The sequence below is a fragment of the Ostrea edulis genome, chromosome 3, assembly GCF_947568905.1.
Source record: "Ostrea edulis chromosome 3, xbOstEdul1.1, whole genome shotgun sequence".
NCBI classification, from domain to species: Eukaryota; Metazoa; Mollusca; class Bivalvia; order Ostreida; family Ostreidae; genus Ostrea; species Ostrea edulis.
In genome coordinates, this window is record NC_079166.1 from 74,037,828 (window position 1) to 74,109,716 (window position 71,889).

General features: G+C 34.8%; 3 protein-coding genes and 1 long non-coding RNA gene across 11 annotated transcripts in view; 1 reads left to right on the top strand and 3 right to left on the bottom strand.

The window, feature by feature from the left end:
* Positions 1–6,122: 6,122 nt before the first annotated feature.
* Positions 6,123–36,985, bottom strand: LOC125677093 (protein draper-like). Of its 7 annotated transcripts, none has more exons than XM_056158897.1 (5): positions 36,857–36,985; positions 10,831–10,909; positions 9,209–9,267; positions 6,956–7,090; positions 6,146–6,552 (listed from the first exon to the last, which is right to left on the bottom strand). In XM_056158897.1, exons 1-5 carry the CDS (start codon positions 36,963–36,965, stop codon positions 6,266–6,268), a joined length of 669 nt encoding a protein of 222 aa, XP_056014872.1. In that variant the 5' UTR covers positions 36,966–36,985; the 3' UTR covers positions 6,146–6,265. The 7 variants fall into 7 exon arrangements, 6 of the variants coding, with proteins under 6 accessions (XP_056014872.1, XP_056014875.1, XP_056014874.1 ...); XM_056158900.1 differs by lacking the exon at positions 36,857–36,985 and adding an exon at positions 34,413–34,541; XM_056158899.1 differs by lacking the exon at positions 36,857–36,985 and adding an exon at positions 21,604–21,662.
* A 1,434-nt stretch (positions 36,986–38,419) lies between these two features.
* On the top strand, positions 38,420–51,543 carry LOC130052825 (uncharacterized). 2 transcript variants are annotated; one of them, XR_008801238.1, is made up of 9 exons: positions 38,420–38,518; positions 38,614–38,677; positions 41,172–41,397; positions 42,662–42,810; positions 43,845–43,959; positions 44,154–44,284; positions 45,625–45,753; positions 47,078–50,691; positions 50,951–51,543. XR_008801238.1 is itself a non-coding variant. In XM_056158902.1 (8 exons), exons 3-8 carry the CDS (start codon positions 41,172–41,174, stop codon positions 47,215–47,217), a joined length of 858 nt encoding a protein of 285 aa, XP_056014877.1. In that variant the 5' UTR covers positions 38,428–38,518; positions 38,614–38,677; the 3' UTR covers positions 47,218–47,543. The 2 variants fall into 2 exon arrangements, 1 of the variants encoding a protein (XP_056014877.1); XM_056158902.1 differs by lacking the exon at positions 50,951–51,543 and having other exon boundaries at positions 38,428–38,518; positions 42,662–42,778; positions 47,078–47,543.
* Positions 51,544–56,047: 4,504 nt separating this feature from the next.
* LOC130052826 (uncharacterized) lies at positions 56,048–60,562 on the bottom strand. Its single transcript, XM_056158903.1, has 4 exons — positions 59,679–60,562; positions 59,452–59,501; positions 57,998–58,141; positions 56,048–57,911 (listed from the first exon to the last, which is right to left on the bottom strand). Exons 1-4 carry the CDS (start codon positions 59,762–59,764, stop codon positions 57,616–57,618), a joined length of 576 nt encoding a protein of 191 aa, XP_056014878.1. The 5' UTR covers positions 59,765–60,562; the 3' UTR covers positions 56,048–57,615.
* Positions 60,563–70,202: 9,640 nt separating this feature from the next.
* LOC125660914 (uncharacterized) overlaps positions 70,203–71,889 on the bottom strand; it is a 3,848-nt gene continuing 2,161 nt past the window's right edge. Inside the window, exon 3 of the long non-coding RNA XR_007364541.2 lies at positions 70,203–71,889. This exon is cut by the window's right edge and continues 581 nt beyond it. This is a non-coding gene — a long non-coding RNA (uncharacterized LOC125660914).

A 71,889-nucleotide genomic window follows, 5' to 3' on the forward strand; every position in this document is an offset into this window, starting at 1 on the left:
ATACCTGTTCATTATCTTCACCTTTCATACCCAAGCACAGAGGTTGAACATTTAGGACTAATGCACGGAGTTTATCATCGGTTATTCATAAAACGATTTTGCACCATTACGGAGATCCTGTGGAATTGTAGCCCTATCCCGAAAACGTCAGAATAAAAAAAATGGATAGGGCTTAAATATTGCAGCTGAGTGTTCCCATGTGTTTGGATATTAAGTTCTTTATCAGTTATTATGTTGATTACATACTTAAAATATATTAATATATGAAAGCAAATCATTTTTATCGGAACTATTTCAAATGCATGTAATTATATCATTCAAAATACGTATACTTTTTTTCAATTAATTTATATTGCTAACCATGGCAACCTCATATTGATGCATGTATATTTACTCAAACATATGATATAATTGCGGATTTAAATATGATATTACAGGTTAATCAGTACACCAATTGCCATACTTATCCTCCTGGGATATTTGCATTTGTTCTATGGAGAATGAAATGTATAGGAGAAGATCTTTACAAAACAAGAAAACAATGGTTAAAAGAAACGATCTCATGCATATCAGATGACAAATATGGATATGCTCGTTAGTAGCAGACAACGAAACAGTAAAAGGTGCAAATACAGATCAATCGTTGACCTGTTTTATATTTCTATTCAGCAAAATGTATTCAAAGGGTTCTACATAGGAAGAAAATATATCTTTTTGTGACCTCCATCTCCATTACATCGACGACGTATTATTTATCATTAATGCTAGTTTCCATTCATATATCTAATCGATATACCGCAGTGAACATGAAAAACAACACCAAGTCGTCCATATCCCTTTCGTTTGTGAATATTTTATTGAATATATACGTTAATGACAAATTATAAGTTCTACCTTGTGGCAAAAGGAATGACTTCAGCTTTCACATTGTCAACATTTCATATGTGTATAGCGATATTCTATTATCAATTGATGATGTATCTCAGTTGATTTGATACATGGTACACCATGTTCTATACGTGGTCATTCTGTGAATCTTTTCCAGTTCTCTACTACATAAGCTGATGTCAAAGGTTTTTCAACAACCTTGTTCAATGTCATCATTTTGCAATCAATATTGTTATTATTATGGTCTGATCTATCCTTAACACAGATGACACAATATCACTGATCAGATAAATGGAGACAATCAAATTTTCATAATTGATATAGCAGGCAGCTGTAATTGGTAATAAATTGCTTATGAAAAGGTGACAATAACAGTGATTGATCTCTTAAGCAAACATGGATCCCTGGATATACATGTGTTAAGAGGTGGGGTCAGGTATTCAAGAAAAGTAAGCATACCCTGTTAACAGGACACACCCAATGCGATCCCTATATCTATATCAGGTGAACGGAATAGTAAAAACGTCCCAACCAGTGGTATGAAACCCGTCAGACAGCATTTGACCCATTACAGGTTGTATTTGTAAATTAGGTCTTCATAACGACCACAGATTTTGCAAAATGATGACTTTAAACGAGACTATTGAAACCCCTGTACCATCAACATTTTTGTCAGTAGCCTGTCTCAATTTGAAAACAACTGATTGTACGCAGAACATGCTCTTCCACATCGAAACAGTTGAGGGACATGCATGCAATATACATGTCATAATTGGAATATTGCTACATAAATTTAGGATAGGTGATGGTGGATAAGATGACTTCATCACATTTGTCATATTGAAAAATATCTACAATATAGAATAAATGTTTTTCATTCATAAAATGTCTTTATTGTTCATTATATCAAATGTTATTTATCCACACATCAACGAACCATTGAAAGAATGTGATGTACCTATTGGATTGCTGTAACATATTACATTTAATGAGATTATAATATTTAATCAACACGCAATTTCAATAATACTATAATAGACTATACCAATCGTAGTATGTATTTCTTTTTTCTATCAATAACTTCATCTATAAGAACGTTACCGGAGATCATGCTGACGTGTAGATTTTCTTGGATCTTGCATATTTCAGTCAGTGTCCTACTAGAATATCACACAGTTACTTTGAGTTTTGAAACACAAATGATTTAAAAAAAAAACTAGAATAAAGGCCTAAGCGATCCAGGTCAGAAGAGATGCTCAGTGCACCTTGTTTACTGTTAAAGGCGACTAAATGGGGCTGTACTTCGGATGAGATCATAAAAAGCAAGATCCCGTGTCCGAACAAGTGTGGCACGATAATGATCCTTCCCTGCTTAATGACCCTAAGCGCTGGGCAAAGACCTAAATTTTTGGGCCCTTTACTGCAAATGGTGATGTCTCCATACAAGTTAAAAACTCTAGAGCAGGACCTTAAACAATATTCAATCAATCAATTAATCGTTTGGAGGTAAAATGTTCATGAAATCGATCTGAATTTGACAATTATCATTTTCGCATTAAAAAATAAATAAATGTATTCACTAAAAACTCGTTCCGATGTGTTTAAAAGAAACTTTTCAATCCTACACTATTCTGCCAAGACAATGAGACCGACAAGAATTGGAGATGAGCAAAACCAAGGACGACACTTCGGCGCAAGCAAGACATATAAATGTAATAATGACATTGTGTTCTCATTCCACGGAAAAGGGACCTGTTTGGATTCATCATTACTAAGCCCCCCCCCCCCCAACCCCCCAACCCCAGAGGCCACCAATGCCAATTCCGCCACAGTCCAGCTGAAAATAGCCGTTTGAGGTGTACACCAATTCCCTGCAAGGTCTTTTTAGTCAAGCTTATGGCGAGATAATAACTCATGTAACCGATGCCGAGCTAAACATTCATAAGTTCAGTATTCTAAGCATTAACTATATTTACTCACAAGATCACATATCAGTTCACACTAGTGTATTGCCTCATTACTTCAAGGTTTTATTTTGGATTAATTGGGGTCAGGTATGCTAAAATTTAACTATTTTACACTTCAATGTTAGTGCCTCAACCCCCAAACAACCAAAGTAAAGAGCTTTTTACTCCAGTTTCTGTCGGGACCTTTCAAAACTATACCCTGTGCTAGTCTCCATGTCTTACTAATAGCCTTAGTTCCTAAAACTGACGGGGATATATGGGAACAAACTCGCATCTTGTTCGCAAGTCGTTGAGAAGCTTTCTCCGTTTACCTGATCGAGAAATAAGGCTCACGGCGGGTGTATCCAGAGGTCAGTATTTGCCCAACTATCTACTTTGTATTGCTTATAGGAGTTATGCGATTCATCACTGTTCGTTATATTCACCTTTCATAGAGACAAAACGCGAATTTTGGCCAAAATTGTAATAAAAACGTTGTTACTTAACAACCATTAATAATTATTTATCAGTGCAATTAGATAAATTTTATTTACCGGTAGTACTAGCATTTTAGTAGGAAAATCATGACATACAAAATTTGTTTCTATGCACTAAAATGTTTTTGATGAGCATTATTGTTTACTTTGTCGGACTGTGTTACATATGAAAAAAACCCACCAAAACTCTAAAAGTGATCATAGAAATCTACACTAACTATACCCCATTTCCATTTTGATATACACATAATGTATAAAGCAATATAATAACATAAAACAGTACATTAATAAATGTACTACTCAATAAAAAAAATACAAGAGCACATTTCGGACATTTCCAATGTAGTAACACATTATGAATATGACAAGTTTGTTTAAAAACCACTGTCTTGATGCCCATAGTGGTTTGTGATATAAGTCAATTTCGAAAACAAATAGATAGAGACGTATTGTATCGGTATCTTCATTGCAAAATATTAAAAAAAAACAAAAACAGATCGTACAAAAAAAAAACGTTATGTATCTCTAGTTCCAAAAAATGATGAAATAAAACAATGAAAAAACATTGTGTTGTATAACACATGTCAACGAATACATGCCCAAAATATCCAGATACACCTATCTTTCAACTGGCAAGCTTCATCTTCCGAGTATTTTTTTTTTCAGACGATGAACTAAATATGGAGAAGAAAAAGAGTGTCGATTTATCAGAATGAATAATAGTGAGAGACAAAATCATATATTAGATTATACACATCACATTAATATAGGAATGCGTTCCAGATATTTCTTTGACAGCCAGGATTGAAAGAATTAGATAGGTTGTTTGAGGAATATAAACGGGTTCCAGCTGACACAGCTTGTAACAACATTGTTTTCGGCTTTAAGAATTATTATTAAAACCGTGATTTAGAAGCTTTAATTTCACATTTTGGTAATCTAACTTATTCTCAAAGTTGCCTTTCAAAGACGAAATTCTTCAACATCATCTTTCCATATCAAACGCTCTCAATATCCCGACTCAATTGGCAAAATATTCCAATACTTCACAATCCCATTTATTCATATGTGTATCTCATGTATCCAAATAAAATCGAAATAAAAGGCGCCACAGAATCGTGTGCAACTGTTAATATTTCGATATATCACATAAACTAGACCTAAGCAATACACTATCAAGTCTATTTTATGGCAAACCGGATATATATATATATATATATATATATATATATATATATATATATATATATGCAACTGTTTTCTCCTACATAACACTTCTACGAGCAATACGTATTTATCCCTGCATAAATCCACTACGGGGTCAACAGCGTATGAACATTTGTTAAATGTAGGTAACAGGTACTACTTTTACTAAGAAAATACACATCTAGCAATCGCTCTCACTTACTACAGAAATCTATCAATAGATGAAATCAACATCACAAAATGTATTTACGGTTTCATTTGTATTCCAAACTGTGGACTTTCATCCATAATTGATCAAAGCATTTCTGTAAACAATATTTTACTATTGTATGTCTAAAATTTCGTCTGCTACAACTTCACCCTGGTCATCGGTGATGCGGAATTGTACCTACTGCTAGATGATGACATTAGGCTTTAGCAAAAATGTCATTCACAGGATGTATGACCGATAAGTCGTCAAAGTGCATTAAGACCTACACACCACACTGCTTCCGTGTCACAGCAGCCATGGGTGATTGATGTCGGTTTCCAAGCGAGGCGTCATTAAAAACCTATCACAGAAATTTATCGAGTCAAAAGAAGCGTCCAGTGAGCTCATGTTTGTCAACAATTACATATCCAAACCGTATCTTACCTCCGTGCAGTTCCACATTCTCTGCGATGTTCAGTTCTTTCCGGAGATTCATCTGAGCTGCGTCCTCTGTCCTGTCTATAAATGATTTGCCTACACCTGACGACTGCTGCCCTGTTCTTCATGTTATTCTGTTAACTCCGTAATATCCACAGAATATCTTTCAAAGTCGTTCTTCAACGTCTTCACTTTTCAAAAGTGAAAGCGCATCACAACTGTAAGTGTAACATTGTGCACCCCCGTTTAAATCATAATTACCCCATCCCCTAAAATTAGACATATGGAAGAGTTTTCCATTATATAATCTCGAGTTAATGTATATGTATAAGTTGATATACTTGCTTTCTAGCGTCTTAATTATTAAAACAGTTCTTCATTTTATGGAACTTTGTTTTGTGTTGTCGTCATTTTGAACATCTATGACGCTTCGTTGTGGACGTCAACAATTTGAAATGTATGGAAACGTGTTGTTAACAGAATTCAGCAATGTTACCGACCAAAAATGTAAATATAAGTAATAAGGTATCATTTTAAAATACTTATCGGGATATAAATACGGGTTGGTACATGATCAAATTTTCCATAAAGCCCTTCGATATATATATCAATTAATTCAATACGCGATAGCATGTTCTGCATATGACCAAAATTTAAACAGATTCAAGCTACTGACAAATGAAATGACGCTTCGATTCCATCTATAGTCAGCATTTCACAGATCACGTGAAAGTGATACACGTAATTATTGTGACAGTAGGTTGAATATTCTCTGAATTGTTTCATACCGATCGTTATGCAGTTCTTTTAATATACTGATTACCCCATTGACCTGATCAAGAATCGGATCTCATTGGTGGGGAATATTTACTACTTTCGGCACCCGATCTTACCTTTCGTGTTTCCAGTGGACCGTGTTGGCCCTACTTTCAATGTTGTATTTGTTATAGAATATCTAAGACTAATCACTCCTTGTTAACTTCACTTTTTTATAAAATGAAAAAAAAAAAAGAACAAAAATATCGGGAATGACGCAAATCCAGTGCTGTCCATTACAGCAAATGCATACAAGGTGTGCAGATATATTTCAAATAGAGTGCTTATATGTGAAGTGTCACAATATCGTCAGGCTCTGCGTATAAAGATCGTCTCTCGTGGTCTTCGCTGTGAATGTTCTTTATTTTTGCGTATATCCACAGGATGATATAAGCTAGAGTGCAAGTCAATAAAACGGTGCCAAATCCTAACACGAGGTGAAGTAAGTGGTTTTCATTGACATCGTTTGGCGAAGTTAATTCTTTGTTATGTTTCTCAGCACCAGATGTAATGGTATGCATACTCTTATCATCCGTCCGATCCGTAACCTGGTTTGGAGTTGTTGATGAGCCTATAAAGGTACTGATCAATTTCAAAAGAAAAAATATTTGTGTTGTACATTGTAGCTTTAAATTTTTTAAATGATAATTTTCTAGGTACATTACAAGTGTAAAAAAAAAAAGCTATGCTATAAAAACGAAATGCCGTTTCTCTGTCTTCGGTATTAAGTAAATATCATAGTCATGTACTGTTTAATAGCTTATGCTTATTTCTAATCAGCGTTTGTAAATTATTTGGATATGAAAAGTACAATTGCTTCAATTTGAAATTAATCTCTCTCTCTCTCTCTCTCTCTCTCTCTCTCTCTCTCTCTCTCTCTCTCTCTCTCTCTATTTCTCTTAATTGATTAATATGAAGTTAAGCTACATGTTACAGCGCAAACTATAAAATGCGAAACATGAATGATTATGCACCTTGTAAATGTAAACATCCGATTTGGAAATCACAATCCATCTCATTGCACAGACACGTGTTCAAACAATGCATCCCGTAATAGGGGTATCTGCACTGCTGTTTACAGTCTTTTCCGGTATATCCTACGTTGCAAGCTACAAATACACGACAGGGGGTGACTGAAATTCACTACTTACTCATCTTCTGTCAGGGTATGTCAAATTTTGATTCATAAAATAAAAGGTTAAAGAGGCACTATGGCTCATTTTAGGCAACAACACAAAAAAAAAAAAAAATCTTGAAATGACAATTTTTCCAGCGCTTTCTGAATTTTGTTGCATAGCTTAATGTATCAACTTTGAGAAAATCTCACTTACCTAAAGTTAGAAATTCTCATGTTAGCGTAAAAATTAATAGTTTTTTATGGTCTATACAGAAATATAAATTCTCTCCCTTCAGTCAGCAGACGCATGCGAATTAACGGTAAAAATGTAGCATGTCGTTCAGTGAGAGAAAGTGGAGTGGATAGATCCAGACTTTTGACATATTCTTCTGAAATTTTCTTTGGAATCAGTATGACCGTTGGAAAACAAAGATGTAGGAGAAACGCATGCAGCACTCAGTGGCGGATCTAGGATTTCTAAAGTGTGTGTGTGTGTGTGTGTGTGTGTGTGTGTGTGTGTGTGTGTGTGTGTGAAAGTCTGGAGATTTACTCACAATACGTGGCGAAAAAATGGAGGGGTCCTGGTATCCTCTAAATCTGCCTTTGGGTCTAGCCGCGAATACACTATTTTAAAACTAAGTGATATTTTTATCTAAAGATGACACGTTTTAGCGGTAAAAACATAGGTCAATAGGAACATGGGATGGTTTCTGTTCAAATAATGATTTATAATTACTTAATTATATGAAGCAGCAATTGATTTCATACTTCTAAGACGAGTGTATACCCCTAAGGGATATTTAAATAATTTTCTACACAGCATCTTTGCTGTCATTTAAAAGCATGAAAGGTGAAGATAACGAACAGTGATCGATCTCATAACTCCTATAAGCAATACAAAATAGATAGTTGGGCAGACACGAACCCCTGGACACACCAGAGGTGGGATCAGTTGCCTAGGAGGAGTAAGCATTCCCTGTCGACCAGTCACACATGCCCTGAGCCCTATATCCTGATCAGGTAAACGGAGTTATCCGCAGTCAAAATCAGTGTGCCAAGAACAGTCTAACAATTAATATGAAACACGTCAGACAGCATTTGACCCAATGATAGGTTGCATTGACAAACTAGATCGTTATAAATACCATAGAATTTGTGAAATGTGGACTTCAATCGAGACTGTTGAAACCCCTGTACCATATACTTGTTTATCAGTAGCTTGCCTCAATTAATAAACTGACAATACACAGAACAAGCTCTTGCTTATCGAATCAGCTGGAAAATATAAACAACAAATCGAGGCAAGCTACTGACAAACAAGTTGGTGGTACAGGGTTTCAACAGCCTCGATTGAAGTCAGCATTTCGCAAATTCTATTCTCGTTATAACGATCTAGTTCGGCAATACAACCTCGCATTGGGTCAAACGCTGTCTGACGTGTTTCATACCGATTGTTTAGCCGTTCTTGGTACACTGATTTTGACTGCGGATAACTCCGTTTACCTAATCAGGATATAGGGCTCACGACGGGTGTGACCGGTCAACAGGGGATGCTTACTCCTCCTAGGCACCTGATCCCACCTCTGGTGTGTCCAGGGGTCTGTGTTTGCCCAACTATCTATTTTGTATTACTTATAGGAGTTATGAGATTGATCACTGTTCGTTATCTTCACCTTCCATGCAGGTGATAATGGAATATTGCTACATAAATATCGGAAGTTGACGGTGGAGAAGCTGAAATCATCCCGTTTGTCATACGGTTGAGTTGTCAGTTGGCCGTTAATGTCTACTTGTTATGGAAATAAGCATTCACAAGTCCGAGTCAGCATGAATACACCTTTGAATTCCGGATGATCATCATAGCGCAGTTGAGAGCAAATTGATGCATCCAAATTGTTCAAAATTGTCAGTATCGATATGATTTTTATCATTTTATCAATACGTGTTTTAAAAACACTTCATTGAAATATGAAAAATGAGCAGTAGTGTCTCTTCAAACAATCATACGAATTGGATGCACATCAGCAATTCAAATCTAACAACATAAAAAGGCAACAAGAATCACCGACTTGTGAATTTACATAGTATACAGTTGTATTATCTTACTCACGTACACACTGGTTGACTCTAGGATCCCAAACCTCACGAGAACAGCAGCCATCATCAGCCCTCCATATCAAAGTTAAACAAAATCAACATTAAATAATATGTAAGACATTTCATATATCTGTAAGACTTTTATTCTATACTTTTTTAAATGAGGAAATTTCACCAGACTGTTTTGGTTATTTCAAGTATGAGTTGTAGTAATAAATATTTTAAGAGCTTAAATGGGGGGTAATGTAATTTTTCCAATTCGCACAGACTTTATTGCTCTGATATTTGGTTCAAAACTTTACCACAGTCACCGAGTGTGTACAGTGTAAATATTACAAGCGAGGTTAATGTGCATGTTAAGAAAAATAAACAGTTTGATGTATTCTTATATACCTAGCCCCTCCTCTTATGTTTCAAGAACCCCATTGTATTGTCCTCTGCTTAGTACTATTGATAAGATGAATGGTGCTTAGATCAATCCAAAAGTCGAAATCATCATGGAAGTGAAAACTGTATTATTAAAGTCGACATCACAACCGGAATATACTCATTATATTGAATAATTCAAAGGCTAGTGATTGTATGAAATATTAGAATATACATTGGAATGTACAAAAAGATACTTACCAGCTACAGTTAATTCTACCAGATGCAACAAAAAACCATTTGGTGAAGATTAGTGTGCTTAGAAAAAAAATTCCAATCATTTTGAAAAATGTTCATGTTACTCGACACCATTGGAAACATTCGGCAAATGTATAACAATTGCGGAAGTTGTAAGTGAAATGAGTGATAGAAATTGTATATGATGTCATCTGCGTTTTGAGCATATATATATATATATATATATGTATGTGTGTGTGTGTGTGTGTGTGTGTGTGTGTGTGTGTGTGTGTGTGTGTGTGTGTGTGTGTGTGTGTGTGTGTGTGTGTGTGTGTGTGTCGGGGGGGTGGCATCTGAAAATGTCAGATTAAGAGTCGGTCCTGAGTTAGAGCATAAGTTTAGAATTACTTGCGTACGCATACGTTTTTTTTTTTTATTTCATCTTCGAGGAAAAACGACAAAATCTAAGAAAGGTTGCACGTCCAATAAACACTCAGCACGGTGCGTGTCTGATTTACAATGAATAGATGAAGGTAACGAGCAGTGATCAATCTCATAACTTCCTAAAGGATATACACTACATGGAATACATAAATGTGGATTGAGAAACATTAATGTTTTGAATTTAAAAACACCATAATTGTCAGGATAACTACGGTGAACCAAACTATCATTAATTTTAATACCACTCATCCCTAAAAATAAATAACATAAGGAATATTAAAAACGTGATAATTTAACACCATACAGGAAACTTCCATAGATTAATGTGTTTATTTCCATGTGTTTATTTTAAGGAAACAAATCACTGAAAATATAAGATTTAACATAAAATCCTGAATCTATTTTTATTTTATCTAATGGAAGTATCAGTAAAAGATGAGAACTGCATTCAATACTTGTAGTGTATTTTTGCAAAAATTTCCAGGCTCTTTTCCCAATTGAAACTTTAACCGAACGAAGACCTATTAGTATTATGTTTTAGCATCTGATATATCCGTTGTTTCTATATGAAGAATATGGACCGACAACCTTGTAATAGCGTGCTTCTTTCGCAGTTCCTTCCACATTGTAAGACTATGTGACGTCACGATGAGTATTTCATTGATACCTAAAACAATCAATCAATCAAATATAGAAAATTGGTTAAATGCCCAGCTAAAGATATTTCATGAAATATAAACACATGGGAAAGGCAGAGAAGACAAAGCCACATGCGGTTGTATATATTACATGAAAGGTGAAGATACCGAATAGTGATCAATCTCATAACTCCTATAAGCAATACAACATAGATAGTTGGGCAAACACGGACTCATGGACGCATCAGAGGTGGGATCAGGTGCTTAGGAGGAGTAAGTATCCCCTGTCAACCGATATTTTAATGATTATCAGTTGCAAAAACGGGAGGGATATGTTTTGCTAAAGTTCTCCTTTCGTAACTCATATAACTCCCTGAAAATACTGCATATGTACTATTTTGAAGGAAGTCAATCAGCAAGTAAACTATGTTTGAACATTCCATTTCGCTTCTACATGTTGAACAGTATCAAATATTATTTAAAATTGTTACTATTGTACCTTCAATACATAAAATCAAATCATATTGAAACAATCATAACACTGTCTGTCTACTGAGTTTAAACGAGACTGTTGAAACTCTGTAGCAGCAATACGACCTGCTTCCATTTAAAATTGATAATACGCACAACATGCTCTCATTATTGAATTAGTTGAGAAGCATAAAGAATATAAACAGGTCGATGATGGGGGAGTCATCCCTTTTTTTTTTTTTTTTTTTTTTTTGGTCATAAAATTGAATTGTTAATTTGCTATTAACACATGAAGCAGGTACTGGAAGACTGGTGTCTTTGAATTCAAGTTTACAACGATCTACCGAATCACCATATAAATTCAACTGAGTATTATTAATAGATAGGACATGAATTCATATGAAAACTATAACTTATTGCTGTTTGAGTCTATATCTCTTAGAATTCCATGTCGTCGAAAATCTCACCAGCACAACATCTTTATACATTCACTGTCACATTTCACAAAAGCTAGTTACTTATCACAGTAGCACTTGGTATTAACACTGATCGTTGTTTACCATGTAATGAGTATAGACTTTTACTTAAATATTAGGAAATATAACCGTCTAAGATACATGTTAGGTAAAGCGGACTACGTAAAGATCGAAGGCAGGCATATTTCGCGATATTTAACGAACAAGTGAAAATGTGACATTAAAGTTCAAGTAGTCCCGGGATTTTACCGTAACAACTTCTGTAGTTCTGTAATGGGCTCGATTTAAAAAAAAATGACCATACTCAGACCATCTCTCGCGTATCAAACCAGTTGAAAAATATTAGCACATAATCCAGGTGATAATGGAATACTGCTAAATAAATATGGGAAGTTGACGAAACAGAAATCATCTCGTTTGCCATAAATTTGTGTTGTTAGTTTGCTGTTGGCATATATATCCAATAAGATATCCAATTACAATGCAGATGAAATATCCGGTATCAAGGATAATCCTTATGTATTTTTATTGATAGGTAAAAAGAACATCTAATGCATAATGGATACAGTTTTGACTTGGGAAATTAAATCAGTACTCATATTGGCAATCAAGGATCTTCAGATTAATTCAAGTAGAACTCAGGACGTCGTTTCATCGAACATCGTAACTAGTTGCGTAAACTTAATTTGGCGTAACTTTCTGACTTGATTATATGCTTTACGTAAGTCTGTTTCATCAAATGACGTAACTATATAATTCACGTAAGGTTTCTACTAACTAGTAGAAATGCTACGTGAAGTCAGACCCTAACGTAAGTATCTACGTAAGCAAATAACATGGCTAAATATTTGTTTATTCGGACAGTAACCTCTAAAGAAGAGTGAATAATCGTTTGCACTTTTGTATATCAAACTGCAATGTACACATGTACTTCATAGCATATTTAGTATACAACATTTAACAACGTCCGTGGTCTGTTCTTGCGACTTTCTCATAACAATCAGACGAACGTATCAGAGCAATTGTACTTAAACTCGGACTAGCAAAGATGCAAACAGAAGTAATTTGGATGTAACTATTGTCAAGAGTTTTGCTTTCATAGATCTTCTGGAAATTTTAAAGGTTGTAGCGATTTCAGAATCCAACGGTGTATAATGTGTCATTTCCAGTTGTCTCCGTGGTCAACGCACGATTTTGCAGAACTTTTTTTTTACGTTACACATTTATGCAAATGAAGTACAAACGTTAACAATAACACATGTATGATGCTGTGTTACTGTAGATGATTTTCTGAAACTCAATGATGTCTATAGTATTAAGTCTGTTGGCGAGTTTCATTTCGGGTGAATATAAAATTCATGAAATCATATGTGTGTATCCAAGGATGAATGAAGATATAACCCACCAACAAAAAGTATTACTAATGAAAGATTAAAAATATGCCTGTGTAATTATTATTTTAAAATATGAAACTACGTTTTTCTTCAACAACTGAAAAATGCAGTTTTACTATAAAGTCACTTAGGAGAAAGCAGACTGAAATCATGGGCCTGTGGGACTGGGATAGTCCATCTACAGGCTAACATAAATAAATCTGATTAAGTTTGTTGACGTACCTCTTGTAAACACCGACTGTATCATTCATATTCAACTATACACGTGTATTTCTTAAGGAGGTCACCCATTAAGGAAGGTGAGGCACAATACCTTTTCAAAAATTTCCCCCAACTACATGTTCGTTTCATTTGTGTGTAGAAATTGGCAAAATATTTTCATATAAAAGAACTGTAGTTTACGTTTCACATTCATGCAGTGCTTGTCTTTGATTTAGCAACACAATTATAAAATCACCATCACCGAGCCTACATTGTATGTTATTTTGCGGAAGTATCCTTCAAATTCAATCAGAACCCAATACATAATTATTTTAGGGAATAAATAGTGTGAGCGATGTAAATTTCCGTATGTGAAGTGGAGATTGTTTACTCTTTATCTGAATATTTATTGTGTCATTATCAATAGCTATGACTTTAAAATAATCAATCATTAGGATATCCGTGTAACTACAATTTTATATAAACCATCAAAAACTCTATAAAGATGCCTGTGTTTTTCCTTTGCAGTAATGTAGTAACACAGGCGATATTTAGTAACCCGAAAAGAGGGATTCAAACAGAACATCAGTGTCCATAGAACAGAAGAGGTGACATTGTATTTGACCTTTCTTAATTTCGTATTCTTTACAGAAATTATTATATTTGTCGCTGTTCGTTATCTACACTTTTTCATTGTTCTTGTATAAGTGCATATGAATTCCCCAATCTCCCTATTTAGTTCCAATATCCGGGTGGTGCAGGGGTAGCGCTCTCGCTTCTCACCGCTGCTAACCGAGTTTGATCCCCGTGATCAACAGTGGTTGTATGTGAGAGAGTATGGCGGTCGCCCGCTCGAACACGCGAGTTTCCTCCGGGTACTCCGGTTTCCTCCCACATAAATGATCCCCTAGCGCAAACTCCGTGCATCAAGGGACCCCATTGGAAATAAGCTTTCGAGCTTTCATGGATTATCCTTGGTATTTATGTATGTTTGTATGTATGTATATACCGAATAAACAATTATTTAAATTACAACAATAAATTCACTACTAGAAAATTGCATCAAATCTGAGTTGGAGAAACACTATTGAATTAAATCTATATATAACGGCACGTCAGGTGTATTTTATTTTTAATTAACAGATATTTTTTTCCTTGTTTAGCACTAACTTTTGTCTCAGCTGTTTCACCGTGTACAATGCCACATGCGGGGACCGTGATCGGTGTAGCGCGGGGGTGTGATTTCGAAGCGAAGAAAGTAGGTCAATAAGTATTCAAAGACTGATTGTGTTTAATCAAAATAAATCTAGATAGCCAAAAGTATTGCACGGAAGACAGTGGTTATTGGCAAGCTAGCACTAGCAACTGGGGAGTTTAGAACTCTTTGGAAATACCCAAACACTTCGACAATATACAAGTAGGGTAGGCGCCGGGTATATTTTTCGGTGTATTTAATGAGAAATATCCACTCCTACTGCATAAACTCCAAAGTTTTTTTGACCAGAAACATTACCTTTGAATGGGACTCAATATTCGACTGAAAAAACCAACACAAAAGCATGATATGCCGAGTATTTGACTGAAAACCCTGTGTGGCGTAGGGGGGTGAAAATCTTGTGGCGTAAGGGGGCCGAGAATCCTTTTAACGTAAGCAAAGTTTCTCACTAAAATACACATCTTCAGCACAGCGAATATTGTCTTTATTCAAAATTATATGGAAAATTCTCAAATCATTTTGTTCAAAGGGAACCCAAGTAAAATCACAGTGTATGATTGACTGTTATCTATATGTTTAAACTTATGTGTGTTTTGCAGAGTAAAACTGATTGCATGTAGAGGAAATGATGGAATCCCAACCAAACAAGCACATATATACGATTTGTGCGAGAAATATTATATGCGTCAAAATCAAACTTAAGGCATTTTTCACAGTGCAGCGCGAGATATTTCCCCCTGAATACAGGTGGCGCATAACACGTTGCGGTCCTATTCTCCACTCAAAGGTTCGTGCGCTACGAGCACCAATCTAATTAAAATTAGATGTTAGATCCGCTAACATACTCGCTACACGTCATCTTTGTTGAAGTATACATGAAAAGATCCCCCGATGTCGCCATAGTTTAAAATTTAAACAAAACACGCGATAAATAAGTCACGATTGTGGGTGCCGCCATTTTTTCTCTTCCTTACGTAAACAATATATGGAATTGCGATATGAAGGCGGAAATTTGATTGGCTGTTGCAAATTTGACCTCTGACGTGACCCTCTATGGGATGTTAGATGTTTGTGTAGCGAGCGGATCTAACATCTAATTCTAATTAGATTGTACGAGCACTAGACCTCTGTCAACGGCTTTTTACAGAAATCTTGTAAAAGTTTCTAATAATTCAACATTTATGTTTTGGACTAAATATTTAGTCATATTATGAAATGCTTTTGGTGCAATTTGATGGGTGCTTACTGTAAAATGTTTAAAATCACGGTTTTTTTATACTAAATTTGGAACTACTTCGTAATATGCGTATGAATGTAGGTCATTCACGTGGTAGAGATCACTGTAAACATGGAATCAAAAGTAAGGAAGGCTGTAAAACATTCCATAACACTTGTAAAATAAGAGACAAACAGCTTAATGGTAAAAATGTACTTATCAAAGTGCCAGTGCGCTATGAAAGAGCCTGATGTATCACATGTTGCCAGAACTTTTAAAAGGAAAGGAAATGAGAATGGCTGTGTATATCATTTGATTGTATTGTCACGTGATTGCAAGTGTTGACAGAGATGTAAGAGAATCTTGCGTAACGCACCCTTTGGCGAGAGAATGCTTGCGGTCCATGTTCAAACAAACTCTGGCTGAGTTTGGTTGCGGTCCTCAATTCATTGCAGCATTATAAGGATTTACTATTTCTGATTGTACATGTAAATAAGTGCCAGTTAAGGAATAGTGTAATTACTGACAATTTGAAATGATATTGCTGACGTTGTACAATACTTTTAGTCATTGATTATATTTATGTGTCCCTTGTGTGATTTTTTGCAGTCCTAAAAAAAATTATACCAGGGTAAGGATGTCATTAAAATATCAAGTTTTCATTATTACTTTTCAGAAATTACATGTAGAAACAAAGCATGCAAGTATTATCTTGTAATCATTTCACACTGTGGACAAAAATATACAATCATGTACATCAGGAGTCAATGACCGCAACATGTTAATTTTATCGAACACGCTTCTCTAATGCAATATTTTTGTTGAAATATGTTTACTCATGTGTAATTCGATCTTTTGAAAATCAATGTTAGTGTAAATCAACTTACTCAAATGTACACAAAAATAATTATCAAACACGTAGCAATAGAAGGGAGTGTTTTTTACTGTACATGCATAGTTAGTTAATTTTACAAACAAAGTTTGATCTATAAAATACCTCCATTAATAAAATAATATTTGAATTATAAAATTTAAGGAACCGATCAATCTCTTGCCCTCCATCCCCCGCGATTTAGGATTTAAACTGGGTTTTGTTATATTTGTTTCGTTTTTGCTTTTCAAGAATTTTCAGACGCTTGTGAAGTGGACGTCTCCCCCCACCCCTCCCCTCCCCACTTTTTTGGGGGGAAAAAATCCTACGTGCCTGAAAACATTTATATCATATGCTTTCATCTTGCTTTATTTCTGGATATTCGTGAAATTCTTGGTATTACATGTAATTGTATCATAACTTTGACAGAATTAAACCTTAGACATGACTGTCTATCTCATCCTCATGTCTAGTTATGTAATCGTTTCATACTGTTTGTAAGCTTTAATGTACATAAATCAATATTAGGGTGAGATAGACAGGGAATCCACACATTTAAAAGATATTATGGTGCAAAAAATGGGGGGGGGGGGGCTAAGTAGTATCCATACCTCAGGTGTCTGTGTTTATTTAACCAAAGATTGTTTTTCTTTCTGATCATTGCATTATCTGAAATTATCAATAGTTCATGTCAATTTCATTAAAATATGAAACTGTCTTAATCATCTGGTATTGTGGTATTTCAGAAAATGTTTTTAATGAAAATGTAATGGCATAGAAAGTCACACACATCATTATCGGTTTATCGTACGAATATCAGAGTAACTTTGAACAAGTTTGAATTTGATATTTATATATTCACTGTGTTCAAGATGAGGATTTTGGTAAGAAACTTTGCGAGTCTCAGTCCCCCTACGCCACAAGATTTTCACCCCCCTACGCCACACAGGGTTTTCAGTCAAATACTCGGCATATCATGCTTTTGTGTTGGTTTTTTCAGTCGAATATTGAGTCCCATTCAAAGGTAATGTTTCTGGTCAAAAAAACTTTGGAGTTTATGCAGTAGGAGTGGATATTTCTCATTAAATACACCGAAAAATATACCCGGCGCCTACCCTACTTGTATATTGTCGAAGTGTTTGGGTATTTCCAAAGAGTTCTAAACTCCCCAGTTGCTAGTGCTAGCTTGCCAATAACCACTGTCTTCCGTGCAATACTTTTGGCTATCTAGATTTATTTTGATTAAACACAATCAGTCTTTGAATACTTATTGACCTACTTTCTTCGCTTCGAAATCACATCCCCGCGCTACACCGATCACGGTCCCCGCATGTGGCATTGTACACGGTGTGTTTTTAAACTTCTATAGTTTCGTCTAGCACTGCGTGAAAGCTAAATACCAGACTAGCACACACTACCTGAGTGCCCCCACGTTATGTTGACAATCGTATTCTTAATATTGCGTTGTAAAAGAGGATTAGTCTCATATATATATATATTTCCACAAACAAACAAAAAACAAACAAACAAAAAACCTGTATAATATGTTCTCAAAACTATTTTACCCCGTCTAATAAACCAAGAACCGCACAGTGAAAATTTATACACTTTTTATAGAGTTGATCCGATTTGCATGCACGTGCCGCTTGCATGCTAACATTTGTTCATTTCATCTCTGTTCAGGGGATGATTTCATTCGATTTAGCCATATCATAACTATTACGACAATTGCTATGGACGTACCAAAGGAGAATCCGGAAGTTGTTGGGAATATGTTTCTTATCACTTTGTATATTTACAAAATATGTGAACTTTGTAAATAAAGATGATCCGTAAACGGAAACGCGTTAACATTAGATTTAGTACATCAGCTGACCAAGCGAACATTATTTTCAACTCCTTGGATATGGCAAATGCAACGAATCATTTCTCAATTAATAAACATAACTATATTAGTTCTATTAAATGTTGTCATTTTCAAAAGGTCACTTCGTGTACTTGTGGTGATCAAACTGTCATTGTACATGTATTTACAATATTTCAGAACCTGTGCCTAATATCAATGTATAAAAACATGCTATAATCAAGAGTATTAACAACGTGAAGCTCCGAACCAGATATCTGAAAGAGTTGTCTCCCTGTAACCGTAGGATTTGGATTTTAAAAATGATTAATGGTGGCACTATCTCGTACGAAATATTACAAAAGTGTTAAATACATGCAATGTACAATGTCTTCATCGGAAAAGGCATCAATGATGTTATGTGAGCCTGCCGAAATAATGGTAGAGATATCTTATTTGCATATTCATCATCAGACACCTGACGCTCGCCAATGAGATATCTTGAAATGCGCTAAACCACATTACATAAAGAGTTCGGAGTTATACACCAAATACACGAGGATAACGATAGACAGATAAAAATTGAATGCGGTAACATTATCCTATGTATATATATTTATCTACTATTTGCAAAATAACAATGGTGTGTATACTGTTGTATTAAATTAGTGGGCAGATCAAAGATGTAATGTTTCTCCCTCAATTACCTGCCTACCTGTCATCCATTTCTCAGAGCATCCATTTCGTTCGTTTTAATTATTCAAAACGAATAAGGAATATTTGGCTTTTTCTTTTACTTTAGATTATGCATCATATCATTTGATTGCCACTCTCACGCGAACCCCATTCACATCTTTACAAAAATGATTTAATCATTGATTTATAATTGTACAATCGATGTTCAATAATTTAATGAAAGATATTTCATTGGGTATGCTGAATAAATACGTGTCTACACATGCAAGAATTAACTTCAATTTCAGTGCGAATGAAGTCAGACATATTATTAGAATTTATTTTTAACTGATGTTACAAAAACCCGATATAGTTGATATGTTAATGGGTAGTCGATAATATATATGCTGCATTTAATAAATTTTGTGGAGGGGATTGTAACATGTTACATGGTAAATTATCAATCAAAATATATTTAACATTTGCATAAGATAATTTAATTCAGATTACATATATTAATTATTTTATTTTTTCAGAATTCGCTCATATCATTTTTCAATTACAAACTGCACATAGTGCGTATCGCATGATTAAAAAATTTCCTGTCTTGTTTGCTTTCTTCTTCTTTTTTTTTGATGATATACCTCCATTAGATCAAAAACAGTAAATGTATTCCTTATCATTTCAATGTTCTATAAAACATTGAGTTTATATCAAATAATAAAACATGACATGATTTAAGTGAATTAGCGATTTATTCTTAGACTACATTTTGAGATGGGCATTGTATTTTGTGGGAAAATGTCAACTAAATCCGTTAATGACAACCTCCACGAATTGTTGAGCAGACGGGTTTTGTGTGAACTGAAAAGAGTAGTGTTAATGAGTAAAGAGACAATTCCTGTTGAGAGAAAATTGCTGGGATTTTGTTGAGTGGAACTGGATTTGATGTCGCAAATAACGGCAAGCGTGGGAAATGTATACGGTACATGTTCACGATGCTTATCTACCAAACAGGTATGTTCCTCTAGACGGTTGTGACGGCTTCTGGGTGGATAAGTGAGTGTTACAGAGGGTTTTTCAAGTTTTATAAGCAAAGTGCTAAGACCTCACTGTTGTTGTAACGTCTTACGGAAGCCTCGTTTCCGTCCCCAAATATAAACATCACCGGAGTTTGAAACCATCGTCGTTAACGGTTAAAGACATGAATATCGCACTTGTTCTGAGGTGTATCTGGCATTTGGGTTTGTGACATGAAGGAAGTTGTTGCAGGGTATGAACTGGACTATTGTCATTCCCGGTTGAGTACATTTGACTCTTGGGAGCAGACGTTTGTTGTGTGTGTGTGTTGTGGGTTTTTTTTCAGTCTCAAACTCAAATAGCCATGTATCTTTCATTTTGCAAAATTAATTGTTTTACATTTATCATTTGTATTTGATGTTTGTTTGTTTTTGCGGAATAAATTTATATAGATCAATAGAATTCTTAAAAAGAATTTCAGGATTCCCAATCTATGAATAGATCTATGAATACGAAGCATACATAGGAATTCCCAACATTCGAATGGAAAGAAATTCCAGCAATTTCATTTTCATTGGATACGATGTATCACTAATTTTTCAACCAATGGTAAAGCGTGTAACATGCGTGATTGAATGATATACTAATTACTCCGCTTACCTGGCACAGTGGGATCGGGAGCCTAGGAGAAGTAATTACCCCTAATGACCGCTCACACGCACTGTGAGTCCTATATTTCATTCAGGTAAATCACACTCCCTTATTGGCACCTAAGATCTCCCACCAAACCGTTATTATGTTAGGCAGTGAATCCATACATAACTCGGGAATACTTAGATTATATTTAAAAATTCCCTTATAAAGCATATGGTGACTGTTATCTGACATCAGCATCAACACCATAGCGCACATTTCTTTTAACACTGCACTACAATTGATGAAACTTTTATTTAATAGATGGGGGTCTAATAATGATTACTTTTTTAACCGCTTCGGTGGTCTAGGGGTTAGAGCGTTCGCCCCGCATGCGGAAGGCCGGGATTCGAATCCCTGCCGCGACAGACCGAAGTCGCTAAAACAGGTAGTGACAATTCCTTCGCCAAACGCTCGGCATCAGGTGTAAATGTCACGGGTCCTCGGAGATGACCTTAAAAGGGATGCCCCGTGGCATAGTAGGTGTAGCACACTTAAGGACCCTCACTGCTCAATGGCCGTAATCGCCGAGCAAAGGCCTAAATTTGAAGACCTTCGCTAGCCGGTATTGGTGACGTCTCGATATGAGTGAAAACGTGAAACAAGATACAATTAATCAACCTCTCTTTGCATTTTATAATACTTGCCTGCTTCGACCCTGGCCTATAAAAATCCGACACTTTGTAAAACAGGACGTTTTCGCAGTTAAGAGATATTCGTTTACAATGTGCATTATGGTTTTTCATATCCATACTATCTTGAATTTTATACGGCAGACTATAAAACATGGCATGGTCCAATTTCCCTGGCCTGTCCCAATTTAGATATCAAACTCACTGTTTTGTGGGTTTTTTTGTTGTTGTTGTTGTTGTTTTGTTTTGTTTTTTCAATGAGAGTTAAGACAGTACACTACATTACAATGTGTTTAGTGTGATGATTTATCATTAAGCTAGTGTGAATTTATTTTAGTATTTTTGGTTGAGATCAAGGGAAATTTATTTTATTCATTGTTACATCAGTGAAGTGGATCGTTAGTAAAATGAGTGTTTTCAATGTGCACATTTACAAAACAATAGAAACACATAATTTATCTTCAACAATTTGAAAAATCAAAACCAATAATAAATCAATGAAATGAATTGCATTTGTATAATTTAAGGTAATTCCCCATACCACATCTTAGTATTGAAAAACTACATTTTTCTATCAAAGTTTGCATGTATTTTGTCGAGGATGTATATTGACGAAAAAATCGAAGAAAAATATGTTTAGCGGCCTTTCCCAGAGTACAGCCACTTCTAAAAATAGAACACGTCACTTTAAACCAAGCAGTATTAATATATATAGATTTTAAGGCACTGTCTTTATTTAAACGATAGAAATATGCCTCTTTCATATGAATTGAAGAAAATGTATTGCATTTGACTATTTTCAATAATTGTTCATCTACTGAACCATGTTCTTGGTTTCAAGGTGATGAAAATACACGTATAGTGGTCAAATTTTGACTAATCATAGCCTACCATATCCGGAAAATTGTGTTGTCAAAAACCTTCAGATTTTTTAAACATTTCAATATGTTTTACCTTTACACTCCAGCAATCATATGACAAAAAGAAGTAGATAGGGTATCGGATAATTTGACAGCCCAATGACCCCCTCTAGGTTAGAAAACCTTGAAAAAAAACGCATATTGGAAAATGGTGTCTAAAATTCCTATCTCTGCAAACATGTTTTATTCATCATTTACATTACTAAATTACCATTTCAAGAAATATTACAGGGTGGTTTTTGAAAAACAGTTTAAAACATTAAAGTTTCAAATAGCTAAAAACCACTTTCATTGATTACCGTAAGCTTTAGGGATCGGGCTTGAAGTTAGAAAAATCCTAATTTTACTATGGAGCTTATTAAATTCATAGCCTACGTCACATGAACACGGACATGATGTCACAATAGATGAAAAAATAAAATTATGTCGCCAGATCTAGTTGGAACAAAGTAATGTAGATCAGAATGATTTTTAAATTTTTAACGCTCATTCAGAGAATGCTAACCTATGCTCAAGTTACAAATTTTGGAAAATTCGAATATTTTAAAACACCTGAATTCTGCATTCCTCGCCCCCTTGGTAATTTTTAGTTCCTGGTAGTTTTTGGCAATACGATACAGCCATGCGATGCCATTCTTAACGACATGTAGCTACCGCGTACATTCCGAGTCGTTTTAATCAAAACATCAGTAAAGGTCATGTCCGGCCAGAAAAGTGTTTTAGATAAAAGAAAATTACATTACAACACCCATGATCCATACTGTACGTACAAGAACACAAACGTACGACACCTAGGCCTAGTCTAGATAGGGCCTAAATATGTGACAAATCTGTCAGCGTATGATCTAAATTGAACACCCTGAAATCATTAGACACAACAGAGATATGCACATACATGTACATGTATATGCACATTTATTACGGATTCGGAGAGCCTCGAAAGCGATTTTTGTCAGGTAAATAAATATAAAAAATGTAGTATAGCTTTAGATTATGCATATATTTTATTTAGATCATGACAACATCGATCGTATTCTTTCAGGTTTAAATAAATCATAGGGAAAAAATAACAAAAATATGTGACTGTCAGTACATGTAGCACACAAACATTTGCATTTTGTTGAATAGGAGATTCGATATTTCTACCCATCATCAGAAATCACACAAAAGAAATGGTCTACAATAGATACATTGAAAGTAAGCAACACTTATTTAAAACATCATAATCTGTAATATTTGCAGAAATCTCACGGGAATTACTGAACGACTGTGTGTCATACACTGTAACGCAATGTTTATGGATAGTTTACGACTTCGCGATGTATATAACTATAAGCATTTTCTCTCTCGGGTTCGTTGAATGTGTGATAACGTTCGTGACTCGTGATTAACGTTTCTAACGTTATTTGACGTGGTCTGGGGAATTACCTTAATACAAATTCAATACGACAGTCATTTCATTCATAGTGTACACTTTGTGGTGTGTATTAGTACAGAAGTTAGGAAGGGAAACGACAAATTATATTATCATTAAACTAAACAATATATTCAATAGAATCAATCAAATTGGTCAATGTGATTAAAATCAGCTCTTTGATCCGCTCCCCTTATTTATTTATTTTTGTGTCGCTACACAAGTAGCGACCAAAAAAAATGAAAATAAATAAAGGAGCGGATCGAGGAGCTGACTTTAATCAGATTGTGAAATTGGTGGTAGTAAATTATTATTTTAAAGTGCACATTTACAAAACAACAGAACATATCATTTATCTGATGTGACTTTGAAAACCTAGAACAAATGAAAAATCACTGAAATCAATCAATATTTGGAATAAAAAATAGTTTTGGTTGACACCAAGAGAAATTTTAGAGGCCAAATTTGAGGCCAGGCCAACTTTTGATGCCAGGCCAAAATTTGGGTTGGGGCCAGATTAAAGGCCAAAATCGGAGCTAGCTCATTTGTCAAATGGTACCAGGTCATGTTTTAAAGTATGCCAGTTTAATACACCCTTGGAAGTAAATGTAAACAATGCATTCTATACAATTTAAACATCGTATGCACTACTTTTAGAATGGAATGTTGTTTTTAAACGTCAACAGGTAATATTTATTACAACGATGCAAATAGAGCGGATAAGATAAAAAAAAAAATGGGTCACGTCAACAATATACGCAGGCTTTTTAAATTACAAAAGAGGGCAGTCAGGATCATTTTACATATCAAAGTACCTCATTCAGTGTCAACTTCTTGCATGCTATCAAATTTGAGATGGATGCCTTTGATTGACTATTTCATTTATCGAAAAATTATGCTTATGTTTAAAGTTTTACATCATATGACTCCAGAGTATTAGCATGTTTTTAGATTTGTGAATGAGGTAACACAAGAAATACAAGAAAGAGCTCTACTAATTTTATTTATGTTACAAGAGCCAAACCAGAATATTTTAGATCTTTTATCATTTCAGCAGTGATTTTATGGAACTCATTACCAAATTTTATAAGAAAATGCAAAACTATCACAACTTTTAAATCAGTCTACCTAAAACATTTTGATCCTCAATGATACTCGTGTGTTTATTGTCTCATTTCATTTAGTTCTTGTCTGTATGTATATAAACTGTGATATTTCCATGTTTTGTGATATATGTTCTCGATATGTATAATTATATGTTATAGACAGGACCACAATGTAAACTAGTTCATACAACTAATTGTGTAATCTTGTATAAACAAAGAATTATTATAGGTCTGTTTAACTTCTACGTAAACTTGAGATGAATTTCAGGACAGCATTGGTATTTTTGATTGAAAAAATCCATATCTTGTGATTAGTCATAAAGATGCTTTATTTAACACCAATTTGATTATACGTGCAAGTACTCTTAAATTGATGTACAAGTGAAGATAATGAACAGTGGTCAATCTCATAAACCATATGAAGAATACAAAATTTAGAAAAAGGCAAACACGGACCCCTGGAAATACTGAAGGTGGATGTAGGATTAGGTGACGAGAAAGAGTAAGCAGTTCTTGTTGGCCGTCAGAAGAAGTTGAAGTCAGCTCATTTGTCATAAAGTTGAGTTGTTAGATTGCCGTCAGTAGCATATCCAAATACTGGGAAGAAATGGAAGAATGCCAATTCAAAGTCTTAATTTATGCATATCATTAACGTCATCGTTTTCTTTCTTTCGTTTAACAATACCATGGCAATAAGACTTAGGAAGTACGTCAGTATTTTCTTTCACAATCTGCACATCCCAACAGGATTTTGCAAATGAAGGACAAAACTTGAAAACTATTAATATTGTAGTCAATTTCAAAACAACAAGAATTGCATCACAACATCAGGCTCAACAAGACTGGTGATGCTGCAAATTATAATTTGAGCGCTTACGTTATAAACTATTCCATGGCTGCTTCTACGGAAGCCGGTAGATGCCAGGGTAAACCATTATTTGTATAAATTAGATGGCGGTCACCATTTGATCGCCAGTTGAACTAAATATTGATGCTCACCAATGCATAAAAGGAATTTATAGAGCAAAGGTCCTTATTGCAAGTGAAGATTTTTATGGACATTCATTTTGCTGCAATGTGAAGTATTTTTCATTCCAAATTATATATTTATATCACCAATCGTATTCATTTACATAAGAATAATATATGGGCATTTAATATTGATCGAACAAATATGAGTATGACTAGCATAATATACTAGATACAATTCGAAATTATTATTCTTTCCGAATTCATGAACCATCTTTCCCAGTCTCATTCATATTACAATTTAATAAAAACAATGTTTTATCAGGTTGCCAACAAGTATAGTTAATTTGGATTCGCAATCACATCATCGTCTGTGTACTCGTATAACTTACCCCAGTCATTCCTTGTAATTTAATGCTAGCGACAGAGATACTAACCTTCGTTTATCAAAATGTACATAAACTCGGAAAAATACAAGTCAACTAAGCCGCGCAATGTTTCACTTAGCAACAACGACAAAGCGTCGCGTCTAGCTGTGAGGGTCGCCATCTTTCATCTTAGTTCTACGGAGCCTAGCCTATATTTATCAAAATATTGTATCGAAAGTGAAGTTTGTCATGATAGAAACTATGTGTAGATTATGCATACAATGGGTATTTCGCTGCCTTTTAGAGATAGAGATCGACTTTGAAGTCGCTCATCTCCGACAATTGAGAAAATACGGGAAATTGCAAATTGCAAAATAAATCTTCAAATATCAGAGAATGCAATAATTTGCGGCTTTTAACCCTGTGAAAACTTCTACTACATGAAAACTTACCATTGCATACAACGCTGTCGCTAATAGTAAATCCAACCCAAAAAGATAATGTATAAGCAAGTGACATGTCAGATATTGCAATCCACATGTTAATGTGACTGACGTCATGTGATAAAATGTGACGTATGAATCTTTGTTTGCTTTGTTGAAAGGCGAATCAAGCAATGAAACACCCTCCATCCCCACCCACTCCTTTTCCCAGTGAAAAATGTATTTCAAAATGAACAGGACAATGCTTACTTGGTAAATCATTAATGCGAATATATTAGAGAGAGAGAGAGAGAGAGAGAGAGAGAGAGAGAGAGAGAGAGAGAGAGAGAGAGAGAGGAGAGAGATGCTAATATTGACAACGAGAAAACAATATGTGTATCAAACCGAAGAAACTTATTGTACATGTTGGCATTCTATTCCTTAGAAGACTGAAAACAAAGTTCCGGTTTCCGGTTGTCAAGTCTAACCGCTATATCCCTCCCTCCTCACGTCTTCAAATATTCCTTCGACAGGTCGACACAAACGCGTAACAAGTCGACATAACTAACAACTCGACATTATTACATGACAAGTCGGCAATTTGACAAGTGATGACAGAAACATTCCACCTTAGAGAACATATTGTTGCCGACATAATTTTTAAATATTTGTTTGGTTTTTTGAGCCGACTCGCGATAGCGAAAAGACCCTTGTTATCACCGGCACCGCACTTCGGATTTTGAGTACAAACCATTGTTGATACATATGCGAGATGATGCAAATAGTTCTTAATCTCTGGTCAATGAAATTTCGGCAAAATATGGGAAATATTGTGCATATCAAAGTCGTTGGTTTAAACAAAGTATTGGTTATTGTGTTCTTGCATTTAAAGGCAGTGTTACCTAATTGTAATAATATTCTCTTTATGATTTGGTTTGGAAACAACGCGAACGCGCATGCATGATACGTTACGTCTACCCAGAGTTATCGTTCCTTATACTCACATTAGCAGTGTTATTTTACATGTAAACTCAGAATTCTGACGAGAATATATCTGAAACGAATTAATGAATTCTATATTTACTTTGTTTAAATAAATAAATAATGAACGAGTTAATATCATTTAGATACGCACGTGGTACGTTTTTGCGGGAATACGGTCAAGATACAATCAAACACATTGAAGTGGTAAAATTTTTCCATCGTATGAAATGTTTGGAACGCTGTTAAAATCCACCTATGACGTAATTCTTTTGTTCGAACACTCCATTATTTTTCAGGAATGGAGTGTTCGGAAAGTAGGTCAACCTTTATACAAGTAGATATAAATGCATTCAACAAAAGAATGAAAAACGTAAGACATGATTAAAATGCACAAAGTTTAGTAGCAAGGGGCCCAGCAAAGGTGGATTTTAAGTGAGTCAATGTACTCGTATCACTCCATTCCTTAAAAGCAATGGACCTCGGCCCCGTTCATTAAGGAAGGTGTTCGAAAAGAGTATAAATAAACACAATGAAAATAAGTCTAGTTTTTACGTAAATGAATTCATATATATGAACATTTCCATGTATATATATTTATTATATACCCATCAATGTATCGTTCTTTGATACTGTGGATTTCACAGCGTGTGATCCGGTTTTCCGGATCACCACACTGTGGTTTTCTGATTCCGTATCAGTATCCTCTGAAACTGATGCCGTCACAATGACGTCACAATGCAACAACGCAACGTTATTTGTGGAAAATGTTGACTGCGTCACAAACGAACCTGCGTATACAAAACATAATTTCATGGTATGTCTGTGTTTTCGATCATTTGGATTACATTTATTATCTTATAAATGTGGATTTAAAATGCACAAGGGGGTATATAATAAATTTATCATTACTACAGTAACTTGATCCGAAGAGTTGGATCACGTCTCGTTGACAGGCGCGGATCATCAGATCAAACTCGACGCTTCGCGTCTCGTGTGATCTGATGATCCGCGCCTGTCAACTCGACGTGATCCGACTCTTCGGATCAAGTTACTGTAGTAATAATATATATATATAACATTGCGCATACAGAATTGTCAAGTAACGTTGAGATATCCAGTGCTACGGTAAAACCCTCTGCATGATATCACTTTCTGAAATTTCTTTCAATTCACGCGTTATTGCAAGTTTTGCACACAGCAACACGTGCCGAAGAAGAACAAAAAATCTGCCCATTAAAAAAAGGAAAATGTAATATCATATTTGATATTTTGCGTATATCTGACATTTGAGGTGTTTCTGAAAGAATATTGAATTTCGTGTAAAATGCTTAGAAATAGGAGTCGGCGATGAGTTAGTATCCGCCTAATGCATTTGCCTGTAAACCAGCGTTTGACGAAAAACAAGCATGACATTAATTCAAATTTTCAATATACAAATTACATGTAAGTCAGATAGTGATGAGCAGAACTAAGTATTTTATTCATTTAACTACATGTATCTGTTATAATAAAAACAAAAGAAATTTGCCAAGTTGATTTTCAATCCACTTTTACATAAACATATTTTCCTTTACATAGTCCCTTTCATATTCTCAATAAAAATGCGTTTGTAATAGTATTTATTTATGTACAAAATGAGGATGAAACTAAGTGGATTTTAAATCAATTTAGAAACAGCACATTAAATTTCAATCCATTGTTTTCCAATCGTCCGCGATGAGTTAGTACCCATGCAGTTTCGCCGTCTTCAATTGATTATGTTACAAGGAATCATCAATGCATCATCGGGTAGATAAAGCGGGGCAAGATAGACACTGTAACACGACAAATTCTTTGAAGTGTGAATGTCACTATAGTCGTTCATTATGTTTAATACGAGCATTCACCGGGTGGTACTTGGGAGATGGAGAAGAGCTCGGGAAGAACTCATGTTAATTTGCTTGCTACGGAGTTTTTTAACATGCAAAAGAAGTGTTTCATATTTAACATCTCTTACTTACTGTTCAGACCAAAATGAGTAGGGGATGGGCGAAACGCTTACCTACACATTAAAGGGGACTTGAAACCCCCACCCCTGCATTACTAGAATTACGCCAGCGAGATATATGTGTACATATTTCTTCATTGACTTGAATGTTCATACAGTTTCACGGGGTCTTTGGTGATATAAGGGGTGTATCCGAATATTGTTTACCTATAGTTCTGTAAAAATGAGCGTGGCATCAAACGTCTAACAGAAAGCTCGTAACATTCCGTACAAACGAAAAAATTTTACCACTTCAATGCGTTTGATTGTATTTGAAGATTTCAAGAGAATAATTTGTATCGATACCTGCTACAATCGGTGTCCGGGTTGTTAATGTCTTGTCTTTTGCGGTAGGCTTTTGATATTTCACATGCAAATTTGTGTCAATAAATGATCATCTCATGCAGCATCGCATGTAGATGTGCTGGGTACCATGGATAGTGACCATGGATCTTGAACTTTTATATTCAGTCAATTTTTGAAGCTTTTATGGGTAAATTCCTCTAGCCGATGTGTCGTGTTCCTAGTCTGTGACGTTGCATTTCCATATATATCTAGTTAAGCATATACATGTACGCATGTTTTACCATACTTCAAATGCTTATATTGTTGGAAATCGCGGGTTACTCAACTCCATGAACTCGGAGGCTCTTGAGACCTTTGATTTTTTTTTACATACTTTGTGCTCATTAATTCGCAACAGTGACCCGTTGAATTGCTAATTGTATTGATTAAAAGTATCACTAGCACCAAGGGCTATGAAATGCTAGTTTTGTCTTTCCCCTTAGGTCCCAGGGGTACAGGAGTCCTGAAATCGTTTACATCAAAACATTGGCTAGTTCCCAAAATTGTATATCGATTGAATAATCTCCCATTTTTAGCACAGATATGCGATGTAAACATTTAAACCCACTGTCAAGGTCACATGTCGGAGTTTCTGAAGACCTGTTTACAAGTTACGGCGAATGCATCCGTCTAGTACGGAAGCCGATAGGTGCCAGGGTATAGAATTAATATTTATTTAACTGGCGGCCGCCACTTAATTTATGTGGCGGCCGCCACTAAATTTAACTGGCGGCCGCCACTTATTATCTGGCGGCCGCCACTTATTATCTGGCGGCCGCCAGTTATTAACTGGCGGCCGCCATATAAATTAACTGGCGGCCGCCACTTATTATCTGGCGGCCGTCATATAAATTAACTGGCGGCCGCCAGTTATTTTATCTGGCGGCCGCCACTTAATTTATATATGGCGGCTGCCAATTGCAAAAACAATGTAATTCGTATCGCTGAGTGATTATTTTGGAAAGATTTAGAATAGTACGCAAACTCGCAGCATCTTTTTTCAAAGTACATAGGGACATTCGGAGGAGAAATTTTCTTCTACAATTGTTGACAAGCAGAAAAGGAACCTAAAATGTCTCTTGTCCAAACTTCGTACTCCTAAATTTGAGGGAGGGAGCTCCGTTCATCCTTCAATTGATCAGTTCATTCATTATTACATTTTTACCATTCATTACTACTACCAAAAGAGTGGGGTGGAGGCCAATTAATCTTATTTCACATGTGAAAATAATTTAGTTTAAATGTGAAAATAATAGAAATTGAACGTTCAAATAAATGGAAGGTCAGCCCTGTGGTTCTACGTATTTAACAGTACAATCGAAAAACAATAATTTAATGCTCTTAATTGTATATATATATATATATATATATATATATATATATATATATATATATATATCAGATACATATTACTAAGCATTGGGGATGGATTGCACCCCTTTCATTTTGAGAGAGAGATAGAGAAAGAGAGAGGAATTGAATAACTGGTGACAGCCATATAAATGATTTAAATTGAGTGGCGGCCGCCATATAAATTAAGTGGCGGCCGCCATATAATTAATTGGCGGCCGCAAGATAAATTAACTGGCGGCCGCCACATAAATTAACTGGCGGCCGCCAGTTAAATTAAGTGGCGGCCGCCACATAAATTAAGTGGCGGCCGCCATATAAATTAACTGGCGGCCGCCACTTAATTTATCTGGCGGCCGCCAGATAATAAGTGGCGACCGCCAGATAATAAGTGGCGGCCGCCAGATAAGTTAAGTGGCGGCCGCCAGTTAATTTATATGGCGGCCTCCAGATAATAAGTGGCGGCCGCCAGTTAATAAGTGGCGGCCGCCAGTTAATAAGTGGCGGCCGCCAGTTAAATAAATATTAATTCTATACTCTGGCACCTATCGGCTTCCGTAGTCTAGTCTACAGAAGTTTGTACCTAATCCCACCTCAGGTGTGTCCTGGGGTCCGTGTTTGCCTACACTTATTATTCATCAAATGTTTCATAGAAATACGCCACTTTCGTCAGCAAATGTTTCGGTTTCAGTTTCGGATAAACAGCACTCGAAGATAAGAACAGATCAATGCCATAAACTCTAAATAGCATGGAATCTCCTAGGGGATTAAATATGCATGTATTGGTTAGAAACTGAGCGGTGTATTTGAGTTAATGCTATAAAAGTTGAATGATCAAGTCCTTGTGTGGTAATGTAGCATATATAAACTGTAAACAAAAGATGAATCACACCGTATTTGATACAAAGGTTGAATCTCAAAAAGGAGGGGGGGGGGTGAGTTCATGTGTTCCTTTTGTAAGTATCCACAGTGTCCCGAATATACTTTTCTGTTGAACGTATTGCATTTGACTGTTAACCAGCAACTGCTAAATCAAGTAAATCGTGCACGCTAAATATATTAAAGTATTCTTTCCATTCAAACTGTACATATATGTAAAGTCAGGTATCATAATCTGGATTAACGGAATGTTTAATGAGCTGTCTTTGAGTTGGTTGACTTTTTCCAAGCATAATTCATATGATTATTAATGGACCGTGTAGCCTTGCCTAACTTGAAAGCTACATGTACTATGTGTCACATCGAAAGTCCATTAAAACTCTACTGGGGCCCGGGTAAAAATCCGACTGTTAATGACGTACGTCCCAATACAACAGATCTACTGAAAGCACTTCTGATGATAATAGAAACACGGAAGTAGTATAAGTGTCGAACTCCCCTAATGCTTCTTACCATCAAATTAAGTAAACACTTGTGCTAAGGACACAATTCCTATGCTTAAGCTTATCATGAAACTTAATACTCCCTGTGATTTTTCTACACATTAAATCATTTTCTAAATATCTAGGAATTGGCAGCACAATTATATGTATTATATGGTTGGTTGTCAATCACACCCTAATACATACATGTCTATATGTACTGATGATCTCGAGCGTTCTTTACACTAGAGAAAGTACTGCGTTGCAAGCCATATCAACTAAAACGCAGATATGAATTTCAAAATATCAAATCCAAAATAGTAGTACAATGTGGGTGCAGCAATCGTACTACTGGTGCTATTTCGACTTTCTTCTCTCTTGGGCGGCATTCCGAGGTTGATTTTGAAATTTAGAAATGAAATGTATAATATTAGACAATGATATGTCAACTGGTAATTATACGACCACGGTAAATTAAGCGCATGCCGTCTGCAAAATAATTTTTAACGTTTACAATCCACAACCATCCACGATTATCAATTGTTATTCACTTAAAAACTTTTTGAAAGCCATGCATAAGTAAACAAAAGTACTAAATCAAAATTTCAAAGTAAATTTACACGATATGTTTGCAAAATTTGTCAATGCGTCTGCATGTTTTGATATATGTGGCCGACAAGAATGCGTATAACAAACCCGACCCTTTATTTAGAACCTCAGGGAAGCCATCAGTCGCGTAGCCTGATTTAATTAATGTGTACGCCTATTGTACGGCGGCGACAAAGGCCCCCGGAAGCTCCTGGGATTTAGGAAACGTAGACGATGTTTGTAATTGAAAAAATACCCCAAAAAGCATGGACTCATCGCAGTTAAGATCTTGAAAAAATAATCATAGGTAATTGAAATTTTACAATTTTAATTATTTTTGTATGTTTGCCAGAGGGATTGTTGTCTTATTTTTTTTTTCTATGTTGTATTGTGCCATTTGCCGGTATCCTTTCATTATCAGTGATTTGGGGGGGGGGGTATAGGGAACAGTGGTTGACGGGAAGAAAAATTCGGGGAGCAGGGATTATGGTTGGGAACAATAACTGGGGGTAAAATGAAAGGGTAGCCGGGGAAGAGAGTGGTCATGAGGGCGTGAGGCGGTTGTCAAGGTGAAGGGTAGCGGGATGGAATATCCTCTATCCACCCATCTGTAATACCCCTTCCACATATTGGGAAATGTAAATGACTTTATAAACAAATAACAGAAAATCAATAATCAATTCCTAGTAATATATCATCTGGAAGTAAAAAAACACCTGTCGGGGACGGACCGTCGACAAACGAACGGACATTCAACTCTTAGACCAAGATTCATACAGCATGGATAAATTAACTTATTGATGGGTGAAAGTCAAACATATCATATTTACAACTAGTGACATAATGAAATGTATATGTTTTGTTTCATGAAATTAACTTGCATTCATGGTCATTCATAGTCAATCAATGGAATATATTTTTTTTCATATCGTAAGATTTGTTTAGAGTAATTAAGAAAAATATCTAATTACCTTGCAGGAAATGAATAGTTTGTATATTAATTGGAATCCCATGTCTTTTGTAACAGGTTTATTTTAGTTTCATGGTTTGACAAGTCGGCTTCTTTCATTGTTCCAATATCGGGATATGGAGGATCACATGACGATTTTGTCGAACTTAGACTAGAAGTGCTTGCTGTAGGACTTTCAGAAAAAGAGCTGGAACATGGCTCAGCTTCCTGTGGTGGTTTAGTAACACTCCGTTTAAAATATTCATCAATCTTCTTCATTTTGTAATTTGATCGGTTTCACAACTTGCCGGAACAATAATAGAGAAAAACATGCCGTAACGACAACGGTTTAGACCCGGAAAGGTGTAACACCAACAAGATATCCAAGATATCAGTACCAATAGGGAGACTAATGTACCGCAGATACTGCAGACACTTATTTTTCACCTATGTTTATAGCATTCAATAGGTTTTTTTTATGTGTACGACCGGGCGTTTTGACGTAAACGTAGCTACGCGCCTGGCCATTCGTCCCCAACGATATGATAATGAGAATGGGGTCTGATTTTAATCAGACTGACAAGTAGTACAGCCTATGCTGAAAGGCAAACTATTTTTCTCGTAAGATAAAGGCATCTATTTTGTATGCACTAATAGTTGCTATTATGATGTATAATGTTATATATTTGTTTAAGTAAAATGTAATAGATCTCTCTCTCTCTCTCTCTCTCTCTCTCTCTCTCTCTCTCTCTCTCTCTCTCCACACACACACACACACACACACACACACACACACACACACATACACACACACACACACACACACACGTGCACACAAGCACGTTCGCACGCAATACTATACTATACTATATAATATGCTATATTATAATTACTTTTATTTGAACTATTATATAACATTATGTATTTATTATCATATGTATCTACATATATATATATATACATGTATACATGTATGTACGTATGTATGTATGTGTGTGTGCGCGTGTGTGTTTGTTTGGGTTATTCCAATCGTATCAAATGACCAACATCTTCTATCTGTGAAGTTTTATGACCATCGTATAAAGGAAGTGGCTTTATTTTTACCACTCACAGGTAAACATTGTATGTTTTCAATCGTGTCATCTGCCAATTAAATTTGAGTGTCTACATGAGAGTATAATAACTGCATTGATTCCTGAAATGGCACCTGGAATGAACAATTTTTCAGTTCGATCACGGACAACTATTACAAACATGTGTTTGGCTTTAAAGTATGTTGTTTACAAATTTGAAAGTACAAGGTGAACCACTACCCGATTTTAGCGATATTTAAAGAGACGGCAATGACCTTAGACTGACTGTGTACTGTTACAAGGAAGTAAACGCAAACGATCGATCATATAGTACAAGGGAAATTCAGATATAGTAAATTACCTCACCTTGACAATATTTAGTTTCGCGTTGTCCTTTTTAACATCTGTTGCATTGTTTTATAAATTCATCGACTATAATCGATAGATAAATATTATGCTTAGTATATTCTGTTTTGAAATGAATTGCCTAAATTAGCTGCACCCCAGAGTAGGACTGCTACCGATACTTCCGATTATTCAATTTCTACTGACAATTAAAATAAACAACCAAGCATATTTTCATGCAATCAAAATTTAACTGATATGAACATACTCTTACGAAACAGATTATGTTTAATAGACACAGACTAAAGGTAATTTTCCCCCAAAATATATTCGTTTACACAACGTCTACAATAAACTTACGATGTAAACGAGGGGGAAAAAACCACATTGATGAATCTTTCACATACCGGTATCTCTCTTAAAATGCTGTGACGAACAGTTTAGCAGCCAACTACTTTTATTTCAAGATTATTACATATCTACAAGATCCCCCATAATATTACTTTGAGTACATATCTAACTAAAGAATATATCAAGCTTTCCCATTACTATCTGACGATGACAAACAATCTTCCAATCTTTCCGGAAGGCTGTGACTCTGGTTTGGGTTAAATTCGCTGAGAGTTTCGTGAAATGCAGTAACGAAAATTATAATCTCAATTCCACTGATTTTCGTATTGTTATACAAGTAACATCATGGCGACATTAATGTCACCCCTTTATTGAGTCTGAGTATAAAGAGAGGCATCGTAACGCCTTTCATTCGCGTCAAACTACACCTTTCGTTTGCTTGGTATCATGGCTGTGGTGTTTTTGCTTTTTATAAAAAAAAAGTATACAATAACTTTAGATACACCAGCGGGCGGAACCATCATTTACATATTTTTTTAAAACTGTGCTGTGTCAATAAATTATTGAACACCATCTGACAGTTTCAATACATGGCGAAGTTCAAATCAGAATTCACGAAATCTAGGCTCACGGCCGTGTCGATATTCATTTCATCATCTCCCAATTTAATTTCACCAAATGTGTGAGCATTACATGCTTGTGAGAAAATCCTCATGGTCATCATTGAATAAAAACTGTACACCCAAATCGTCAGTGTTCATAGTTGAGCTGCTCTGATCAAACACATTCTGTACATCCTCTCTCATCAAATATCGGGCGATAAGTGCGCGATGAACATGCATGGCGGGAGGAGAAAAATACCCAAGTGATCACCTGACAAAACTCTTACTTTTCATTGGGGTAATTCAAAAGATTATGCAATAAACACTGGTCACATGACAGATATTATATTTCTAATTGGTCACGATACAACTAAGTTATTGTATATTATTTCGGTGTATCTTGATTTGTGCTTCGCACTCGTCACCGTCCTTCGTCTAAATGAATCAAAACACACCGAAATAAATATACAATAACTATTACTTATCATGTCTGTCTTTGAACGCCTTTGATTTGCATGATTGCGTCTTTAGAAATATTTTCTCTGTTAAGCTATCGTAATAGGCTTCCGTAAAGAAGATGAACTTTATTTGCTACAAAATTGGTGTATAAGCCCTGAATTACTTCGTTTTATTAACAAGGCTTTCCGGGTCAAAAAATATTTTGTATCTTGTACTAGGGACACAGACAGTGAACGCATTCTTAAACACTGCTACATCTTGGATGAAATGTTTTTAAAATATCTGGTTGTCTCATAGATTCCCTATGCAAAATGGTTATGAAATAATGTTTATAAAATACTGTATGATCAATTTGTACAAAAATGGCAGAGCGATATTTCTAATTCGCTCAAAGCAATCGATTATAGAATTTTCAAAACAACACTGATTTAAAAAAAAAAAAAAAAAAAGGTATCCCATACACCTCCCAAAAAAAGCAAAAATATTATTTAAATATAGATGTTGTAATGTCAAACTACTAATTTAAACTGGTGGATGGCATAATATTTTTCTAGAGGTGATAGAAAATATACACTTTGTGACATAGATAAAATTGGAGATAAATATCACTATCTTTTAAAATGTAGTAATGTTGATATTGCATCCATGAGAAAATTCTGTTTACCTGAAATATATCGCTTAAATTTTAATATATTTAAATATAATAACCTGATGAACTCAAAAGGATAAAATTTTGCTGTTACAATTATGTAAATTCATAAATTATATAAAGGACAGAGTCCTTGTATTGTATATATGCATGTATCTTATATGTTCTCTACACTGATGTAAATTAGTTCATGAAAATAAAGTCATTGTCACTTAAAGTAGGTAACACAAGGTAATCAACACAATTTCTGCTCTGATTAGTCACAATGTGCGTTTCGGTAATCAATATGTACTGATCAATTCAGAACCAGCTCACGGTGTATAACCTCGTCTATTTATAAATCGGAGATAAACAACCGCCATAGATATCGTCTTAAAAGACAGTTAAACTAAGATAAAATCCGTAATACTCATCTGTACGTTTTAATTTTACAATAAATGTGATACATTGTCTTAATTATAAGATGTGTCCTAACATTTTAGTCCTATGTTACCTTTATGAAAATGTCCTAGATCCCAGACAATAAATACTATAAATACACGCCAATCCACAGCTATCCACGTGGTATTGTTTGTAAACATATAAAATTACACCACCACTGGGGTATGTTATTTATCGTTTGTCGGTGGAGATCTAGGTAGACGTTACTGTACGTACATTGATTGTTGCTGTAAGTTTATGGAAATTAAGAGAAAGACATTAATTGCAGTACATGTTTAATGATTATTTTTTTTTTACTTTTAGGGCAAACCTTGAAAAGAAGTTTTTTGGTATAGAATGAACTTGAGCCAATTCATGTGCATAAAAAGTAAGTGAAACACCTAATTTGATTCTAATGTAAAACTTATACGGTACCAATTTTGATGCACCAGATGCGCATTTCGACAAATAATGTCTCTTCAGTGATGCTCAACCGAAATGTTTGAAATCCGAAATAACAATAAAGTTTTAGAGCTATTATAGGGGAAAACAGTGTCTAAACTTTCTTTTGCTTGTACATATACTAGGATATCGATATCTATAAGGTCACGAGTACAAAGGTTCAAACTTGATCAGTAACTTATCAAGGCAGACCAATGCGCCAAAAATGAAATAAATACCTGCAAGAAAAGAGAAAAAAGTCCATAAAACTGATAATCCACGTTATTTTTTCAGTCCAAGGGTCATAACTTAGTGAAAAATCAACGGACCAATGTGTAATTTTAACTTGATCTGTAACTTGTTGTAAAAACGCGATGCAAAACAGATCAAATGAATGTGTGCAAGTTCAACAAAAGTCCGGAAAACTGAGAATTAATGTTATTTTTTCTAAGTCTATGGGGATTAACTTATTGAAAATTCAACAAACCAAGACGAAATTCGAACTTGATATGTAACTTGTTATGGCAAAGTAATATATCAAATATGTAAAAAAAAGATCTCTACAAGAACAAAGAAAAAAGTGCGGAAAACTGATTTGACGGACTGTCAGGCAGACAGACGGAGCGCAAATTTAAAGTCCCCTTTAACTTCGTCGGTAGGGGCCTAAAATGCAGAACACCCACTGGCTTTAAAAACGGTCGCGGTACCTTAGTGGTAGAGCGTTCGCTGTGCAATTAGGTCTTGAGTTCAAGAAATACTCATGCCATGGTCGCGCCAAACTCAAGAAGTGAGTGTTTCTTTGTCAAACGCTCAGCATTCAGAAATGCAAAACATGGGTCTTCGGATATGACTTAAGCACGGATCGCGGCGGGCATTGGCACGTTAAAGCACTCTCACTGCTACTGTCCTGAGCGCCAAGTATATCTCTAAATTTGTAATTCTTTACCTACAACTGGTGACGTCTCAATGTGAGTAAAAAAAATTCTCGAATGGACGTTGGTTTGGTTTTTCCTATTTAACGTCCCTCTTGAGATCCAAATTTTTTCACTCACTTGCCAGTGAAAGACCTATGCTCTGCGCATATGATCTTTGAGCAAAGAGGGATCTTTGTCGTGCAACACCTGCTGTGACACGGGAACTCGGTGTTTGCAATATCACCCGAAGGACAACCCCATTTAGTCACCTCTTACGACAACCAAGGTGTACTGAGGACCTGTTTTAAGAAACAAGAAAGGTTGTTCAAAAATGTTTTCACTAGCATTTCAAAGGTTATGGCTAAGATTATTTTTGTAGAAAAAGACAAACAGTTCAATAGCTAGTAATAATATACTTACGAATTCCCGACTGCAAAGGCATAAAATGAATTTGTCAGCTAAATACTACATGTATCTTTTAATCCTGATACATATTGGAAAAAGCATATATAATTTCTGTTAATGTATCAGAACAACATCGACTTGTTAATAAAAACCCAAGACAATGAAGAGCAAAGAATATAATCAAGTCTATAAAGAATAAAGAGTTTATTGTAAGACAAAGAAGGACATCTGCACACACCAGGGATATGATAATGTCATATATGTTCCCGCCGTAAGCCCTTTATCTTGATCAGATAAGCATATTATTCCGTAGTCAAAATCGATAATACAGAATGATCTAACAAGTTGTGTGAAAGAAGTCAAACAGTATCCGACCTAATTTGCAATGAAAATCATCCTAAGATTGTGAAATACTAGTAGAAAGTCGCTTTAAACAGAACTGTTGAAACCCAACTTATTTGCCAGTACCTGTATTTGTTTAAGAAATTTTCACACACAGAACATGTTCTTGTGTGTCGAATCAGTTGAGAGATATAAACACCATATACAGGTGACAGTAATTCTGCTACATAAATATGAATTGTGGTATTTACCATGCACACTATGGGAAATTCGGTCAGTGATTTGATTTTTTTTTTTACATAGGTTCAGATAATTCATATATAGTATGATACTATTTCACTCTAAGCGTCAACCAAGTCACAAGTGTTTACAATTTTCAATTTTATACGTATTTATTTTGTATGTTTTCTTTATATTAAATACTCAGTTTAACATGCATTTAACTGAATGTGGTTAACTGAACTTTCAAATTTTATGTGTTTTATTCTGTAGTAATTGTACCTTATTGTATATTTGTTGTGAAACCAAAAATAACATGAATATAGTAAGCGTTGGGAAAATGAAAAGGTTCACAAACATCGTCCGGAAAGGCTATCAAACGTACGGATTTCTGGTTCTCGTCCACTATGTGTTCAAATCTATGAAACCTAACATTGGTAGAACACTGGCATTATGCATGTAATATGTTGTATTCTGCGACTTGTAACATCAAATAATATAATGTATACGACTCTTCTCTGAATGCTCGGATTTTATTAATTTTAAAACCCACACTTGTAGATGCCAAATTCACATTGTCCACATCCAACCTCAACAATGGAGCATGTAAACAATTGTCCAGATTCAAAATATACCTGGGACCTGGCTGCAGAAAGAAAAGGATGTCACCGAATATTCGATAACTGTCTCGGTTTACCTAAACAGGACCTAAAATATCACTGTCTCATCAATCCATTCCTGAACGAAACTGTGGAGGTTTGTGCTCCTTCTCGGAGGATGTTCGGTGGTAGCATATCCAATTGAATATCTTCTTGCTTTGTTTTTACTCTCTTAACTTACTGGTAAATATCTCATAAAATCATTCACTGCACCCTACGGTCACAGTAGCTTAGTGGTAGTGCGTTCACTTCATGATACGAGTATGTTTGTCTAACTCTTTATTTTGTATTGCTTATAGGACTTAGGAAATTGATCAATGTTCGTTATCTTCACTTTTCATGATCAAAATGTTGTGAGTTTGAGTCCACTCATACCATGGCTGTGTCAAAAATGTGACGTACAGCAGGTAATGATTCGTCCCAGACAAAAGCTTGACTTTTAGAAAATGTGAAGATCACCACTATGATAAATCTCTTAACTCCAAAATTAAGAGTTGGGCAAACACTGACTCATGGATATACCAGAGGTGTGAACAGTTACCTAGGACCAGTAAACACCCCCTGTTGACCGGTTACATTCCAGTTAGCCTAATATCTTGATCAGGTAACGGGTGATTCCATAGTCAAAATCAGTGTATAAAGAACGGGCTATAACAGTCGATATAAAACTTTTCAGACAGTGTTTGACGCAATGAGGTTCTATTTACAAACTACTGTAGAATCTGCGAAATATTGACTTTAAACAATGCGGTTCAAATCCCTGTAACATGTGAGAGCCATGGGTCTTTCGAATATGACATTCGAACTGGAGGCCCCATGTCGCGCCAGACTTTGATACGTTAACGAACCCTCACTGCACAGCCCTGGGCGCTATGCATATGTCTAACTGTGTAGTATCGTACTTCACCTACAAATGTGAGTGAAGAGTTATCAAAGGGACGTAGCACAACAACAGTCATTGCACCTAAACCAATACATAAGTACATTGTATCTTAAAGTTACTTGAATTAGTATTTGGTATAACTGTTGAAGTTGTAGAATAATAAAGAATTCAGAATTAATCTAACTCATGAAAAGTGAAGATTACGAACATTGATCAATCTCATAACTCCTACAAGCAATACAAAATAGATAGTTGGGCAAACACGGACCCCTGGACACACCAGAGGTGGGATTAGGTACCTAGGAGGAGTAAGCATCCCCTCATATAAGAAAAACGTTTTGATGCTTATATGGTAATATTTTATGCAATTATCACACACCATACACAGATAAATTCTATTCTACATGATGATTCATAATTCCTTTTGGTGAGAGGGATGATAGAAAAAGATGAAAATGTGAATGCAATTTTTCCAAATGCGATAATCTGATTATATGTATACTCAACAGGGTTTTGTCCAGAATACAGCACTCGCGCGGAAGGAGTTCAGGAAAATTTCGACATCGATTGCAAAAAGTTCCAAAGTTCATGTCCAATAACGTTCATGTCTACAGAGGCTTACAAATGTAAGCATATACATGTAGATACCATGTTGGAGGTAATACCCACGGAAATATTTATGATACATGTAATAATAAATTGATTGTTAATGAAGGGGCAAAAGGCATTTAAAGTGAAGAACTTTTTACATCAATTTCAAGGAGTATTCACCTGAAATAAAACGCATTGATATGATATTACTATTACAGTACATCAGAGAAACGTTGTTTGTATCATCACTAAGTAAACTAAAGAATCATGTTCTGATACTGTTTCATGTCCGTTTTGCTCGTCAATAACATAAACTACAGTGTTAGATTTTCAGAAAAACCACATCATCTTACCGGAATGTCTATGTACCCACCAATCGTTCTTCCGTAAACAAAATACTAATATTTAATAACTGTAGTTAAGTTTATTTTATTAATGAAATGTATAGCTAACAGTGATGAATCGGAACTCCTATAAGCAATACAAAATAGACAGTTGGTCAAACACGAACCCCGATCAATTCAAAATACAATTTACTATAGCATTTTTGCATTCATCATACGAATTTTCTGCAAAGTTTTGTTCCAATTTCACATTTCACAAAATATATTCACATGTACAAGTCTAATACATAACATCCAATGATCAAAACACTATCGAACAGCAGCTGTGAGATTCAAGTATGGAATTCTCATTCATCAAAATGCTGTCTGTCAGTGCCAATGAGTTATGGATCAAATTAAAACTAATTTTTCTGAGTGATTCTTGCAATGCTCATTTATTCCTTTTTATTGTAATCAATGTGCAATCAGAGAAATATTGATGAATTTTAGTAGGGTCCTGAAATAAGCTTGGTAGAATCCCAACATTCTGACTGAAACGTAAACTGTATCGATAATAATTTCTAATAATATTTTGACCACACGCAGTGAACACAAATTGAATGCAGTCTCAATAAAAATCTATATATACATTGTAAGACGTATAATATTGATGGATATAGTTTTGAATCATTGGAATGAATATGCCCTAAAATGTGCCTTTCGCCAAAATTGTTTACTTTTATATAATTAAATTATCAAGCTTGCCTTGTTGTCATAGATCAAGAGTGCTACACAATGATAAACAGACGAACAACACAGTCCGCTACCGAAAAGCCTTTAAAATCACATTCTGAAAGGACATCTTCAACAAGCAGTTCAGATACCAAAACAAAGTATGTTTTACATATATGTATGTATGTATGTACAGTGTTGATGAAGACGTTGTGTGTATCTTCTATGCATGACAGAGATTCGTATATACAATAAACAATGTCTAACATGAAATTGAGCCATGGCCATCAATATGTTTTACTTTTTGAATTATCTCAATAACGCTTTTCTTTTATAATTTCGAAATTCATTTTAGTGCCGAACATGCTACCTACGTCATGTCTATTGTACTTGGAACGATTGCACTGGTTGTTGTGGTCTTAATTTTTATGTTGACGTTGTGGTACTGCTCAAGGAAGCGGAAACAACTTTGCAAAAGGAGAAATGGTAAATTACAAAAAATGTGCAGATATAGGGAGATATTATGCAGCAATATATATTTTGTCATTAGAAAGCTTGATATGGATAAATATGACATTTTTCTTGATTGCAGGCAAACAAGGGGAAACGCAAAAATTGTATCAAAGCATCGGGTCATATTAAAACTAACTTGTTGTATAGATTGATGATTACTGGAAAAAATAATCAACGTATTTCTTTTTAATCTTCAAATTCAATGAGATATATTATTAATTAACTCCATTTTATGTATCATTTTAACTCGATCTGGATATTTACTACAAAATGAAAATGTAGAATCAGTTATATTAAGTACTTTTACTTTCAGTTTTCAAATGTCACGGTCATGTAACATATTTGAACGCCCTGTCTTTTCAAAATGAAATTATTTGAAAATGCATATTCATAAAAGTATAAATCAAAGACTATTCCACAAATAGGGATTTTTGATAACTAACATTTGATTTCTTTTGGCATGAATTTCACATTCACACATTTACGGCAATAATAGGTCTGGCACTTTATACGAAATGTAAATGGTAAACTTCTTGAAATAATTTACCTCGACATATAGAAATATAAAACAATTAGGTATGTAAAGCGTCAAACTTGAGGATATTTTATGCAAACGATGAGCAATTATTACAGCATCAAAATGCTTCGTTTGTTTTCCTAGCAAGAGTTGCTGATATACACGTTTCTTCTCCAGGTTTCACACAAACTATCAGTAAACTATCCTTTATATCTGCAGCTACGCTACGGTGTTGTTTACACACATTAACTTAAACCTTTACATATTAGGAGATAGTTCAAGGTCAAGATAAGATAATAAACTTACCATAGAATATTCTATATCTGACAAAAATAGACACGTGTAAACATATCACAGAAAGTTAAAAAGTATTTTAACAAGCTGTTACACATATCCAACGTGAACACGTAATAGCGATAATCAATAGCTACAACATATCACATTTTCCCCGCCATGCAAGTTATACGTGTCCTTCGTAGCATGCATTTTGATTGTGACGTATATAGTCTGCATGTACTGTATGCCGTGCACTGAGGTACATTTCTGTGTGTGACACTGCGGATTGCTCTGGAATCCATAAATAGGCTATATATGCATAAAAATATTAAGGCTGTTTAACTACAGTCGATGACAACTATAAATTTCCAATGCCAGAGACAAAATGACACGCTTATCTTATGTATTCTTCCAAATATATATCAATGCAATATGAAATTGTGCCCTATTGTAAGAGTCTGTATAACTTATTGGCAGTGCAATTGAATGATGAAACAAATATAATTCTGAATTTGTTGAGCAAAGAATGTGAAAACAAAGGAAGAAGAGATGCGACGAGAAAATGCAGACTATTTGACTGGTAATGATCAGCCTGAATCCTATTCCTACCTCGTTTCTAATCCCAACAATTCTGATGAATGCGAAAGAGGTTTGTGTTTGTCATGTTAAAAGTTTTCATTAAATACATTTGATGAATTTTCTACTCATAGAGAGACATCATCATTGCCGAGGAAGGGCTGAAACATATAGGCCTATGCTCCGCGTTTATGGCCTTTGAACAAGGATGACTCTTTATCGTTTCACACTTGCTGTGACACGGGCCTCTGTTTTTTGCGGTCTTGTCCGATGGGCCACCCCACTTAATCACATTTATAACAAGCAAATGTACTGAAGACCTATTTTTACCTAGATCCCAAACGGGGCCATTTAAGCGTAGTTTGCATCTGTACCTTATATTTGGTTTACTGAAAGAGCTTTGACAATAATGAATGTTCTGAATCTATTGTAAGATCTGTAAAGTTTGAAAGTATAGCATACACGTAGTTTAGTAACAGACCATTCCATAGAAATGAAAATATAAGACACTTATCTTTTTGTCAGTGATTCTTTCATAAGGTATTGTGAAATTAAATTTGCATCAATGCTATTGGTTTCCCAATCCTACCCATCATCCTTTTCGAGAAAGTTTCTCCTGGTAACCGGGCACAGAAACTGCCAACCTTATATCTTAATCAGATAAACAGAGTAACCCCCAGCCACAAGCAATAATGAAAGTAATGTCCTAACACCTGATATGAAAATGACACCAAACCTTTATGTGGATAATCTACACATTAAAAGCCAGGAAAGTGAAACTCTCAAAGACAATAAAAACAATATTGCTTTAAAAAGTCAACTCTATTCATCGACTTTATGCAAAATTAAAACCTGATAAATCGGGAAAGTAGTGGCTGTGTTACTCAGTAATAGTAATATATCTTTCATTTCAATATTTATATGCAGTGTCGCTGTCTATAAACAATCATACAATTAACCTTCCTGTAATAACTATGTGCGTCAAGGGTCATGGACGTGGACGTTATCTATTCTTTTCCTGTGTGGTAATTTGTTCAAATCATGATCCAGCTTTAGTTCTAAGGATGATATTGTGACAAAATTGTTTGATTGATTAAAGTATCCTACATATAGATACATGTTTATTGTTTGTACATGAACCCTTGTAGTTCTTAAGAAGATAACTTGTAAATCATTTTCTTACAAACAGAATGCATTTTATGTACCATGACCCCCTGATTATCTAACATATCAAATATGATTAGACATGCATGCTGGTAATTCTTGAAAGGAATATAAATGTATTTGTCCCTAAATTTTGACAATCTGGGTATTCGTCAATAAAAATATTAATACTGTATTTTTCTATTTCGTTGAATTGGATTATGAAACATGTGTATTTTAATTTTATGTTTTAGATATTCATTGTGATTATACAAAACAGGCATCAGCTACCATAATACTTGATGATGGCGTATTCAGCAATGGTATATCATGCCTTGTTCATAAATCAAATAACAGCAATGCAAGTACAAAAGGGGAACCTTCAGATGGATGACCTATCGCCGTGGACTGTATAATTGCATTATTTCATTGTGAGATAAACATTTGAAGTTGTCTACATAGATTTCTATATTTACTTTATAAAACATTATGTCATTGTTTTAACTTTAGGTTCATTATGTCTACATACATGTATCATTTATTGAATATTGAATGTAGATATATCAAGATGTTTTGAATCATCATACCCCAGTGTTGTATGACTATGTTAGAGAAAAGGCTAAATAGGTTTATCCTGTTGCCCAATCCCATTCACTATTACACAAAACATTTTTTTCAAGTTTATCATGCTATAGAAATAAACAACATTTTGCAGTAAAAGTGAAATATCGTGATATGTATAGTGTATGCTTACTCCTCATAGGCACTACAGTACGGCCAACACGGATCCCGTAATTTCCGCACTTTCCCGGCGGGATAGAGCTACCACGGTATATCTCAGGTAGCCCTGCATATCCCGCGCTCCCCTGCGGTCCTGCTGTCCTCGCCGCGGTCTCACCTGTAAATGATTAATACCATCAACAAACGCAAGTTATCTCCCGTTAACGTAAATTATAAATATATCAATTGCCGTAAACATGTGCATGCATCGCTTGTACAAACACATTTTACAAAAAAATTCTCATGTCACCTTTATTGAATCATACATTCAATATAATGGTAGATTACCATATACCATTGTCGGAAGATTACCATATACAAGTGCATATATATACCCTTTACCCGTAAACAGCAAAGTTAACTTTACGAAAACCGATTATACCTGTTAGTATCAATCGCATATTGGTGGTTTCATAGATTGTTTTTCAGGAATTTAATTATATACAATGTATTTGAACAAATATTTAAAAAAACATAAATTTGTATTAAAGTAGGAAAAAGAAAACCTTGCATCAGCAAATTCTTTATAAAATTAGAGAGAGAGAGAGAGAGAGAGAGAGAGAGAGAGAGAGAGAGAGAGAGAGAGAGAGAGAGAGAATACTATTGAACATACCTGACTGTGAAGAAACGGTCATGGGTATGTGTATATCTGTTACATAACACTTCCTGTCTGCTTCAACGCCTCAGACATCGATCAGCACACGCTTTACCCGTAAAACAGCAAAGGTAACTTCACGAAAACTGCTTTTCGCACATTATCAATCACAGATTGGTGGTTTCATAAATTGTTTTTCAGGAATTTAAGTCCATACATGTATTTGTACAAATATAAAAAAAACATGTATAACACAGATATTAAAGTAGGAAAAGGAAAGTTTAGCATCAGCAAACTCTATATTAAATTTAAGAGAGGAGGTGGTGGTGCTGGTGATAAAATGTGTAAAGCGAGGACAATTTTTAACCATTTGACAAAAATCTTACGTCTCCATAAACGTGACCCATAGCATACGACAGATGTAGATACAAAACATCAGATTAGAGGGGACAAGTGGTGTGAGGACATGTTTTCATGAATATTCTCTCTCAAAACCATTTTTTCACAATTCACAAGAGAACATTAAATAGGTGACCCTATAGCTATACCTAACACAGTACATATTTGCCTTTACAATAACATGCGTGTATTTTCTTCTAGACATTGCGAAAACGTCCTCATTTAACATGTTTCATTGTCTAGAGAGGAAGAGAGGGTATACTATTTGTTACTGCAGTAATAAGTTTGTAATAGCGAGCGAAGCTCGTGTCGCGAACCGAAACAACGAGTTCGCTCCAATGATTACACATATGAGTCACGTGATTTGCTCTTCATCAGCTGAAAAAAGATGAGTATTACCCATAATGCTTCTGGAAAATTGTCGCCGTCACTGTGGTATACTTCATTGACAATCCCGTAATTAGAATAATTAGATTGTTTAGAAAGTATCATAAGGGTTTTTAAATTCCAGACAAGCTTTCTCATAGCTTCAAACGTTTTGTTTTTGCTTGGTTTGAGAGAGGAAGAAAAAACATTGCAGCTAATATGACGTCACAATGTAACTGTTGACATCCACCGCGTTATATTTCCCGCATTAAATGAAGAGGCGGATAAAATGTCTATAAATCGTGTTGCAAGATGTTAATGGCTTCGCTCGTCTCAACGGTCACACCGTACATTTTAACCTACGTGAAATATATTATAAACAAATTAGCTACGAGTCTGCGACTCTTCTGTTTTGAGAGGTAAAATTGCGAGCAATACTTTGAACATGTTTTTGGTGTGCTCACGACTGTACGTGCGAATATGGGCACAAGGAGTTATGTGTACTATTTACATGTGAAATTGTTAACTACTGGTATTTGTAAATTTGATATAAACTGTTTTTGATACAAAGTAAGGCAAACGTTTATTTTGTTACAGTTTCACATGGAATTTATAGAAGTGTAGATGTGTGCGAGATTATATGTGCGTGACTGTATGCATTGCGTAAACTGAACAGATGAATAAACTTCGTAATATTCCCTGGTTTGAGATCCGCCTATTTTTTGATACTGGAACACATCAGAATACTACCCGTCACAGTGAAACTCCGTCCCTAAATTACTAAACACGAGATTCAAGATTGCGGAAAACGAAACAAACACCTGTGACACCGAGGACGTTGTCCAAGAACATGAAGTACAGGGCATTCAAAAGATACCGTTAGATAGAGAACAATGCCATAAGAAAATGACACCGAAAGGTCAGTTGTTGAAGATTGAAACTCTCAATTCTGAATTTAAGACATCTGTCAATAAGTGGAGGAAACAACCCAACAGAGTCATGGTTTTAATAACTGATAAATCATCAGATCTTGAAGTTTTAAGATTTGAAAGAAAGATTTTTGAAGCACCATATGTGATCTTAGAACTACATTTGACAAAACCTGTGATTTATCCAAAGGTAACAACCCGCACACCATTTTTGGAATAGGTGATCTGAGCATACAAAATAACCATATCACTGTGTTTCTTGAGTGTTCAAAAACTGATAGGTTTGGGAAGTAGGTCACGATTGTACGGAATTGTCATGGTTCAGTTTTTTGCCCAGTTCCGGCTATGACTAATTTTAAGGACGCAAGAGCTGGTTTGGATGAACCATTGCCCCTATTGGTCTAGATAGCATAGGTGCTACAAGTATCATTTTATTCAGAATAGGGGATGTGCCAGTGGCAGCAGGTAAAGGGGTTTATGTGATGAAATCAAAATAGCTGGAAAATGGGGGTATAATGCGTTCCAAGCTTATATTAGATCGTCACTTACGTGAACATCTCTTTTATGTTAATCATTCACTCTGTGAACGTTTATGATGTGTTAGATTTATACATATTAATGCATATTATAGGGATCCCACAACTTAACGATATCAAGGAATGGATAGTCGGTTTGTCAATTATAAAACGGGCAATGAAAGCAGCACGAATTGCACCAGGAGGACAGAATAAAAGAGGAATAGATATTCAGTGACAAGGGTATGGGAGGTAAACTTCATCGACCTGATTGGCAAAGATAGGTACCTAACTGCCCTAGGAGATTATCATCTTTTTTTTACTTATTGTGCGGCCAATAATTTACAATGTACGTCACTTCTTGACACAATTATATATCTATAGTTGAAATTACAAAGTGAAGTAAAATAGTTTGTATTGTTTTCTTCAAATTTCAAGTTGATATTGCTTTCTAGTGGACAGTCTTTGGGTTTTGTAGTTTACACTTAGTGTAAACCATTCTGGGTACATATGTAGTACAAATGAAACTTTCCTGATTTTCAGATCTAATTAAGTTGGACGTGTAATTACAGTCCAGCATCTTCATTGAGACTACGCTGGTTTGGTCCTTCCCTTTTCATGCAGACACGCTTATGTTAGAACTATGGAACAAGCAAGGAATAGACTGAATAGGAATTTGATTGCAGGGGTATCACTCACGCTTAATTCAATTCAAGGGACATTTGAGTATTTTACTGATCGGGGAAACGAAAAGAATTACCTTGTATATTGTATATGATTATCACATGAGTGAAGGATTCTAAACAGTGACAAAGTGGCCATTTATTATTTGAAGGTTCCTACCCTTGTCGTATGTTGGTGGACAACCTCATAGAATTTTCTGCATGCAGAGGTTTGTATTTTATATCAACAATTTCAATAAGGTTACAAGTTACAGTTTTGAATACAATATATGTTGATTGTGCTGGTAGCTTGATTGTGATTACCCAGCAGTGTATTTGCCGTTATGGACGATACATGTTAATTAAGGATGAACCCTGTTAAAAGGTTACTCCATAGTGTATATGGTTGTATATATGTTCAAGTTGTTTTGGCGACTGTGACCAATATCTTCCAAACAATAAATTGTAAAATGCTCTCATAATCTGTTTCATCTACAAAATATATGTGAGGACTGTATTGTATAATTATCAGGATAAGTTTTGTGTTGGATTGCTGAACCAATGGGTTAATACAGACTTTCATAATTACAGCACATATTTTAACTTGTAAATATTTGTGGTTATCTCCCCGGGCCCTCTTCTATGGGTGATATGTCATTGAGGTAGATAGTGTTATTTGATTATGGTATCTGGTTTTTTTTTTAAATCTAAGACATGTCAAGTTGTTGATTTAGTCATCATTGCCAGACGTTGTATAATCCGGAACCCTGTTTCTGACTACCAGGTATCATTCTCAATTTACCGTAACATCACTTTCCTTTCTCATCCTGCAGCATTTAAGAAGGTCAGTAAAAATTGAGAGCGGGGAAATTTGAAATACCAATCCAACCCACCATTCTTGTTCGTTCTGTTCAATTCTTTGGCTGTTGATATTCTTCTCTCATATATCACTTGTTATCAGCATTCCTGGATGTTCCATACTTGCACGACTTGGTCCAGAACTATTCACTTTGGAATGATGTGAGGTTGGTTGTAATGTTTAACGTCCACTTGAGATTTTTCACTCATATGGAGACGTCATCATTGCTAATGAAGGGGTACAACATTTAGGCAGATCCTCGACGCTTACGGACTTTGAGCAGGGTTGGATCTTTATCGTGTCACAACTGTTGTGACACGGGGGCTCGACTTTCTGCAGTCTCATCCAAAGGACCTCCCTATTTACTTAGCTCTTACGACAAGCAAGGGGTACTGGGGACCTATTCTAACCCGGTTTCCTCGGGACTGATACAGGGCAAAATTTTCATCTTTAATGTGGATGTTGCATTATGATATTGACAGTTGATAATTGGATGTTAATTTGTTAAAGTTTATTTCATATAGAGAATTTCAATAAGGTTACAAGCTAAAAATAGCTTTAAATAGAATGTATGTTGTAGAATGATTTTGATTACCTATGATGTTAATTGCCGTTACTAACAACACATGGAAATGATCTTGTTGGGGATGAACCCTGTTGAAAGTCGACCCCACAGTTTATATGGATGTATATATGTTCAAGTTGTTTGACCATTGTGGCCATTATCTGTCAAACAATTAAATGTGAAACGCTCACATGATGTGCATCATCTTAAGGATCTATGAAAGGAGAAGAATAGCGTATAATTACAAATTTAAGGCCTTATTTCAGATGTTATTTTATTTACTTCATGCACAAAATTATAGGCTTCTTACGAACATTGACCCTCATACTTCATCTCCTGATATCAATAGAAAGTAGAGAAGAGATAATAATGTTGAGGTGTTACTTAGCTGGCCGAATTCAAGAATGACTTTCTTTTGAATTTAAAGAAAAGGTGTAAGTATATAAATTAATTGTGAGGATGAGGATTCTTCAAAAGCACACTAGAGTTTTAAACATATTTGATATCCCAGTCAGTGGGATGAATGAATGTCAGCTAAAGTACCTATACTGAATTCCTAGACATCACAAAAAGCCCTTCCAAACATGCATTGCTCGATACAGTAAATGTTCTACCAAGCATTTTGCTCCTCACATAAATATAATTAGCTGTCAAGGAGAAACCCCTACCATATTATATCACAACATACATGTATGCCAGTAGATTTATAAAGAAACTTTAATTCCCATGGACACAATTCTCTCCCTTGGTACCTGACCTGTTTTTATAATTATATAAGGCAGAATTTATTCAAAATAGTATACTTTAGAAGAAAAATTACCTTGCTTCAACTCGACATTTATATATATCGACGTTTTATCTATTAACAATATTAATTTCCATTCATCCATGTATTTGATATATCCCAATTTAACTCAAAATAAGAGGCACCACAGTCTTTCACAGTGTTTCGTATTTAGATCTTTTATTGAACGAATATATTAACGGCAAACTAAAAATTCAATTGTATGACAAACGGAGCAGCTTCAGTTTCTCCATTGCCAACTTCCCATATTTATTTATGTAACGATGTTTCATTATCACCTGCACGATGGTGTTTATATCTCTGAACTGACTCGATAAGCAAGAGCTCCCTTTACCTATGAGCAGTTTTAAATCGAGGTAGTCACATTTATCGTCAGCATTTCGCAAAGTATCTGGTCGTCATAACGATCTATTTTGTAAAACATCAGACTGTTTAGGTCAAACTCTCTCTCTCTTACTCATCATAGGCAGTTGATCCCACTTCTGGAATACCCAGGGTTTGTTGTTGGCTCGTTCTTAATTTTGTATTCATTATAGGAATTATGAGATTCATCATTGTTATCTGAATCTTCTCATTGTAAAAAATCAATCAATGACATTGGAAATTAAATTTTCAAAGTCAAGGGTGTAATTCTTGTGTGAAAAGTTGGATATTACAAAAAGTGATCAACACCATAATTCCCATAAAGTTTCGTTTGTAATAAAGTTGAGTACATTTGCAATAGAATATTTAAATTTGAAGAAGAGGTGGAAGACTAAAATAAAGTTCAAGTTTTCTGGGATATATCAATTCGACAAATGAATGAAAATGATTATTGTTAATAGTTAAAATGTCGTCTATGTATCTATTTGTAATTATCGAGTTGAAGGTCACAACATACTGTGAATATGTCAGTGTATAAATGTGACGATAAAAGCAATAGACACTAAATATCATTTTAGCTGTTTTATCGGCGCTTGGAATAAACATTTACGGTATCAAATTAATCTAGGTAATTAGGAAGTGGGTCAGTTGCTTTGTATTTAGTTTTCTTGGGAAATGCATTTATATACCCTTCTGTTTCTATACTAATCTCGTAGTGTTCTCTAATCCTATATTTTCCCACCATATGAATACAACAGGTTTTCTAAGAGGACACAAATCGTTATGAATAAATAAATAATTTCCTGATTGCAAATGAGTGCCCGCTGCGGAATTACATTCTTTGGTGTTCTAACATAATTAGTTGTACATGTGCATATCCAAATATAGAAACAAAAGAGGAAAAACTGTGTTATTGTTTCTATTTTTGTATTTTTATTACAAGATTTGCACACATGTAAAGTGAATACAGTGATCAGGAAATCTAACAAACACTTGCAAAAGAAATATCATAAAATCAACAATAGTATCAGTACATGTATAAATTTATAATTCATACAACATATGCATCATCAACATGTTTGTATTATGAATACATTATATATTTTGGCAATGGATATGAATAGCTGATATACGATGTTATCACTTGACTACTTTGAAGTGATCACGAATGTACTATAAAAGGGCAAGGGCACGATTTAATCTGTAAATATTACAATGTTATGTTTACATTTTCATTGTCGACACTGCTTAGCTAAAATATTTTGATTGGTCAACCAAAATTCGACTATTGGTTATGAAGTTACAAGAGAGAAACATCACTCACAATCCTTTATTATGTAAGCAAAACTTGTGCTATGTTTCTGTTTACATATATCTTGCGTAATAGAAAATATCATGTTATGAACAAAATGAGATGTGACAAACACTAGAACCTATTTATTTAATTGTGTTCAGATTTAACTTGTATATTTAACCTATGTAAACAAAAACATAACAGGGACATTGTTTACATAACAGGGACATTGTTTACATAACAGGGACATTGTTTACATAACGAATAATTATGAGCTCTATATCTCCCATGTACCTCCACAACTGATATCAATTTTTTTGCTGAGAACTTTACCTTGGTTAAGTTTTCTAAATATTGAAAATAGAAAAATAAAATTAGAAAATTTCCATCTTAAATCACTTACATGTCCCTTTATTCGAGAATGATAATAATATATAGCATTGCCCCAAGGTTTAAATTGAACTTCAGGATTGTTGATTATCGAAGATGATTTTTGTCTCCCATTAACAATGTCAGTGTTGATTTCTTGAGGGGTATTTTCAAATAATTTAATTCTTATTGTATTATATTTCTAATTGGTCAAAATCAAATTGAAGAACGCAGGTTATTTTCTTTAATCTGGTATGGTATGGGGAAACAACCCCCTGACAACCACCAGTCGGAACTTTACATTTTATTTCTCTAAATTTACATCGCATCACTGTTTGGGCTTTATAAGGAATAGAAGTTCAACGTCTGTAATAAGGTATTTCGGTTTATTACACATATTTTTTTCTCATCTTCAAGCAAGACGTATAAGATCTACCAATACACAAATCACTGTTGTAAATCATCTTTCTCTATGTGGTGATCGAATAATACGTTAAACAACGATATCATATTCGATTTAACTATGTACCAAGTATACATTGCCCTATTCATTTTGATATACATTTCTCACCGTGGAAAGGTGATTGCTTCATTGCTTGATCCGCCTTTCAACAACGCAAACAAACAAACCATACATCTCATTTTATATCAGATGGCGTCAGTCACATTGGCATATGGATCGCGATTGTTCCCTTTCTTGTGTCGGATTATTCGAGATACCGTTGCATACAAATGTAAGTTTTCACGTACTAGAAATTTTCAGACTTAAAAGCCGCAGATTATTCTATTTTCTGATATTTTAAGACTTATTTTTAATATTTTGGGTAGGCCTCACAATGCAAACGGGCAGCAAATTACGCATTGCATTCATAGCCTATACATATATTCTGCCATGACAAACTTCAAAGTTAACCCTTAATAACTACCTTTAGTAGTTTAGCAGTTTACAATATTTTGATAAATAGGCTCCGTAGAACTAAAATGGCTGCCCACACTCCGTCGTGGTTATTAAGCGAATCATTGCGCGGCTCAGTTGACTTATTTTTTTCAGATTTTATGTACATTTTGATAAACGACGGGTTGTATCTATGTATATCGCATTAACTTATAAGGGATAACTTTAAATCTGGGACATAGTATATGAGTAGAACCTGGTTTGGATCACTTTATGCTGTTTTATAATCCTCAAAGCTTAAACTGACCCAAACCAGGTTATACTCGTACAAAATGCCCCAGAATTAAAGTCATTCAAATAATTGATTGAAATTGGAGCTCTTAACTAAATTGTAAATCAGATTTATTTTGCATATTGTTTATAATGCCAATTATATAAACAAAAATTAAATTACTCCCACACTCTTTAGATGATAAATTTTAGTTTCATATGTGAAAAGCTGTCTTTTAAATTCACATTACCATGGTTTCTTTCTTGTTTGTTTTTATTATCGACATTAGCAGTAGTAATAGTAGTAATGATAATAAAAACAGTAGTAGCAGTTGTTCTAGTTGTAGTTGTACAACAATAGTTGTAGTAGTACTAGTATAAGCATTAGTGTTATTATTATGAAGATCGATTTTGACTTCATTCGTTGGTTGGTGTTTTTTTTTTGGGGGGGGGGGGTATTTTTTTCAGTAACGTGACAAAAGCTATACAACAATGTTTCTTCTATAAAGCTATCGCTCAAAATTTCCGTTCATCTGTATTTATCAATAGATTTGATGAATAAGTGAAGATCACCAATAATGATGATTTTCAGAATTTTATGTGGAATAAATAAAGAATCATAATGAGAACACGGACCCCTGGATTCACCAGGGGTGGGATCGGGTGTCTACGATGAGCAAGGGTCCCCTGATGACTGATCACACCCGCCATGAACCGGACATGTTGATCAGGCCAACATAGAGTAATCCAGTCAACATGTATATGTAAAGAACGGTTTAAAATTGTTATAAAACACGTCCGGCAACATTCAACTTAACAATAGGTTGTGTTTTCATATAAGATCATTATACTGAGCATGTAGTTTGCTATATATTTTCTAGTAAGATGATATTTACAATTCTGCAAACCACCAGATGAACATAAACTCTTTTTTTCATTCTAATAAACTCATTGATTGAAAATTAAGGTAAGGGTGTTGCTATTTCAAAACTTCGGCAAATAGGTCAAGGTCAATTATTTAGCAACCAAAATGACATTGGAATCGGTTGCACGGTTGCAACCACGTAATAATTAGTAATATATGATATTGTTAAAGTGATTTCCATATTGTAGATGGACAAAAAGATTAATCCTCTTCCTCATTGATCTCTAGTATCTCCAAAGGATGCATATCTGCTGTTGTGGAAAAAGATTTGGCGCAAAGCAGCTTACTGTATCTGCTATATGTTAAGAGGTAACAGATCAAGGTTACGGAAAACAATCCAAAGACAAGAAAAATGCTAGTTCGTAATACACTACCCCCGTGTCCATGGATTTGTGGTCTCACATCTTTTCGTTTTGTAACCCTCTTCTTTGTTGTGGGATTTATAGCTGGTGTGGACCTGTGCTTGACGTCTCTCTCTTGTGATTCGTTTGCTATAACTGCACGTGAATTTACACATAATTTAGTAACAACAATATTCATTTTATTTGCAAACTGCATGTTTAAAAAGAAGTGAGCGCTTTACCTGTAGATCTAATAACGTCTGCACATCCATTTGCAAAATGGCAACTCTCATTTGAACATGTGCACGTAGAATTGCATCTTGATCCAAAGAAGGGAAATGGACATTTTAGTGAACAATTAGGTCCATAATATCCGATGTCACATTCTGAAAGAAAAATACAACGTATATTAAGATTGCTCAGTAACAATTAATCTAAGACAGGGTAACAATTTAATGTAAATCGCTGTTCATACGGATTATTGTGTACAATACAGAAGAATACATAGTATTGACAATATCAGGTGCTAAAGAAAAGAATGTAGTACATACTAAAACAAATATAATATAAACACGCCTATATCTATTACTGATTATCATCTGAGGGGAAGCTTGGAACATAATAGTTATCCCCCTCGGTTTGTTCCGCACGTAGGTACACGCGTAAGCTAAGGCCAGTTACAGTCATTTTTTATGTCAATGAGAATCGAAGAAATGCTGAACCATTTTTTTAAATTTTAAAATCAATACCTCAACTCTTATGACGCAAAAGGGGTTAACACAGAGTGTAGTGCAGCCTATGATGACGTGACATATACTGCGAAATTCCAATTTACACTCAATTGATCCAGTGTAAGATATGCCTTTGGATTTTCTCAGTTATGATTTTTATCATAAATATTGAAGTAAATATACAACAGTCTCGATTGAAGTTAGCATTTCGCAAATTCTATGGTCGTTATAACGATCTAGTTCGTCTACACAATCTACTATTGGGTGAAATGCTGTCTGACATGTTTCATACCGATTGTTAGGCCGTTCTTGGCACAGTGATTTTGACTACGGATAACTCCGTTTACCTGATCAGGATATACGGCTCACGGCGGGTGTGACCAGACGACAGGGGATGCCTACTCCTCCTAGGCACCTGATCACACCTCTGGTGTGTTCAGGGGTCCGTGTTTGCCATACTATATATTTTTTATTGCTTATAGGAGTTTGGAGATTGATCACTGTTCGTTAACTTCACCTTTCATATGCAGCAATTTTATTTCTGTCCAAAGCCGTTCGTGGTCTTGTTTGATCGTTATTTGAAGAACATTATACTGTTTTGAACACTTTGACGATTATTTCACTTGGTATGATGGCAGATGGGCAGCAGTAATGATATTGTATAGGGGATTCTGTTTATTCTCACACTAATATTGTCTCACTTAATCTGGTGCATTTCCTCGTCCGAAGTCGTTTTGTTGACATTGTTTGTTTTCCTCCGTAGTAAGCCATACAAACGTTATAATGTGATGTCATAGTCAAACATACGCAGTGTATGTCACATATAACCATATATCTGCATGCTCAGAATAAGTACAATGGGATTTTTAATGGATATTGAAATTATATTGAAATTAAGTATAATTTAGATAGAAAGATATACATGTACCACCTCTAAATGTTACCGTACTTGGAATTGTACTTACCAACACACATGTCAGTTGTAGCATTCCATTTGTAGCCTGAACAGCATTTCCTGCAGTATGAATGACATATCATTATAGTGTTTCCATCATTATCGTTGCAAAACGTATGCGAATTCATATATCGACAAGATAGAAAGAGAAAGAGAGGGAGCGAGAGACAAAGATAGAAAAATTGAGAAAGACTGCGAGACGTACACAGACCAAGAGAAGATCTAAATTCTACTTACCCATTCTCACAGTCCTTTGATCTACAAATGGTAAATTGTACATGTGCACAGAGAACAAATATTGCACACACACCAATATACTGCATGATTATTTTATTGTAAAAGATTTCAAATCATCGAATTCTCATTCCCAGGATATGTTATATTAATTAGTAATTCAAAAATATACAAGTACTAGCGTAAAAGCAAATACGATTATATCAATTTCCTCGGTTTCTAAATTTAATTGCGTAGATATTTCCTTGTGTCAACTATCCTCGAGTCTATTTCAGACCATAATTATAAATATTACATCCTGCTATTGAACAACAAAAACAAAATAACAACAAATCAAAAATAGAATATGTGTTGATCAATAAACCAGAAAAGAAGAATGCTATTTTATGTGTACGGAAACGCGTTCTCCAAATTATTGAGAGGTCAAGGAGACAGATAATGTATCAATCACGTGAGTAACACTGCAATAGGAATCGTGTTAATTGATAGTATGCTGTATAAAGACCGTGTATTATACAGCAAAACGAAAACCCCAAACGAATCACAAGCTTTACAATCAAGAAGATAGTACTTTGGTATTTTCTAAATCCCTGGTACAAGCCTTATTTCCAAAATTATTTTCCTCCCAGCACCCAAAACGACTTTCTATTGTCGAGCAAGATTTATTTTGCTGATAGATATTTAGAAGAAGTATATTTCGTACGACAAAGATTTATATACATCACATTACCTGTTGTTTTCGCACAATGTTACATTTATTCGTATTTTTGTAAGCCCAAAACAAAGGGCTTGGTCTCAGAATCAATTTGACTTCACCGGAATTCATTTTCAGAAACATTGTCATTTACTAGACTTTCAGAGTCTTATTGATATTTCAACCTCGATATTAATTTTGACCTACTTATAAACAATAGATCCATAGGCCTTATCGTTCACCTGAGTACTGGTGAAAAATTATCACTTCTCCCAAGGGCTATCAAATCTAGAAAACACTTCCTGCTCTGAATATCTAAGCTAAATTTCAACATTCAGCAAAAGTATAAAACAAGATGTGCTCTTACAACTTCAATGTCTCCATACATACATGCATACACTGATGAAATGCTTCATATAATATATTAGGTATATTAACATTAAAACATTACAAGAGACAACTAATTTTGACCCATCCTACTGTCAAAACCCTGGGTTGTGAAATTCATTATTTTTGTACATATTTTCTGCTATTCCTTAGTATGCATTTAGATTTTATACAGTATCAGCAAACTTACACATAAACACTATATACTAAGTTTAACCTCACCCTGAGATCAGAACCCCTACCCAGGGGATCATGAAATTTACAATTTCGGTATGCATTTAGTTTTTCTTAAACGTGTGGTTCATGAGAAGATTCTTGAAAATCGGTCAATTTTGGGTAGTTTTTGCCCCAACCCTAAAGCCCCAGGGGTGTAGGAATCCTTAAATCAAAGTTATTGCTTATTTGATAGCATTATTAAATCATGAATAAGACATTTTCCTGCCTTTTAATCAAAAAGAGTTTGATAACTTCATCCAGATTATTGCTTAGGAAAAGGTGTACTCATTCGTCGAGCAAAATGAAATCAATATATATTGTGTGTTAATGAAAGGTGAAGATAAGGAACAGTGATCAATCTCATAATTCCCACAAGCAATACAAAATAGATAGTTGGGCAAATACGGACCCCTGGACACACCAGAGGTGGGATCAGGTGCCTAGGAGAAGTACGCACCCCATGTCGACCGGTCACACCCGCCGTGAGCCCTATATAGAAAATAAAAATATATTTGAATATGAATTTGCTCGACGCATGGACTGTATTTTTTTCTAAAAGAAAAACCCCCTGAATTTATATGAATTTTTATATTGATTTCGGCCTTTTTGGCAATTTTATGCCAACTTAACACTCCTGACATACAACACAAAGCAAAGTTGGATCAAATCAAATGTAGTTTGGGTGTGCTTATATATTCCTTATTTGAATGCCAGATTTTGGGACTACTACTAAAATCATCCATTCTCTGGGCCAGATGACCGTGGGAACTGTATTGCCCCTAAAACCCTAGTGGTGCAGATATCCTGAAATTTGCAATTCATGCCCCCTCCCTCTTGTTCCAAAGATGCTTCATACCAAATTTGAAAAGAATTGGACTGATAGTCATAAAAAGAAGTTAAAAACGTCTATTGTTCACACATTTAATAACTGACCATTTTGAGCCACCCTAATACCAGAACCCTTATCCCCGAGATCGTCAAATTTACAAGTTTGGTGAAGGACTAACTGTTCTTTCTAAATATTCATTTAGTTTCAATTAAGTGTCATTAGCACTAAAACAGATGTTATTTAAGTGTTTTACATATAAACACTATATAACAAGTTTGGCCCGGCCCTGGTGTCAGAACCCATACCCCGGGGATCATGAAGTTTACTATTTTGGTTTTCCTGCTCTACCTCATTATACATTTTGTTTTTTGTACACATGTGCGATTCTTAAGAAGATGATTTTTGGAAATTGGAACATTTTGGGCAGTTTTTGTCCTGCCCCTAGGGCCCCAGGGTTGCTGGAGGCCTAAAATTTACAATTAATGTCCCCCTTGTCCCAAAGATGCATCATATAGAATTTATAAAGAATTGGACTGGCAATTATCAAGAAATCAAAAATACTCCATTGTTAACGCACGAAGGACGGCGGACGACGACGGACGGCAACCAATTGCAATTATAGCTTACTTGAGTTTACTCAAGTGACAAAAAAATCCCAAATATAGGGAAAAAACGAGCATCTTTGATAAGAATTGCACATTTCTATTCAATGTTTTAATAACAACAATTATCAGAGAATGTAATTTCATTTTTAAACCCCGTAGGCATCTGGGTTAGAACAAGTCCTCAGTACTCCTTGCTTGTCCTAAATCGCTACTAAATGGAACGGCCGTTCTAATTAGACCGCAAAATCCGCGGTATCGTGTCAAAGCAGTTGTGGCACGATATACACCCCCCTCCGCAAAGGTTGTAAGCGCTGAGCATAGGCCTAAATGTTGCAGTCCTCCACCGGCAATGATGACGTCTCAATATGAGTGAAATATTCTCGGGAGGGATGTTAAACAATAAACAATCAAATGATTTTTACACTGCAAAAAGTGAGATAAGCATGCACACGATACATGTTCGTAAAAGTCTGGTTAAAACACTTCAATTGGTATCAAATTGTAATATATGCACTCAGAGATCGATCTTCTTGTTTCACGCACTGTCTAAGACTATAAAATCGAACTGGATTATCAGACTTTGCTGTATTAAAAACACCAAATTCTTTAACCTTGTTACTTTGGTGTTGACCTTTGAATTACTTTTTAACTCATCTATTATATATGTGAAATGCACTTTTTATTTGAAGTGACGGGATTCAAATCTAACATTGTATTCTTTTGTCGTACAAAAACCGTTGAACTTGATACAAGTCTATAAATATTATTTCAACTTGACCTTAGATGCCCTTTTGAACATCTGCGGTTTATCAATATCGAACAAAGGGATCAATAGGGTTTCCTTATTCTTTTCATGTGATTCCTGTAGGAATTTCTAAAAAATAATCACTACTGATCATTTCAAGCGACAAAACTTTCAAATTTGCGTTTTGAAAGATGTGTCTTTATCTATTTATCTATTTATTAATTTTTGCTCCCAAAGTTAATGGATTTGGTATACATGTTTTGGTGTTTTTAGATATCAGGAGTTGTACAGTTATGAAATTTATTACTGTCCATTATCTCCACCTCCCCATGCATAGCCATTTCTATTAAATTACAGCAAATATGACTTGCTCGATTCCATCCCTTCATCCTTCGTGGCAGCATATTTTATCCTTCATACTGCATTTGATATCGCTTTCTCGACATAGTTATTTGATCTCCTTATCAGAAACATGATTATTGTCAATGAAGTTTGAGTTGATAGATAATTCATATCTTCTATATAATAATCTTGAGACGGAATCTTTACTGCTTGTGATATGTCTATCACTACAGTCGTACACGGCTTTGTGAACTTCGTATTCACCGAGCTACTTCTGTAAACATTCTTTAATTGACCGTAGCTTTGAAATATATTTGAAAAGCTTGTATAGTTTTTGTGTCTATTTCATTTAAAGAAACATATATAATGATGAAGGAACATTTGAATCTGTAATGATGAGGTTCAATTTTGTTTATTTTTCATGATCACATGTAGTAATTGTGGCTCGAAATATACGGTCGTGATTAAACAGATATAATCCCACATTCAGATTGACTGGTAAACATTTGGGTGAGTGTGGGTGTTGTATTATTTTTTGATCAATCCTAGAGTATCGAAAATAGAAATGAATCGCAAATGTAGTGATCAATAAATTAAAGTAAGATGAATTTTGAGATTTTTTTAAATGATAAGTATTCAACATACACTGTTCAAAATTTACATGAAGCATATACCGTGACAATGTCAGTGTTGTCACCGAGTGATACAATACAGGCTGTATATATTTCGGAATGGAAAAGAAATACTTTGAAAAACTATATAAGAGATTTCAGGAAGAAACGAAAGTATTTGATTCATTAACACATTTGGAAAAGTTCCAATTATGTTGCAATCATTGCGTAAATTTATCTAAAAAAAATGAAAGCGAATTTTATTCCGAACCATTTTGAAATTCAAAATGACACTAACACCTACTTCCTCAACAGCTATTTATCATAGCCACTTAACAGTTTCCTTATTCACTAATCATCTTACGACTCAGCTGAAAAATACTTCTGTCTGATAATGAAATACCGATCACAAGGTCATAAGTATGAAATCAAGTTTTTTTAACCATGAATGTACTTTACATATTAATGAAGAAAATCTACAAGAAATGAAAAATAAGAAAAGTACAGTGTTCTTAAACCTTGATCTTAGTCATTTAGCCTATCAATGGGTCAAATGCTGTCTGACGTGTTTCATACCGATAGTTAGGCCGTTCTTGGCACACTGATTTTGACTACGGATAACTTTGTTTATCTATTAGGATATAGGACTCACGGGTCCATGTTTGCCCATTTATCTAATTTCCATTACGTATAGGAGTTATGAGATTGATCACTGTTCGTTATCTTCACCTTTCATACGATATTTTGTGAATAAGGGCCCTGGCAAAGAAATGATAGTAAGTTTTCTCACAGTCTGATTTTTAAAAAATAATTCATTCGGTTTTTGTCACACACATGTATATGTATATTCATACACATACTACCCTCTCAACTGATTCATTCATTCTTTAATAGAGTTATCAAATCTGTGGTTACTTGCTGTATAAATTAAGAATAAAGAGAAAACAAATAGAATTAATTGTTTTTTTAACTTACAGTTAAAAAAAAGTATATACAATGATCGCAATTTGAACAAAATAGAGAACAGAATATTTCATATAAAGTAGGCAAGGTATACAAAAAAAATTATGTTTTTTAGTAAAATGTACAACATACATGTACCTAAACTCCCTATCAACTATGTATGAAGAAAATATCTCCATCATTTAAAGATTGACGCCATCATGAAGTACAAAACCGCCTGCGTTGACCTACTCCAGCCAGTTATAGGTTAAGCAGATGGCCTATCCATCCAGTTATAGGTTCAGCAGATGATCTACTCCAGCCAGTTATAGGTTCAGCAGATGATCTACTCCAGCCAGTTGTAGGTTCAGCAGATGATCTACTCCAGCCAGTTATAGGTTCAACAGATGATCTACTCCAGCCAGTTATAGGTTCAGCAGATGGCCTACTCCAGCCAGTTGTAGGTTCAGCAGATGCTCTACTCCAGCCAGTTATAGGTCGATCAGATGATCTACTCCAGCCAGTTAGAACTGCAACAGTTGACCTACTCCAGCCAGTTATAGATTCAGAAGATTACCTATTCCAGCCAGTGAGAGGTTCAAAAGATGACCTACTCCAGCCAGATAGAGGTTAAATAGATGCATTTGATTACATGTTATTATGTATGCTGTTCTCTAGATATATCGACATTAGGAAAACCGACCTGAATTGTTCATTATATCCAAAATCCAATGTAACCTTCAATATATCAGATAAGTTAATATAAACAACTTCAATGTAGGTGGCGTAGACTGTACCAGCATTATTTTTATTGTCATTACATTTTATTTTCGTCTTTATGTATCTCATTCATCAACTTCCACGGTGGTCTAAAGGTAGAGCGTTCGCCCAGCATGCGGAAGGTTGGGGTTCGAATCCCGGCCGCAACACACCTAGGTCGTGAAAGCAGGTATTGAAAGTTCCATCGCCACCAAGTGTGAATGTCACGGGTCTTCGGAGATAACCTTAATGACGGATGTCCCATGTCACAGTAGGGGTGGCACGCTAAAGAACGCTCAGTGCTCAATGGCCGTAAGCGCCGAGCATAGGCCTAAATTTGAAGTCATTCACCGGTATTGGTGGCGTCTCCATATGAGTAGAAAATTCTCGAGAGAGACGTTCAACAATATATAAAATTTTAAGTATCTATCTTTGTTACTGGATAACATCTATTATTCATTGTAAATATGCTCGCTGGTGAAACGACTTACTTCCTTTACATAATGAAACATTTGACTTATTCCACTTCCATTTCCACAGCATAATCAAACCCAAATAACTTATGTGACATTACATAAGCCTCGAAGCTTCAGATATTTGCATTCTTCTTGTGATATATATGTACTTATTCAGGACAATGATGATGACGCAATGCGATTGTTTAAATAGAATTGACAGTCCACAGTTGGTGGTATATTTAGTTTAAATGTACCATCGTTTTGCTATATACGTTATGTATTTTGTACTTTTGTGCACATATATTACATTGTCAATTTTAGAGGATCAGCATCTTGAAATATAATTTTGCATTGTGTGACTAGTTGTTGGTCTGATCCCCTAACTAATTACCCAAAAAGGGTAAAAGGACCCATCACTATTTAGAGACTAAAATTCTTCTATAAATAATAAATCATTATAGTACATGTATTGTACTAATAACAAGTTTTTATAAAGATACAAGTCTTATTATGTTTATTTGTATCCAAATCTTATTAACACAAGTGTTTGACGATTTATAATAAAGGTGTTAATTTGGGTAGTTAGTGGCATGGTTAAAATGGCTATGATAAGTGAAAGAGCAGATGGGTTTATAATTTTCAGTCACTTGGAGCTATTACAGACTTCAGTTTATGAATTGGAGTAAGGCTTTCAACTTAAAAATGATATCTGATGCTTCACATTCTATGTAATAGCTTGTTGCATTGTTCAAACATTCCGTTTAGTGATATAGAGCAAGGGCCCAGCTAAAAGTCGACCAAAAAATAATAGACATTTTTTTTTCCGAATTCATTTCTGCATATCTTGGGAGGTGTATGGAATTTCCAGATGAACTTTGGTAGTAATGTAAATTGATTGTGTATGAATATATTGGAATACAGAGTAGAATCTTATATCATTCAGTTTTATGTTTTTACATCAGGGAACTTGGGTACCATATATTTAGAGTTCCAAACTCTTTAATTAGTAAATTTGAACCCAAGCGGTAAAATTGCCTGTGAAGAAAAGTGATTAGTTACCAATGATAGGACACCCCGTCACGTGGTCACAAATGGTGTTGTTGCAAGTAAATGTTGGAGACATCTTTCTCCAAAGTATGGATTTTTTTTTTACACTTTGTTGAAAAGTTGACTCCAGCGAAGCCCGGTGAACACTACAACACATCCATCGATATGATTTAGAAATTTGTGAATTTCATTAGCAATGAATGTTACCTATTCGTCCTCTAGTATTCAATTTCGAAAAGTTTGTAAAATATGTAGAAGTACAATATTGTTGGCAACCAAAAACAACTATTGTTCGAATGAAACAAAATGGTCCATATTTTAGTATGTGCATAGTAGTTTCGCCGAAGGTCAAATTTTGAGATGTTAAATGTCACGAAATGCTAGTGGTATGTTTCTTTTATACTAACGTTCCTTACAATTTTGTTTGTGAAATTACATTACTTATTGGAGAATTCATGGTTGAGTTTGGAGTAAACTTAGAATATATTACATCACCTTGAACTTTTGAAATTGAGAATGGGGTGACATTGAATTGAACATACCTACACATGATTTCTTTCTCTTGTTCCATTTGAAATCAAGGCAACAATTTTGTTTTTAAAAATCTGCAGAACCCATTGAGTTAGAAACACAATGTCGGATTGCTAACATTCCAAGGAACCTACAAAGGGCTGTGTAAAACTTACTAATATTATTACTTTTCTTCAAACAAACACCGAGTACTCACCCTGGACAAATTGGGAGCTCCGTTGCCATACACGTATATCGTAGTCTAGCATGTAAATATATCAATACTAATAACGCAATACTGCATGAGATCGCCATTTTTAGAAAGATAAAAAAGTTCCCTAGCCTGTGTTGTATGTCAGTAAAACCGATATATACAACTGAATGATAACCACTTATTTCCTTAATCTTTAAAAAAAAAATTTAACTTTCAAGATTTTTATTTATGAAACAAGACAAAACATATACAAATATACAAAACAAATGAAATATATGTATAAAATATAATGTGTATAAGATATGGTTATTATTGTACCATGAAATCAAAATAGATACAGTATATGTCAAACAATTGAAGTTATTAATTTACATCAAAATAATTTCAAGTGACGGAATAATACTGCGTATGAAACATATTTGGCAATGTGTGTATAATAAAGATAAGTTGGTTGGTTTTTTTTTTTGGTTTTTTTTTTTCAAAAACGCCACACTGCCACAATGAGTCCACATATATCACGACAGTTCATATCATTTCGCAAATTCCATGGTCATTATAACGATCTAGTTCGTCAATACAACCTCGCATTGGGTCAAATGCTGGCTGACGTGTTTCATACCGATTGTTAAGCCGTTCTTGGCACAGTGATTTTAACTGCGGATAACTCCGTTTACCTGATCAAGATATAGGGCTCACTGCTGGTGTGACCGGTCAACAGGGGATGCTTATTCCTCCTAGGTACCTGATCCCACCTCTGGTGTGTCCAGGGGTCGGTGTTTGCCCAACTATCTATTTTGTATTGCTTACATGAGTTATGAGACTGATCACTGTTCGTTATCTTTACCTTGCATCCGACTCATTGGGCAGGTCTACTAGAGGACAGGACTCTCTGAATAGTGGCTTTAGATATAACACATGTATATATAATACACAGATATACACATATATAGATACATATGTGTGCATACATATAATAGCAGTAGTAACAATGTTTAAATTTTATATGTTGAATTTTTGATATAAAGTATTTCATAGTATAATTGTAGATTGGATACAAGATTTTGAAAAAGTTTCTGTTCTTTTGTTTTATATAAAAACCTGAGAACTTGACAGTGCGATCTCAGGTATTCTTTGATGGAACAAATCTAAATGCAATAAAAGAAAGAAAATAGTTATATATCTTTATCAATTCAGTATTATCTAAATAAAACTCAGCAACAATATGTTTCCAAGTAATTGTGAAATTAATACAGGTACTTGCGACCTTCCATATATGTTGTACATTAATACAATAAAAAATAGGATGTTTTGTGTTTTCGATTTCATTTCTATACAGTTTACACTTATTTGTTACAGTGTTGTTCCATTTGCTAATAAGGAGATTATTACTCAATAAGTTGTGTATTAGTTTATAATTAAACTCTGCTAAAGATTTGTCTTCAATGTATTTAACTTTCATTAAATATATTGATTCCCAGTCATTTTTATCTTTTATTTGGAACTCTCTACTTAACTTTGTAAGCGAGGGTTTTTTGGAATTTATGTTTTATCAAAGTGTAATAGAAAATATCAGTTTTATGTTGTAAACATAAATTTTTATCCATGTTTTTGGTTTTATTGTAGGGAATTTTAGAAAAATCATATCCGAGTTAAATTATTTTACAAATATGTCTGATAATCTTATACTCGCATAGCAAGTTCGTTTTCTTAGTAAGACAATCATAAATTTGTTTACTTGATTTTAATAACCCATCCTCATTAAAAATATCTTTAACATATAAAATTCCACTTTTTATCCAATCATCATAACATATTGATTTACCTTTGAAGAGAGCATTTCACCATATTTGCTGTAGAAGGAATTTTTCAGTGGAGTTAACAGTTTGGTTTGTGTTGTCTTGACAAAGGTTGAAGCAAGAAAACACCTGTTTATAAAACACTGGAAACTTTTAAGGTAGAGATTGATAGGTTGATGCCAAAAAAATTAACCATTGAATTTTTTAAATTTCGATAAATGTTTATGATGAAGCTTTGATATAAAACATATTAAAAAATCAATGTTGGTAATCGACCTTGTTTTTGAGAAATATGGCAATTTTAATAGCACCTTCTTTAGTCTTTGCAAAGCGTAAAAAGTGAAGAAAAATAAGTAGAGAGCAATATACAAATAGAGCTATAACATTTTTATTGTAAAAAGGATCATAACTTGTCATATATGGTTTCAAACAACCTTTCACATAATTGTATATTACACATCAATTTCAAGTTCAGCAATCATTGTTAACATGCAACAACATTACTTCAACAAAGCTACATTGGCCTATTACCTTAAAATAATGAACAATATTTGCACACAGGGTCATACTTTTGCTTTAGCTGCAAAAAAATTACCCATCAAATTTCTTATTTTATTTCATTAAGTGGTTAGTCTATTAGTAAGTTAAATATAAGAAAAAAATTATACACCATAATGGGGTTCAATATGGAACTAGCAAAAAATTCCTAACCCCACCCTCTTTTTACAAACTACACATTTTCGTAAGAAAAAGGATTATTAAAAGATGTTGTAAACAATCCATCAAAAAAAGCTTGCTGAAATTCGAAGATTCTTTGTAATACCTTTTTTAAATTAATAAATATAATACAGAAAGTATGTATTTCAAATTTTAGCTTATACTTTGTTGTAGTTCTCGTTGTTGACCTTTGTGCACTTACACTCAGAATATAAATTTATCATACGTCATCACATTTGATGATTAATATTAGAGTTTTCCCACATAAAAATCCCCACAAAAAATAGAAATACAATTTATATTTGTTAAAACAAATGTCTCCATTACATCCCAACCCCTTTAATGTACTGCATGGTATGGAGGAGAAAGAATGAGCAGGAACATAGACATCATGAATTGCACTCCGCGCATTGAGAAGAAGGATTTAGCCAGCAGAGATAAACTACTGACTTTTTAATAACTTAAAATGTTTAAGCATTCGATCCCAAATTACCTCTGAGAATTGAACATGACAATAAGAAGGTTTCTATAAGTTATTTCAGGGGCGGATCGGGAATTGTAATCGGGGGGGGGGGGGGGACGGACTGTATGAGGCATGGGTCTAAAAGTAATTCAATAAATCAAAACGTTTTGTCAGACATTTATTTCTCCGAGAGTGGAGGAAATTATTGCTTCTTTTATCGTATACATTTTTCTAAACAACATACCACGATTTACCTTAAACTTGATAATTTTAGGGGGGCTCGCGCCGGTTGCCCCCCCCCCCCCCCCCCCGTTAAATCACCCAATGCATTTATGTATGTGCTCTTTCAATTGACCTTTTTGCACTCACAATGATTGCATTAATATTCAGTTATTTTTCATACAATTCTCTATAATAACCAGACACGCTTACCTATTATACCTATTTGAAGAAATTGATATGATTATACAGCATAGTGCACCAAATATGTTTAAATAACAACTTTATATTCAATATCAATAGAAAAATTTCAATCCAAGCGACCCATGGATTGATTGATTGTATCTTGTTTAACGTCTATCTCTCTCTCGAGCATTTTTCACTCATATGGAGACGTCACCAAGACCGGTGAAGGGCTTCAAATTTAGGCCTTTGCTCAGCGCTTACGGCCATTGCGCAGTGAGGGTTCTTTAGAGTGCCACACCTACAGTGACACTGGGAATCCGTTTTTAAGGTCATATCCGAGGACCCGTGACATTCACATCTGATGCCGAGCGTTTGGCAATGGAACTTTCATTACCTGTTTTAACGGCTTAGGTCTGTCTCGGCCGGGATTCGAACCCCGGCATTCTGCATGCGGGGCGAATGCTCTAACCTCTA

Excerpts from the sequence above, each read along its gene's own strand:
- LOC125677093 (XM_056158897.1), bottom strand. The coding sequence starts at position 36,965 with ATGAGAGAGGATGTACAGAATGTGTTTGATCAGAGCAGCTCAACTATG. Across the intron at positions 10,910-36,856 it reads CCATGAGGATTTTCTCACAA|GTATCAATGAAATACTCATC; the intron begins GCATGTAATGCT and ends TGATTGTTTTAG. Across the intron at positions 9,268-10,830 it reads AAGAAGCACGCTATTACAAG|GGCTGATGATGGCTGCTGTT; the intron begins GTTGTCGGTCCA and ends TTTGATATGGAG.
- LOC130052825 (XM_056158902.1), top strand. The coding sequence starts at position 41,172 with ATGCCAAATTCACATTGTCCACATCCAACCTCAACAATGGAGCATGTA. Across the intron at positions 41,398-42,661 it reads TTCTCGGAGGATGTTCGGTG|GGTTTTGTCCAGAATACAGC; the intron begins GTAGCATATCCA and ends TATACTCAACAG. Across the intron at positions 42,779-43,844 it reads GTCTACAGAGGCTTACAAAT|ATCAAGAGTGCTACACAATG; the intron begins GTAAGCATATAC and ends TTGTTGTCATAG.
- LOC130052826 (XM_056158903.1), bottom strand. The coding sequence starts at position 59,764 with ATGCAGTATATTGGTGTGTGTGCAATATTTGTTCTCTGTGCACATGTA. Across the intron at positions 59,502-59,678 it reads TCAAAGGACTGTGAGAATGG|GAAATGCTGTTCAGGCTACA; the intron begins GTAAGTAGAATT and ends TTCATACTGCAG. Across the intron at positions 57,912-57,997 it reads AGACGTTATTAGATCTACAG|TTATAGCAAACGAATCACAA; the intron begins GTAAAGCGCTCA and ends ATTCACGTGCAG.